The following is a 72089-nucleotide window of genomic DNA, read 5'->3' as shown; positions in this document are numbered from 1 at the left end:
TAACTGAGCAATGTAATCATTTTGTTCCGCGGCTGGGCGTTATTTGTTGTCTAAAATTTCAGTAAAATGTGTTATGTTATTTTGAACACCTGCTAAGCTTATTACATTCCAACTCCACAATATAATCCGAGAAAACGTTAGCACAATTCATTCAACCATAGCTAACGGAGATATGAGCTAGCCACCATCATTCACGGCATAATTGGGCTGCGAAATCTGGCAGATTCTTGAAGGAAAAAATAAATAAGCGATGTCACTCAGTTCTCATTATTCCCGTATTGATGGTTTTCAACCTCGCAATGTTCCGTTAGGCTAGACTTTTATAAGTCATCTTTGGTAATGACTTCGTAAAGACGTGAAGAAGGATAAAATGGTGTGTGATATAAACAGCAACAGCGTCCATTGGCATGTGTCATCTTAATCGTACCAAATGTTTACACATATCGACGCGTCTTTTAAACCCTTCATCTCTTCTCTCATAAATTTCCGGGAAGCACGAAAGATCCTTTAAAAAGTATCCAAGCTCTGAGCCTGATCAAATCTGTGTGTGTTCGTAGGCTTGTTTTGGCATTGCTTGATCTGCAAAACAAACAAACTCGAGAAAATTGTGTTAGAAGCTTTTCGGTAGAATAAAAATACCTTTAATCGAAGCTTCTAAAGCCTTCTATCCAGCTTGTCGAAATTCACGAGAGCACACATGGGGGATTTGAAACAGGCATCGATAGGTACCAGCATTGTGAATTTCAGTGGCGCCTTCTCTATATTTCGCCTCTACTCCGTAGTCCGACGCGTTAAACAACATTTCGTTAAATATTCGTACTGGTCTTCAGTGCGTTCCACAATATACGGAAGGAAGTATATGCCACATCGTATGATTTCGCCATTTCAAGTGATTTGTGGTATCATATAGAAATAGCACATCTACCAACCTAGCGACTTTCTACTGGAATCGCCGCTGGTACTTCAGTGGCTAGCATGACTGCTCGTGTGTTATCGCACAATGCTGTTAAAAAAAAAAACTAGGCGTAAGTCTGAATTTGCAGCTAAGTTTCAATGCTTAGAGACGTTACTTAACCCTCGCATGTGTAGGGGGGGGGTCGGATGGACCCCCCCCCAATGGTTTTTCGCGAATAACTCGCGTAAAAAGCGGCCGATCGCAACGAAACTTTCAGTACCCTCGCATTGATCAATTTGACACCTACCCTGAAAATTTGATGACCCTGACCCAAATGACCTTTGACCTGTGACCTCTTTTCCGAGACCATGTTTGGCCGGAATCGCGATTTCGCGTATGTCGGCTCGCACTAGCCGCGTGTTTGCAAGCTTTTCGTGGTTTCAAACGTTCAAACATGTGATTTGATGTTACTCCCGTGTGTGTCAAGGTCACCTGAAGGTCAGGTCAGGTCATTGACCTTTGGTGACCTCGGGTGACCTCGGGTCACTTTTTCGAGTTTTACATGTTTCTAGGCTAGTTTTTGGAGCTGAATTCGAATTTAGCAACCATTTGAACATTTACGAAGTAGTTTTGGTGACTTCGTAACATGTTACGAAGCTGTTAGAGGCGGTTGACACGTACTACGAATACCCGTCACGACGCCTACTGGTTGACCTGACCTGACCTGACCCGACCTGGTCTAAATGCTTCAAGACATCATCTGTGATCAAAACTAACACGATATTCGTGATCAGCACCCCGAAAAACCCCTTAGCAGCCACACTTTACGACTTTCTAACAGGTCCCGATTTTCCCGACTTTGGGTCATTGACCTGACCTGGAAGGTCAACCAATGACCTAGGACCTTAAAATTGGGTATCATCGGCTTCCTCTCGTCACGGGCAACACGCTCGTTTTTTCCGCGAAGCTCTAGCTCGATCAGGGGCCAAACGGCAAGGGGGGGGGTCCAACCGACCCCCCCCCCTACACATTAGAAGCTGGCAAACGCCGCACACATGCGAGGGTTAAAGCTCAGGGTCAGATAAAAACAGCCTTCTAAAACATCAAAAGTGAATCGACAGCTATAGTTTAGACGCTCTTTAGGTCTTGCTTCCTCAAACAGACTAATGAAATGTGGTATGACAGTTTGACGTTTGTGAAAAGCGATAATGTGAACACATATATATTGCACAAACCGGTTTCGATATCACTTCATCAGTGTGCAAATATATAAATAAAACACACAAAATACAAAACGGAGACGAAATAGGTACAGCACGTACAGCAGAGCAAATTAATTAACAGAAACAGCTTTCATCCATGGTTTTCTGCAGCCAGCAAGTGCTAAGCCATCTGTCCGTTGATAATGTCATGAAATACATATTTACGAGTATGTCGGCATCTTGGCGGCTTACGAACCAATACTATGGCCGTAAGCTTCATCCTTTTTATATGCCATAGAACAACATAAACCGAGAGCTAGAATAAGGGTCTATGGGAAATGGCAACAGCAAAAAATAATTACGTAAAAGTATGACATTCTATCAGTTATATACCGCGTCACAGCCTACCCTTCACTAATCCCAGATGGTGATCCGCCGCATTTAGCGGAACTGATGTTAAAAAGCCATTAAATGTTGTTCTATACCCGCAGCTCAACTTCGACCAAAGCTTTATGCATTAAAAGTCACAAGAAAAAGAAGCGTCCATTCGGCGGGGGTCTGCGGCTAATTTCTCCGGCTAAAATGAAGGTTCTCGTTGTTGCTCGACCCTGAGTGGAGCCGGTCGCCATGCACGTGCGACAGCACCCGCAGACCAGAGCTGATTTATATCCTCACTAACGGGGATTATCCACACAGGCCACGGAGCTGCCACGCAGATGTGTTGAACAGACTTCTTAGTCACCACGCTGCTTGGCTTGACCATTAATTCAGAGAAAATAGCAGCAGGCCTTATCCGTTTTTGGTCAGTAACGCACTGAAATTATCGTGCTCTTTGCGTCTCAACATCAAGATGTTAAACGCCCCTAAAAGCACGCCTTACAGAGCGACGTCGATAACTCATATATGAAATGGCGACCAGAGTTAAATCAAACGCAGCCTTTACAGCCTGCAGCCGTAGAATCTCTCTATCGTGCTGTTTTTCTCCGTGTTATTCATTGTGGTATTCAGAGGAACTTGTCATCCAGAGCCCTTCTACAGAGTTCCCGGATGGGATTATTGTGCTAAATTATATGAGCTTTGAATATTCACCCAGAAGATATGATGGATCGTTTGAAAACGATTGTCACGGAATGACTAGCATCGCCACAACCTCGCTACGCGTGCAAACCATCTGTTCTCGACATTGCTAGGCGCACTTACGTATGCACCTCATGTATAAAGGGAGCGCGTACCTACTTGGTCGCTTATGTGGCATGACTGACGCCCATATAAGCCATCGGCAGTGTGTCTGACTCTGCCACGACTGTTCACAAAATGTTGTCTTTATCACAACACATTTGAGTCAGTTGCATTTCATCTCACACTTTTTATGATAATTATTCTTGCATAGCACATGAAGAATGAATACATCGATTAAATACACACCTTACATTTATGAATTAGCAGTGTAACTATGCGTACCTTTATTCTCCCATTGAACAGAAGCGCTTGGATAATACTGTCACCTTCCTTTGTCAGTTGTCAGTTGTCACCATGATTCCGATATCACGCGGTAGCTCTGAGCAGCCTGGGACGCCGTTACACCAGGCTTTCACACATCAATAACAGTCGAGACAGGGTCAGACACACTGCCGATGGCTTATATGGGCGTCAGCTGACTGCATGTCCCGGCGGGAGCCCGATTACCGGCGTCACGAGCGACCCTCTCCGGCCGAGCGGGGGGGGGGGGGCAGGGGAGGAGGACAGGCGCGGATACAAGGGGGGGGCCATGGGGGCCATGGCCCCCCCCTTGGCCGATTTTTTTTCAAAAATAAAATAAAAAGTTAAAAAGTTAAAAAGCTGAAAAGGGGGCCTCCTGAAAATAAAGTGGCCGAAATCCGATGAGTTTTTTTTTAACCTACCCACTTAGTTATTTCTTAGAAGACTAGCTGAGAAGACTTCTTTGTTAGAAGATTGGTAAGGCTTTCATAACTTGGAGGTCTCTTATACTCACAGAGATGACCACTTTTACAGGGCCTCCTAACCTGCACAGAGGGCCTCCAAGCCTGCACAGATGTTGAGATGTTGCCTGAACAGCTAGATAAGCTCAATAGACGCAGTTTTTTTTTGGGGGGGGCCCAACAAGTGGGAAGATGGGGCCTCCAACAGGTGGGATTATGGGGGGGGCCTCCTGGTTTCTAATGGCCCCTCCCTTGGAGATTTTCTGGATCCGCCCCTGGAGGAGGAAGATCCGAGGTCGAGGTCACTTCTCCCGAGCCGACCGCCAGGGACGTAACCGATTGCACGGAAGATTGGAGCGGCCAGAGATGGCTGTTTTACATCGGGCCGGCGTCTCAGGGAGCTATTAGCACTGGCTGATTGGTGCACGGATCGTTAGTTAGTGCATCGTGCACGGCGAATCACGCTAAATGGACAGGTGCAGACAGCTAGCCGGAGAGTGTGGAGGAAGGAAATACGATTAGTGGTTGATTAGCTACACTCTACAGACGTGACTTTGCATAGAACTGTCAGTATAGGAGTTTGCGTAATGACCAAGATACTCTGAGCTGATAATGGAGCTTGGCATACCTATCCGTATGGTTGAGCGCCAAAACGTGACTAACGGAGAATTTTGTCTTCTCGTAATTCGGCTGTACACAAAGACCTGTTTTAGCCTCGAGTGCCTACGGTTGACAAAACTAAGCTTGCTCGTCTTTAATGAAAACACACATACAGCTATTTCCTTGATAATACCACTCCTTAGCTCAGATGCATCACTCTATGCAGAAGTCACCCAATACAAGGTCAGCAAGCATACTTCGGGAGTGACACATGTAAATCGGGGACATGTCCAGTCCCAGGTGGTGGCATTTCCCGTCAGTTTTCCGCGGTGGACTGTCTCTGTGCCGATATGAGGACGAGCTGTCGCGGTGGAATTTCGCGGAAGGTGCTCCGGTCACTTCCGGACTCACCCTGATGATTCCAACGATCTGCTGCCGATTTTCTGCCGATGGATCATCCTTACCTCGGGAATAGATTCGTCAGCGCCACTCCCTAACCGGTTTACAGTTATTGATCTGCGGAAAATACTACCTGAGTAAGTCCGCTGATATATTCACTATACTGCGATACTGTGATGTTGGAACGCTCTTGATGGTTACATCCGGGACCGATAGGTTGTACTCGATAGTTGCACATAGGCAGATCCTGGAATACATCATACGGTATTCCCTAAACGTTTGAGATAATTATCTATGTTTCAGGATATTTAAAGAAAAATCATCTTACTCATATTATTGGTGATTTTGCGTGACTCATCGTTACCTATAGAAGCTTTGCTATTCGTCTGATGATAAATCACTTAATCACTCATTGGCAATTCCCACCAAAGATAGGCGGCGGAACGGGGAAGGCACCGGGGCACCGTGCTCCCCTTTGATTTTGGCATTTTAACATTAGCCCTATGGGCGTTGCATGGAAAGAATGGGACCAAATGTCGGCAGTGTCCCCCCCCCCACCCCCGCCTTAATTGAAGGTGTTCCGCCGCTACTGCCAACAAACAAAGCAATTTCAGTAATCAAATCCGAATTTTCACTGCAGCACAAATCGGTTATGTTGTGTTCCAATATCTACACTTTTGTTTATCTTTGACATGTGACAGTTGATAGCATGATCATAAGCAGCGACAGGCTGATTGGAGACTGCATGACCGCTGAACCAAGCGGAGATTCCGGAGAATCAGGGGCCTCATTCGATTCGTTCCACATTTGATATTCGCTAAGCTAACTATTTTTTCGTGATTTATTTTTGTACGTGTGACAATGAGCGAAATTTCAGTTCACTCTTCAACACCTTCGAGCCTACCTAATTTTCAAACGTTTTCCATAATAATTTCAGTAGGCAGCAACACGGAAGGCTGCATAAGCAATGCAAGGCCAATTAGAAAGATTGCCTACATCCTTCTAAGGAAGGAAGTTCACTCCTGTTTTGACCGAGTGTGACCTTTACTCACCCTGTATTGTTTCCGTCGCTGGTGCAGACTCTAAACATTATTGTTCAGTTGTCTGAGTTGTCGTCGAATCTATGTTCAATTCCTTTTCTGCTGATGATCATCGCATACCAGGCCAGGCACTGTACTCTTTCGTCGTAAGCCAGGTGTCTTCACTAATTAACCTGCCCTGTTCTGTGTTCGCTCCCAGGGCGCGATGTGTGCTCCTGGGGGTGCTCCTGTGTGCTACCCTACACCAGTCGACCGCCCGACAGATGGACAAATGCCAGCTGGCCAGGGAGCTGATGCGACACGGAATGCCCGAGCATGAGCTGGCCGACTGTGAGTATAGAGTACCTACAAATGTTTTAATGCATTGTGCTAGAGGATGAAGACTTATGTGCCAGTGGTTTGTAATAACTATGGGGCGATAAGTATACGGCCTTGACTGTAGAACTTATACGCAAGGCACAAACATAACACAAGGAAGTAATCTACCGACTGCATGCACGCTTTATGCTAACTTACGTGCCCCAGCCTCATAGTTGCACTAATAACTCACCTCACTGACCAAAAGCGGTAACCGCCGGATCGATTGACCCCGTGTGACCCTTTGGCAGCTGGTCATTGTTGGTTTGAAGTGATAATCCCCCTTTTAATGCGTGCTGACGCTCGTCTGACAGTAAGCTGCGGAATAATAAATTGGCGGTGGGCTTGCTACCGTACAGACAGTTAAAACGTTTCCGAGCACGTTTATCAAAGTTGTCAGATATCGTGCGCAGCTGTCTAACAAAATCAGCATCGGTCTCTTCCTGAAACACTTGTTTATAGCGAGCCTGTAGCTTACTGTCTGTGCTCGTGAGTCCTACACCGACAAACGATTGTCAGCTGGAAACTGGGCTGCCACCCCCTCCCCCCCCCCTTTCCCCCGAGAAGGCTGTGAAGCTGTGACAGCTGATGGGTGACTTAGCCCTTCCTACAGAATTGTGTGAGGTGACCAGTCTGGCCCTTTCCCTTCTGGCAGGGCGGTTTCCTGACTGATGTGTCCTCTGTACCTGACGGCTGACCTCCTCCCCCTCCCCCAGGGCTGTGTCTGGCCGACCACGAGTCACGGTACGACACCGGCGCCGTGGGCCGGCTGAACGGGGACCGGACCGTGGACCACGGCCTGTTCCAGATCTCCGACCTGTACTGGTGCGACTGGAGCCGCGAGGAACCGCAGAGGAGCTACCGCAACCTCTGCCGCGCCAGCTGCGACGGTGCGTTAGCAGACGGGCCGCGAGTCAGGCGGGTTACACACAGGCAAAGCGTGCAGTTTATAAAAGTTTATTATTTGCTTAGATATAGCATTTGGCATCACCGTTGTCATTACTTACTTCAGTTGTGGCACTTCGTAGGCTATTATTTCACCAATATTTGACAGGGTTGGCATGGCATAGCAGTGGGATGCATACTGAAACAGCGTCGTTTTCCGCGCAGATTTTCGTGACGACGACATCACCAATGACCTGGCGTGCGTGCGTCAGATTTTCGACGAGCACAAACGGCTGCAGGGCAACGGGTTCATGGCCTGGTGAGTGATGATGTCAGCTACGGTCTACGACATTTCGGCATTGCTACGCCAGCATTGCTACGCAATTGGAGAATGAAAGTTTCACTCCCCGTTAATTGGAGAATTAAGTATTTGTTTCAAAGGATTTAGAGTCATATGCTTGTTAGCGAGAAAATGTCTCACCAACCTATGGCGGCATAGTTATATGGCCAACACATAAGCATTCTTTTTACAGAAGCAATGAATTACGGTCAAAGTGTCTATTCAAGGTCAGCTCGCTCGGAGCTATATTTATTCATTTCACTATTAGTATGAAATCTTTTTCTCTGGATGTCATGCTTCAGTTCAAACTGTTTCTTGTTCCAGGGTGGCATGGAGGAACTTCTGCGACGGCGCCTCTATGGCGGAATACAGCACCTCTGAGTGCGACCTGCACGGCGCTCCGGCTCCCGCCCGCCGGCCAGCCCCGGTCCTGGTGCCAGCCCCGGACCCGCCCACCTCCCTGCTGCCGCCGGATATGACCAACAGTCACACGTATGGACAGCCCTCGTCGAACGCTCTGCGGCGCACCTCCCAGCACAACAAGTCCCGTCTGAAGCCGTACCGTCGCGGCCGCACCGGCTGGAAGGCGCCCAGCGGCCGTCGTCGGAACCAGCCGGTCACCTGGAGTCCGAGGGTGCTGAAATTGATCAGCACCACACCGGCACCGCCCCGCGGTCCGGCTGGCAGCCGTCCGTGGAGGCCCTCCAGCCCAGGAAGCTCGTTTACCAGCTCGTCTAGCTTTTCCAGCTCGCCAGGCTCGTCTAGTTTTTATAGCTCGTCTAGCTTTTCCAGCTCTCCCGCCTCGTCTAGTTTTTATAGCTCTTCTGGCTCGTCGAGCAGCTTCAGTTCATCAAGTGGCAGTCAATTTGGAGAGAACATTTTCCTGTCAGGTCAACCAGGTTTCCGGCAAACACCGCGACCATTTGTAGCGTCTAATGACCAGGGTACACCCGCCAACTTCTTGCCACCTGTAACTAGTGCCGGTGTCGGTCAGGGACCCAGTCCTTATCCCAATAACGTATTCCTTGCCAATACTAGAACCTCTCAATCGAATGCATTCCCGTCCAACCCAAGCCCACCTGTCAATCACCCATTTAAGGATAATGTGTTTTTAGGGGGCAACGCTTTCCAGCAAAATGCCGCATCAGATCAGGGGCCAGCTCATCCTTACCCTAACAATATTTTCCTCGGTGGCTCTTTCAACAGAGCCACTACAGCGTCTCCGCCTCGGCCGTTCGGGGGCAGTGCCTTCCACCAGGAAAGTGGCGGGAGCTCACAAACACATCATCAGACACGACCTGTCAGCCCGGGACCCGCCTTCACACGACCGGCGGCCGCTCAGAACGGGTTCGGTTCACCAAACAGGCAGTACCCGGAGCCGGCCTCAGCTGCCGGTCGTCCAGAGCAGCCGGAGTTCACAGTCACACAACGACCGACGGCATCAGCAAAACCCACGACGGAAACTTCACTTCCAGCAACGACTGCTGCTACAACTAACAGAAGACCCACAACCCCGCGAAACTTTAGGATGAGGCCGTCAGATGTCGCTGAAACCACAACAGGACAAAGACAAGGTCAGGAGATACCATCGAAGGCAGTTTCGAGCAGCATCACTACCACACGGAGGCCTGAGCGGTTTCGGCCAACAACGCGAAAGCCACAAAGGTTCACGGAAGCCACGACACGGAGATATTCTACAACTACTCCCCGTTCTTCATTTGACAGATTTACCACGACGAGACGCCCTAGAACAACACGTCGTCCATTAATAGGAAGTAATACACCGACCACCGTAGGAAGACGCGAAGACAGAACACAACGCCCTCCCACTAGAGGACGTCCCCCATCAACTCGACCTTCCAAACCGACCGAAGGAAGGCGTGAAGACACAACACAACGCCCTCCCACAAAACGGCGACCCCCATCAACTCGACCGTCCACACCGACCGAAGGAAGACGCGAAGACAGAACACCACGCCCTCCCACTAGACGACGTCCTCCATCAACTCAACGTCCCACGGGATTCCGTCCGACCACAACACGCCGTCCAATCGCTGCGCGGCGCCCCTCTCCCTCATCTGAAACAACTGAAGGGATCGAAGGCCAGCTCTTGACGACCACACGAAGGCCGCGAACTCGTCGTCCCAGACCACGCCGCCCGGGACAGCGGCGACGACCGCCCACCACGGAGCGCCCCGCACGGCGTGGACCTGCAGCATCTCGTCCAGCGGTTACAACCACTGAGCGTTCACCCTCGGCAGCTTCCACGTCGTCCTTCTGGGAGAGATATTACGCGCAGAAATCACCCAGCACTACTGTTAGTCCAAACAGCAACGAAAAAGCCACTACAGCCAAGTCACTAGTTGAAGAGCCAAATCCGTCTTCGAAGCTAAGAATTTCCAGTACAACACCGAGGCCAACGACAAGACGGCCTACAAGAAAGAGACTGCCTACTTTCAGACCATTCAACAACCAAAGACTTACTGTTACTGAAAGTCCGGAAACGGAGCGAAGTGACGAAAAAGAAGAAGACAAGTCCACTTCACGGACAAACCAGAGTAGGTACGCATTTACTCCACTACCGAAGCCGAAGACGGGAGGTCCCTTCGGCACCTGGGCGTCACATGGTCCGGGCGGACGGTCGTGGGGCTTCTCTTTCAAGGGATAGTGTTGTTATCGGAGAACATCATTCCTGCGGTGCTGGTTAGTCCAGTGAACAAACGCAGTTTCGTCCAGCGTCTTACAAACATGTTGGTTTGCCTGGAACGCGTCAGAAAGCAGAGTTACCTAGATATAATTGCTCGTTTTGAATGTTCAATCATCAATCATACTGAAGTCGTGTTCTTGGAACAGCTTGATTTTCATGGTGCGTCCGGGGAGTTCAGACATTTTCAGGTTTACATTTTAGTTTTGGTGAAACTACAGCAACGATCCTTATACCTTGCATTTAATTACGTGCCCGATCAAATTTGAATCCCTGAGAATTACGCCTTTTTGTGCCTAGACCTTGATCTTTTGATAGGTACTCGTATTAATTTACATATACATACATAATAGGTACACATTTCGATATTTCATTGTCCATTCGTGTTTTATCAAAAGGGCATTTTGCATGTGTGCATCGGGTTTCATTAATATCACAAAAAGAAATATTTTGGCAGTTGCTATTCAATTTCCAACAGAATTTAGCTCTATACCGGGTAAAACTCCGAATTAGATATAACTATTTTGGAGTGAAAGATGAGAAGCAGACAGGTGCTCTCCAGCTCAACATGATCTGAGTCGTCAACGGATGGTTTGTTGTAAACGTACGAAATGCAATACATATAATGTACAATGTACATAGTACACCTTTGTGTTTGAGTGCGTGGAGCTGGTGACTGAAAGTGGCAGGTCAAATATATCAACCGGTGTATGTCAAAACCTTATAGTTGATGTGTCGGCTTTACGTATCTATGCAAGTCTACAAAAGTGGTATTTTTTGTGAACCGCCTTTTTATCATTCAAACAGTGAAGCAGTCTGTGAAAGCATTTAGGACATTACAGTTTTGCTCATGATTATAGTGAGTTATTTGCATCTTATTTGCATCATCATACACAGCTGCTGGTCATACAGCGTGAAGCCCATACGAATAGGCATGTACCTGAATAGTTAGTGAAAAGTGTTAGTCGTGAGTAGTTAATCATAGTTGATATGCTTATATAATACGACTTATCTAACCTGAGAAGATGCCAAGTATAGGTAAAATGGCCATTAGGTACAACATTAGTAAATACGTTGAAGACTTATGGAAAGAGCTTGCAGAAAAGTGGACACGAAGACCTGCTTACTTCCCTAGCATTCAGAAGCTTCATCAAGGTTTGACTCAATAACATCGTAACTGAGACTTCCGCCTCCCGGTAACAAATGGTCATTTTGTGGATTAACCCGCGCCGTGCTGGTGGCCTGAACTTTCCGCCGGAGTGGCGGAGTGAAGGTGTTACTTTGAGCACTTCCTGTAGGAGACACAAGTGGCAAGCGGTGATCGCGATGATGTCATCATAAATGATAAACCCTCTTGAAAATGCATTGTGTGATTTGATAACGTGAGATGAAAATATATCTTTCTGGTGCCTACCTACTTTATTCCATTCATTAATGAACACCCGGTAGAATAGTTTAACTGTTAATTGCTGTTGTCAACATGCCATTAACCCGCGCCGTGCTGGGGGGGGGGCGTTTTTACGCCCCCCCTCAGGTTTTTCGCGAATATCTCAAAAACGGCGGCGCGCAGCGCCGCCGTTTTTGGTACACGTGTTCCTACATCATTTCCGCACATGTTGTGAAAATTTCAGACCTAGGCCGTTCAAGGTCAGGTCACCAGGTCACGTCAAGTGACCTTACCTCAGAAAAAGTTCAAAGGCTCGCTATAGCTACACCGACTGAACGATCACTTTGAAACTTTCAGCGATTGATATGAGTAACAGTATGTATAAAATGTATATCTCGGATTTTTGATATCTGTGACCTAAGGTCAGGTCAATTTTGCGACCTCTCCATTATAAGTCAATGGGAGAAAATTGAAATGCGCCTCTTTTGGACGAATATCGTTCAAAACGCTCTCAAACATCGGTTCATAGGTAAACATGACACACTGAATAGGAAAAATGCACCTGTGACCCCTCTGTGTGCCCCTGAGGTCATCTCAGGTCATGAACGGTCGCCAGCAGTTTTTTGGCTATAACTTTTGATAGAGACGTGCTAGAGCGGTGAAAACACGTCAGATGTGTTCAGCTCGACGATACGGATCGACTGATATGCAACATGACCTTTTCCGGTCAGGTCATGACCTTGACCTGAGGTCAAATTTTCAAAATGACCTTTCAAGGTCAACAAATAGTTCATTCGACGCGTCTCGACGAGAGGAACACGATGCTGGCAAAAGTAATGTCATGGCGCTTATGAGTCAAAAGTTATTGACGAAAAAACGTTTTTCGTAAAAACGGCTATTTTTGGAGTTTTTGCCTTCTGGAGGCTAAACCGTTGACCTGAGGTCAAATCTGAGAACATAACTCAGAAAGGTCTGTAAAAGGGCTATCGAATGCGCTTTTTTGCGGCGCTGTAGCTCTATCGGTTCCCGAGATAGCCGTTGGCAGTTTCCAAAATGTTGAAATAGTGAACATTTGACCTTTGGTGACCTCTGGTGACCTGACCTTTGACCTGACCCAAAAAATGACCGAAGTGTTTTCGTCCTTATTTTGGACGTTCTTTCGATTGCCGCTTACCGCGTGTCGCTACGTGGCCCAGGAGCCGAGTTAGAAGGGGGGGGGGGTGTTCAAACACCCCCCCGCGGCCCGGCGCGGAATTTCAGAGCACCGGCCCGGCGCGGGTTAAGCTCTTCGCACGCCTGCCGAGCATGAGCTGTGGCATTTTTCCGGAAGAAATCCTTGACCTTTTCCATTTCACCAGGGGTCATCGGCTGGCGCCCGGAGCGCACACCTGGCCGTGTCGCTGCAACCATCCTAAATCTCTCCACTAAACGCTGAAAAGCATTCAGATGTGGTATGTGGTATTGCTGCTGGTTTTCTAGGAGAGAGCTTAACCCGCGCCGGGCCGGGGGGGGTGTTTGAACACCCCCCCCCTGCGGTTTTTCGCAGATATCTCAAAAACGGCGGCGCGGAGCGCCGCCGTTTTTGGCACACCTGTTCGTGCATCTTTTCCGCACATGTTGTGAAAATTTCAGACCCAGGTCACCTTAGGTCAGGTCACCAGGTCACGCTAAGTGACCTCACCTCAGAAAAAATAAGAATGCTCGTCATAGCTACACCGATTGATCGATTTCCTTGAAACTTTCAGCGATTGATTAGAGCAACAGTATCTATAAAATGTATATCTCGGAATTTTGATATCGGTGACCTAAGGTCAGGTCAATTTTGCGACCTGCCCATTATAAGTCAATGGGAGAAAATTGAAAACCGTCTGTTTTGCACGAACGCTATTCTAGACACTCTCAAACATCGAGATATAGGTAAAATGGACACACTGAACCGGAAAATGGCAACTGTGACCCCCCGTTATGTCCCCGAGGTCATCTCAGGTCACGAACAGAATCTAACAGTTTTTCGCTAATAACTTCTGATAGAGACGTGCTAGAGCGCTGAAAACGCCTTAGATGTGTTCGGCTCGACGTTGCGGATCGACTGATATGCAACATGACCTTTTCCGGTCAGGTCATGACCTTGACCTGAGGTCAAATTTTCAAATTGACCTTTCAAGGTCAACTTATAGTTCATTCGACGCGTCTCGACGAGAGGAACACGATGGTGGCAAAAGTAATGTCGTGGCTGTTTTGAGTCAAAAGTTATTGCCGAAAAAACGTTTTTCATAAAAACGGCTATTTTTGGAGTTTTTGCCCTCTGGAGGCTAAACCGTTGACCTGAGGTCAAATCTGAGAACATTACTCAGAAAGGTCTGTAAAAGGGCTATCGAATGCGCTTTTCCGCGGCGCTGTAGCTCTATTGGATCCCGAGATAGCCGTTGGCAGTTTCCAAAATGTTGAAATAGTGGGCATTTGACCTTTGGTGGCCTCTGGTGACCTGACCTTTGACCTGACCCCAAAAATGACCGAAGTGTTTTCGTCCTTATTTTGGACGTTCTTTCGATTGCCGCTTACCGCGTGTCGCTACGTGGCCCAGGAGCCGAGTTAGAAGGGGGGTGTTCAGACACCCCCCCCCCGGCCCGGCGCGGAATCTCAGAGCACCGGCCCGGCGCGGGTTAAGGCGGAAAGCCCATCTAACCACGGTAAGACTTTCCAACCCGGCACAGTTCTCCACAACCCAACCCGCTAGTTCATAATTGAACGGCGAGTTTGTCTTGAAGTGCCGATTTGGGCTCTTCGAAACCAGAGCCATTCATAAGCGTTTGGATAACGCTGTGATTAACCCGCGACCTGGTGGGGGGGGGCTATTTTTTGCCCCCCCCCCCCCCCCTCCAGACTTTTCGATATATCTCCAGAACCACTGCGCCGATCGTCACCAAACCTTCAGTACCCTCCCGGACATCAATTTTACACATTGTGACCAAAAATTTTTCCAAAGGCTATGATAGGTTGGCCGGAAATGACGTCAGAGTGACGTCATGTTCTGCCGTTTTCGACCCAAAAAAGGGTTTCGCGGGAAGCGCTGTCAGGCCTATAGCTTTGCAAATACAGAAAAATGATACAGACATAAAAGCTGTAGAATGGACAGGGCTACAAAACTGCTATCTCGGATTTTTGAAATTTTTGGATTTTGACCCTCAAAAATCAAAAAATAGATTTTTTGAATATAATAGCCAAAAAATCCAAAAAGTTTTTTGAATTTCGAAAAAAAACGGAATATATGTGATAGTCCTTACCGCCTTCTATCTACATACCAAATTTGAGATCGATACCTCTTTTTTTGGCCAAGTTATAGCGAAAAAACTGTTCAAAATTGATGACGTCAAATTTTCAAACTCAATTTTCAGCAATTCTAGACCTCGTAGCGCAAAACAAAGACCACCATTAGACTCCCCGTGACGAGCTGCATCGAATCAATACCCATTTTATGCAAAAATATCAACTTTGAAATTTGACCTTTTTTGACCTGACCTTGACCTGACCTCCACCAGAAAGTGACCTAAACCGTACCTGATGGTCTTATAACCAACACCATTGAGTTGGAAATGAAAAACTGGCCATAAAACATGCATCGCATAACCTTAGTAAAGTTGGGTTCATGTGGTGACCCTTGGTGACCTTTGGTGACCTGACCTGTGACCTGACCTGGTATGACCAGTGACCTCTAACAGCAACATATCTACTAGGCAACTGACGCCCTATCGCTGATTCCCGACAAAATGCGTTTTCCTCGGTGTTATAGCGCATTCCCTAGAAGACCCGTGAACGGTGAAACATTTCATCTTTGACCTGACCTGTGACGTCATCGGTGACCCCGAGGTCAATAAAATTTGGTTTCCTTCGACAAATTTGACAGGCCTTTCGAACGCCGTTTGAATTTTTCGGATCCGTGCAGTAGTTTCGGAGATACGAGGGGGGGCAAAAAATAGCCCCCCCCCCCCCACCAGGTCGCGTTATAAACAGACCCCACCAGGGCGCGGGTTAAAGTTATCATGTATTAAAAAATGATAAAGCCTATGTTTCATATTTACAAGGAAAAAAATGCGCTCACGTGATTTATTGTTATCACATGACGTAGCTACTTTATTCCATTCATTAATGAACACCCGGTACGTATAGGTGTATGATTTTGGACCACGGACATAAGTGTCATTAATGCCTGAAAATAATCGACGAGCATGCCAACATATACCTTATACCTTGTAACAGGTTCCTATTGGTAATTTACCGCTCATTCACACCCGATTACCGGCGGAGGACGGAAGGAGGAGGGGCAGCCTTGGTGATACAGGCAATTTATAACCAGATCGAAGAGGCGTGCTTCAATAGCACCAGATGGCAGATTGTGGTCATGGAGACCCCGTAAAATGGATCTTCTCACGCCGTCTGAATCCACCCATTCTCACGGCCGCCGAGCACGCTTCTTTCGGCCGCTCGACACCCGAAGAACCGTTTTAGATGACTGTTAATGTATCACTGTCGTCTGGCCGAGCACAGGCCGAGGTTTAGAGACCGTAAATGCCGCGCTGGTAGCTGGAACGGTGGCAGGAATGTAGCGTGTGACGAGCCTCGGGCGAGGTGAGGAAGAGAGACTCCAAGGCCGTCGGCCGCGTCCGGTTTTTATAGTGACCGCCCGGGGCAGCAGATGCTCGCGAGGAGAACGAATTAGCACCCAGCTGAGGAAGACGGCTTTTTGCAGCCCAGCAGCAATGACCCATAATGGCCGACAAATCAGTGCAAATCCGTGGTAAGTGTGGCAACTCGCTGCAACTAGAATATGTAAAAGAGTAGCGTTGCAGCTTTTGCGATAGTGAAATGTTGGAAATGTTCCTGCTCTAGCATATGTTTTGTGCTCTCTTCAAAAACTTCAGTGTCTGAACTTTCTTACACTTCAAATGGCGCAGATGTCTTCCAGAATGCAGATGGTCTGAGAAAGGTCAATTGAACATGTTTTAACTTTGATGAATGAATTAGAAACATATGCCACGTCTGTGCCGGTTGTTTGAAAGCTCATTGTTTACTTTGTCCCCTTCCCCCCCCCCCTCCATACAGTTAGTTCAGTGCCACATTTCTACATCCGCCAAGGTTTCCGGCGCAGCACGAAATGAATGAGATAAATGAAACCAGAAAGCAGATCTCTGCAGCGCCCTCTGCATTCAGGTGTGGCTTATTCGTTCGCCACCAGAGGCCAGTCAGGACAAAGTAGCGTCGGCCGAGCTCCTGCAGTTCCAGGCGACGTGGTTTAGGTACTGTACTGATCCGCCGATGATCACCAATTCCAACGGAACAGGCTCAGCTGTTTTGGCGCACTAGACGGTAACCAAAAATCATCCCAGTATCTCCCTTATTCTCTCATCCCTCGGCCCTCAATCATCGAAATAAACCGAAATGAAGGACTGACCCAATCAGATTACCTGGCATTTAGGGGTAGGGGAGAGTGGGGAAAGATGCCCAGGGTTTTGCTAGGTCATATATTATTCGAAAATGACGATCGGAAAGCAAAAACTTGGAGTTTCAAAGGAAGCCGACATCATTTTTCTCGAAAAATATCACACTTTCGTGCCTAAAATATGATAACGTTTTTTGCTATTAAGCATTTTCCTGAAGAAGTGAAAGGGGGCATCTTACCCCACAGGGTGGGAAAGACGCCCCCTGGGATTGGGGAAGATGTCCCCTGCACTATAACCCGCGCGGGGCTGGGGGGGTAAATTTTACCCCCCCTCGCGAATTTTTGCAATATCTCAAAAACGGCGGCGCGCAGCGCCGCCAAACTTTCAGTACCTTTTCTTACATCAATTTGACACGTTGCCTGAAAATTTGAGCGAAATCCGTGTGAAATTTTTGAGAAATTGACGTTTTAGTGACGACGTGTTCGCCATTTTCGCCTCAAAAACGGCAAAATTTCAAACGCCGCTAACATCTTCATTTTTAAAGGAATCAAGACGTAACAAAAAATTTTATACGTAATTCTACTTTGTCTATCAAATGGCTATCTCGGCTTTTTAAAAAATATTGGTTTTGGCCCAAATTTTTTCAAAAAACTGACTTTTTTTGGAAAATAATTATAAAATCCAAAATCTTAAGTGTATCGACAAAACCGGAATATATGTCAGAGAAGTGGTCTATGTGCACCTACATACCAAATTTTAGAAGAATCGGTTCAAAAATGTGGGAGTTATTCAAGATTTTATGACGTCACGACACACAAAAATTTTGAAAAATGATTTTTTTGAAGTTCTAGACCTCGTACGGAAACAAAAATAGCACCATTCGATTCGCCGTGAAAAACTGCATCAGATAGACACCTTTTTAGGCCTTAACAACCAACTTCAAAATTTGACCTCACTTGACCTGACCTTGACCTGACCTCGACCTGAAATTCATCCAGAGGTGGTCCATATCACTTATTGAGTGTGCCTATTGAATTTCATAAGTAAAATGACCCATAAAACATGTGTAACATAACATAAAACATAAAACCTGACCTTGGCCTTGACCTCTGAATGATATTGTATGCAACGAATGTTATCTTGGTAGCCTAAGAACACGTTTTGGGCAATCAGTCTCAGTCGATGACTCCATTCTTCGGCAACTACGGTGCAAGGCCGATACTGTAGAAATTTGCAATTTGTACCCTTGACCTGACCTTGACCTTGACCTCAAACTTTAAATTAAGTACATTTTTTTTGTAGTTCGTGATGAGATCTTTCGATTGGCGTTTGATTTTTCCAAATCGGACCATTAGTTCGGGAGATAACAGGGGGGGGGGGGGGTAAAATTTACCTCCCCCCCCAGCCCCGCGCGTTCGGCTGGAGACCCCAGCCCCGCGCGGGATAGGTGACAAATGGGCACGTGCATCGCCTGAACGAATCAGTAGTCCCTTCGAGCCTGCAGTAGACACCAAATGTCATCGTAAGGGCCCTCAAAAGTAGTCGTAAGGGGCTTCAGAGGTCATCGTTAGGGCCAGCATAGTCCAGCGCGACCAAACAAGCCTCCGTGGTGGCGTTCGGAGACCACTGTGGGGCCCTTATAGGTCTTCATGATTCTTAACCCGCGCCCGGTTGGGGGTCCTGGATTTCCACGCCCTGCTGGGGGGGGGTGTTTGAACACCCCCCCCCCTTGTAACTCGGCTCCTGGGCCACGTAGCGATACGCGGAAGGCGGCGTTCGAAAGAGCGTCAAAAATAATGACGAAATCACTTCGGTCAATTTTTTGGTCAGGTCAAAGGTCAGGTTACCAGAGGTCATTGAAGGCAAAATTTCGCCGATTTTCAGGTCGAATGTCGAAAATTTCCAAGAAGCCAACGCATAACTCGAGAACCAATAGAGCTACAGCGCCGCAGAAAAGCGCATTCGATAGCCCTATTAAAGCCCTTTCTGAGTAATTCTCTCAGATTTGACCTAACGTCAACGGTTTTGCCTGCAGGGGGCAAAAACTGCAAAAATAGCCGATTTTTTCGAAAACAGTTTTTCTGCAATAACTTTTGACCCAAGCCTTGTACGAGCTTACTTTTACCGGCATCGTGTTCCTCTCGTCAAGACGCATCGAATGAACTATAACTTGACCTTGAAAGGTCAACTTGAAAATTTGACCTCAGGTCAAGGTCATGACCTGACCGAAAAGGGTCATGTTGCATATCAGTCGATCCGTATCGTCGAGCTGAACACATCTAAGGCGTTTTCATCGCTCTAGCATGCCTCTATCAAAAGTTATTTGCGAAAAACTGTTAGATACCATTCGTGACCTAAGATGACCTCAGGGCACAAACAAGGGTCACGGACACCATTTTCATGTTCAGTGTGTCTAAAACACTTGTAATTCGGTGTTTGGGAGTGTTTATAATGTCTTTTGTCCGAAAGAGGCGCATTTCAATTTTCTCCCATTGACTTATAATGGGGAGGTCGCAAAATTGACCTGACCTTAGGTCATCGATATCAAATTTCTGAGATATACATTTTGTACATGCTATTGCTCTTAGCAATCGCTGAAAGTTTCAAAGCGATCGGTCACTCGGTGTAGCTATGACAGACATTGAAACTTTTTATGAGGTGAGGTCACTTCAAGTGACCTGGTGACCTGACCTTGAATGACCTTGGTCTGAAATTTTCACAACATGTGTAGAATTGATGTACGATAAGGTGTACCAAAAACGGCGGCGCTCCGCGCCGCCGTTTTTGAGATATTCGCGAAAAACCACAAGGGGGGGGGTGTTCAAACACCCCCCCAGCAGGGCGCGGGTTAAGGGCCCCCGAGCCCATCGTGGGGACCTCAGATGCCAGCGCGGCCCGTGGAGCCAACGTGGGAGCCCTCAAAGGATGTCGTGAGGGGCCCTGGAGCCAATAATGGGGCCCACAGAGGCCGTCGTGAGGGCTCTCAGAGTCAGATGCCGCCCAAAAAGTCGCTGTGTGGGCCGAGAGACCGGCATGAGGAGCACCCGACCGTACTGGACTCTCAATAGTCCCAGATCGGCTTTTGTCTCTCACCACAAGTATGTAATAAATGATTTGACGGGCTGCTTGAAGGACAGCCTACGGATTTAGGGGGGCGTCTTTCCCCATCAGGACAGGGGGCATCTTACCCCAAGGTACCGAAGTAACATTAAATCAGTACAATTTGTTAGCCATAAAACTACACCCTGAAACAAACTGTTTGGGACACAGTACATGCATGTTAATGTATCACGACTATAGCAAGGGACGCAAAAATTATCTACCTTCTTTGATATTTACAATGTTTTGACACCGAAATATTTTTTTTTGAAAGCAGCAAATAAAAACATACAATCACCAGCCAGCCGTTGCCCAACTGAGCTTCGCAAATTTTTGTGCGGTTAACAAGACAGGCTTCCGCTTTACGCTAAGAACATTAATTTCCAGGTTCGATTCTTTGTTTTCCCGCTAGAGGGGGTGGGGCGTCTTTCCCACCCTGGGCATCTTACCCCACTCTCCCCTACGTATGGCCTAGGGAATCATAGCTTGATGTTCTCCGATTTGCAATTTGCATGACCTAAGCTGAATGAAGTTTTATATAAAGTTTTATTTGCACAGGTTTGAAATGGAATGGAATTCATTCGTAACAAATGCCTATGTAAATTGACGTGCCTGGCTCATCATCGGACACCAGCTTACCATGGTAAAAAGTCCCTCTATGGATGAGATAACACAATTATTATCTCATAATGGTCATAATGGTCATAATGGATAATTATTATCTCATCCATGGTCCCTCTACGATTTTTTTCAGCTTTGTGGCATCATAAGACACTTGGAACATTGGAAAGTTTCCAGTTCCAACAGACAGTGGAAGGGATTTTATAGTGATAAAATTGTTGCAAGCAATGGTGCTTTCCATTCACAGATGTGAGATAGATAATAAGCATGCCTTAAATACCATTCTTCCTCCCCTCTAATTAAATCGTTCAATGAATACGCCGACCATTGTAGCTGCTCTGCAATCCAATTTCGCTGCCAGACACTTCACGGTCGGCGGTCCGCCAAACCAATCGCGACGCGTAATTGCTGCTTCAGCCGCATACGAACGGCCGACCGCTGGACTAACCGAGCGGCGGCCGCCGAATCAGTTCGAACATTAACGTCGCGTGTGTTTAATGTGGTTCATCCTCCACAGCTGCTACCGAGTGGAGCTGCCCGTATTACAGCCGCATGGAGTCTGGATACATCCCCGACCGGCTGGCTCAGACCACAGGACGAGAGGGCTTACAGAATATAGGACGAGAGGACCGGCTCACAGTCTATATGGTGAGAGGGGCGAGGGCTGGATCACAGACCACAGTCTATAGAACGTGACTGTGAGGACCGGCTCACAGTCTATAGGACGAGAGGACCGGCTCACAGTCTATAAGACGAGAGGACCGGCTAACAGTCTATAGGATGAGAGGAACGGCTCACAGTCTATAGGACGAGAGGACCGGCTCACAGTCTATAGGGCGAGAGGACCGGCTCACAGTCTATAGGACGAGAGGACCGGCTCACAGTCTATAGGATGAGAGGACCGGCTCACAGTCTATAAGACGAGAGAACCGGCTCACAGAATATAGGACGAGAGGACCGGCTCACAGACTATAGGACGAGAGGGCCGGCTCACAGTCTATAGGACGAGAGGACCGGCTTAGGTACAGACTATAGGACGAGAGGACCGGCTCACAGTCTACAGGAAAAGAGGGCCGGCGTACGTACAGACTATGGACGAAAGGGCCGGCTCACAGACTATAGGAAGAGAGGGCCGGGGTACAGACTATGAGACGAGAAGACCGGCTCACAGACTTCGAGAAACAGGCACAGGGCGCTCCGGCAGTCGCGAGATTACCGGGCCAAGTCGCGACTGATTAACTGCCTCGGCTGCTCGGCCGGCAGCGGCGTCTGCTATCGTAGTGTACGAGCACGAACGACGATAAATGAGGCGGCCAGACAGGCATGGCGGCATTCGCTATCGGGTGGTGGTCGGATACCGATGGAGGAAGGCTGACCGTCACATAAAGAGCGAGAAGGGCAGGGAGGGAAAGAGGGACTAGAGAGGACTGACCAAGTTTCAGCGCATTGAATATCTATTTAGATAAAGTGGATGAATATTTTCCTGAGAATGAGTAGGTAGGATAAAAAAGAACAATAGAATCGCATACATATCTATGTAATACCTACACAACGAACATATCCAGAACTTCCTCTATACAGGCACGGCCCGCACGGCTTATTGCTTTATTTTCAGTGCGTTGCGTTACAGCATATCAATGCAGGCCGTTTCGTGGCAGATGCTGTCCCGCAATGCATCTGTGTACTGCGGCGCAGTCTACCTTCTCCATTACGCCGCGGGCTGACGTGAGGACAGCGCGGCGGCCCAGCACTGTCCCGGCCCGGCCTGTCCCCCGGGCAGCGTGTGTTTGAGGGCTGGGTATCCCGTCGGCGCCAGAGCAGTCGCTTCTGGTGACACGGCGGGGACGGGATGTTTGAAAGTCGAACGGGATGAAAAAAGAGAATACCGCTGGGGCAAACACTTCAAACATTTTGCCAGTGGCGAACCTTGGGCTTTCAAACGAGCCGGATAAGTCAGTCCAGGGCCTTTTTCGTTTTGTGTTACTTCAAAGGCTCTGGGTTAGAGTCCCATGACTCACCGTGGAAAATGTTTGACGCTACTTCGTAAGCATTAAGCCCGAACATACCGTCAAATTCAAGTGATAACGACGATAGCCAGTGGGACCGTTTCGCCTCACTGCACTTGCAGCGCACCGCCGCAGAAGAGTCAATTATTCAGAACACTTCAAACTGAAACGCCGCACAAAGTGCAAAAACACGAGCATATGCTCCTTGCCACAATTAGGGGAAGACGGGGAACACCGACCCCCTTAACCTTTCAGGGCCCAGCCACGTAATTTTTGGCCACATGGTTAATCTCTCAGTTTCATTGAATTGTCGCAATAATTTTACATACATACCTATCAACAAATTGTTTTCTTGTAGTTTCATTCATAATTCCATTATTCCACATTTAGCTCATCAGGCAACGAAATTTGCGGGCTGCTGAACTATCAAGATTTTCTTCTTATCGTAAATTTCGAGGCGTTTTAGCACATTCATAAAATGCAGTGGGAACAATTTTACTATATCCCTGGTACAATGTAGTACTCATTTATACAACTAGACAACTTTAAGTCCCAAAATTTCATTTTTCTCGAAATTTCTCATTATCCTCTAAAAAGAAAACATGGCGACAACGTTCTTTCTTAATTTAAAATGCATCACTCCTGATCAGGTATCACACTGAGCTCTTAAATACCAACTTGCCCAAGTGGGTGGTGTTACCCAAGGGTCTGCATTTAGAAAAGATAATAAAATCCTTCAATATGGCAACACGACAAAAATGGCGCCCGAGCAGAAGCACGAAATGCTTGGGTGAGTCCTTCTTAGGTATGGCAAAAAATACTACTTCAGGACTACGGTCTGCCAAATAAGACAAGTTTTCTTCCGCTAATTATGCTAGAAAAAGTACAAACGTTTTCACGAAACGTAAAATTCGGTATTCCTCGCAAATCACCTAAAACAATGCGGTCCACTGCCCATACCTGCAGTCTGCACTTCTGCTGACGTCACGCTGCCAAAAGACAGTCAGCTGTCGCCCTAGACCTTTTCATATTTCCGATATCAGGGTGAGCGGTGTTCCCCAAAGGGCGGTGTTCCCCCGTCTTCCCCTTGACGAGCTTGCATTAGGAATTGCGGCTTACCTCTGTCGCGCAGTCGACGGTCAAGTGGCCTTTGCCCAGCTCAAGTGGACGTCTGCTCAGGTGGGGCCAGCTCGAGCTGACCTCAGGGCTCAGAACCTCTCTAGTTGAGAGGTGCTGAGCCCTGAGAGGTACCAAGTGCCTCTGATCCAGTGCCTGGATACCGAGAGGCGATAACAACCTTCACTTTATATACCTACCCTGATAACGAACGAGCCAGCGGTGGCCCCAGTTAAGACTCACAGCCAATCCATGATCCCAGTGATGATTAAAGACCAATCCGTGAGGATAGTTGGAGTTCTGACCGATCCGTGACTCCAGCGAGGATGAGCGTCGCGATATAAGATCATTACTCCAGTGAAGATTAGCGACAGATCGTTACTCCAGTAAGGATTAGCGACCAATCCGTGACTCCAGCGAGGGCTAACGAGTTAACAACTGAGCCGTGACTCAGGCAAGACACTTTGAGACAAAATATGTGATCAACGCACCCTCGCCGACTTCATCCAAGGCTCTGCTCCCACGCTCTTCTTCGCCCTCATCAGCGAGTGGTCCTCTCTCTCTCTCTCTCTCTCTCTCTCTCTCTCTCTCTCTCTCTCTCTCTCTCTCTCTCTCCTCTCTCTCTCTCTCTCTCTCTCTCTCTCTCTCTCTCTCTCTCTCTCTCTCTCTCTCTCTCTCTCTCTCTCTCTCTCTCTCTCTCTCTCTCTCTCTCTCTCTCTCTCTCTCTCTCTCTCTCTCTCTCTCTCTCTCTCGCTCTCTCTCTCTCTCTCTCTCTCTCTCTCTCTCTCTCTCTTTCTCTCCTCTCTCTCGACACTACATGCCACCAAATTCTGTTTACTGATCATATTCAACTTGTATCGGTCCAATGTCCACAAAGGACGAGACGATGTCAACAGACAGCCTGTCATATTTATCAGTGGTGATAATCATATCCTCCAGCAAGGGAAGAAAACCACCCGTTGCCACCCAGACCACCCGTTTCCACTCAGATAACGCCCGTCCAGGCGCCCACTCAGTGCCCGCCCGTCTCCTCCACTGCACATCCAGCCTGTCGGCACCGGGCGCTTTTTGCTGGAGCTGTGTGAAGTCCATCGGCTCCTCAACGATCGGCGATGAAAGCAAGGCGGACGGAGAGCACTATAAAGCCGCACGTCAAACTGTCGTGGCCTCGGTACCTAAACTCAGAGACAAGAGGATACGATGGAACTGCTTTGATTCTTTTCAGCATCAAAAGTGCCAACAGGCCAACACAATTCTACTTTCCCCTAGAAAACGTCTATAAGCTCTTCCGTTTCAGTCGCAAACATTTAGCTGCATGCGCCCAATGTGTGTACGCAACAACTTAATGTTGAAATCCCGTATGTCAAATGTTCTATGAAGCGTAAGACGTTACACAAAAAGTACGAAGCCTGAGCTGATGAGCTCAGTTTTCCGATGGCTCATGCCAACGACAAAACTCATTGCTATGAATGTTCGTCTTATATAGAAGCTTGATACGAAACTATTCTAAAATGGGGATGATTCGCCGATTCCAAAAGCATATACCAAGAGCCCGAATAATTACTCGTACAGTGGATCTAGTAAGGATCTCCAGACGTTACTAGATGGCGTTGAGCCTCAGTCGAGTCCATGTCAAATTCAAGGGGAGGTCAGTACCGAGCTGGGCCCGATGGGGAGGTGGGCGGGGGGGGGGGCGGTTGGCGAGGTCACGGTGCGAGTGACCTGTCAAACAGCCCCGGCGCGGTTGGGCACTGCCGCAGGCAAATGGCGCACTCCAGTGTTGTTCCATATCGCGGTGGTGGGCCGGGCCGGGGCGGCCGGTTAGCTTGGCTGCTTGGAGGAAAGGATAATGAGGCATGGGTTTGCTGTGGCCGGTTCATCTACTGTCAACTATGATGAACCCAAAGTAATGCAAATGTGATGTTGGTAATGCAGCTGGCAATGGAATGCTAGCGAATGCTCCGAGCGCCCGAAGGATTAATATTATTTATGTCTCCTGAAATTTTCATTCAATATAATTCAAGCACTAGAAATATCGTATCGTTCGCCAATTTTTTGACCGGCTGGCGTTTCTTCCGTAGAGCGCCCTTGGGCAAATAATTATCACGCAGGTGATTTATTTTTTGCTGGTAAGATTTAAGGTCAAATCAAGTCGCTGAGAGGAGATGAGGAAAAGCGGACGAATGCCACATTTTTGTGCATAAAGTCTCGATTAAAAAAAGCTTAAAGTTATTATACGTGTAAGCTAAAAAACAATAAGATCAGTTAATAAAAATATTTGACCCGAAATTGGCCTCTGTTTTCTCTGACCATGATTGCAAGACACAGGTACGATTCCGGGTTCAACCCGACCCAACATGGTTCGGCTCCCCCTTTTTTAATATATATTTGGCCCGAACCTTTTGAATGAAAGGAATCATAAGGAAAGAGTCCCCGCTAAGCTGAGCTTGTTGCGTTGACCATACCCTCTACCCTTCAGCAATTCCTGGTCTATGGCAGAATTCAGAGTCCAAAGTTTAACGTGCGCACATAGCCGCGCACGGCCGATCCCCTCACTGACTTCGCCTGGCAGCGGCCTGCCACCAACCACAACCATACCCGTCAGGAGCTCAAAAACGTCAAGCACACGTCGCGTTTCGAACCCGGACTTTTGCAACCGGGACGTGCGCTCTCACCACACGGAGTCCAAAGCCCTACCGACCGAGCTCCCGGGACGGACATTTACCTAGGGGCTTCGCCTCGTGACATTGACAGACGTCAGACACTTTGGCCGAACTATAGCCGTAGCACTGAGCAAGCTGCGCAGGGCGATAGGTGCTCGTAGCGTTTAGGTTGGGTAACCTGTGAGCTGAACGTGATGTCGTGAGTTCGAGCCCCACTCCCGGGTCTGGTTTTATCTGGACACGAACCAAAACCTTTTCTACTACTGCAACACAGACAAGCACGATGACATCTTTCGCCAACATCTTTCCTCAAAATCCTCTCAAAAAAGTCAAAATTTTCGCTTATAAATGTCTAGCTTAGTTTCATTTTTAAAGAAAATATTTTTTTGGTCATTTTTCTGGAGCTATTTTAACTCTTTCTTTTCGGATTCTTTTCGACCCGATAAACTCGTCAAAACTGAACGTGCCAAATGAAAAAATACCCAACTCAAATAACATTTTAGAAAAGCCTAAGACTGCCATCATGCAACTATCGACTGAATAGTTGCATGATTTTAATACGTCCTAGACTTCAATTATCATTGCTCAAGATTTTGGCTGGAACTGGCGCTGCCTCTCGCTTGTCCGTTTGTTTGAGATAATGATTCCCTTCAGTCGCATTCTTGCTGGTTCCACATGAACAGAATACCACCATACCGGAGTGAACGCACCCGCAACCATCATCCCCTCCCCTCAACCTCGGCGCAGTGGCGGGCGGCCCTGGGCGGCCCACTCCCGGCGCTACGCACGCCCCATGCGCCGTGATACCGCGCCACTCCCCCTCCCTCCTTCCCCCACAATGACCGGTGACCTCACTTCCCTCGGGATTTGGACTCGCCCTACCCCGACCGTAGCGCCACGTGGTGGCTCTGGAGATCTTAAATAGACCCACTGTACATCGACCTCCTGTACAGACGACGTAAAAAACTCGCAACGAGTGACATTTCCTATCTCGTATCAGCGCACGACGACAGCAGAAAAACCGACTACCCTGTACACGATATACTTTATTATTTCAATATACCATTTGTGCGACATGGTGCACTCCTGGCTGGTATAGTTTGAGTGGGCGTCCGCAATCACCACGGTAAGTGAGTTACCCCAGCTCACGGAGAAGGTCACAGCGCAGAGAGTCACCGGCCTCGGGTGACATTTGCCGAGCGTCAGAGAGGTCGCGTCGACACCAGCCATAACCAGCCAGTGAACAGCGCTGACCGGGTTAGAGTGACCCACCCGCTGCCGTCACACGCGGATACGACACTGGTTCGGAGGACATTGTCACAGGGCCGCGCCGGCCGAGTGGGGTTCGGGGGCGCCCGGCCGTAGGGACGCGCGGTGGAAGGGTCTCGGCGGAGTCTCGCCGTACGCTCACAGTTCACAGGTCTCGGCGTGTCATAGCGCCACGCTGGGCAGCGAGGCGATGGCCCGGTCCAGCTGGTGACGCGACAGGCTGGGCTCGTCCGCAGCGGTCAGCAGCATATAGGAGGTGTCCGTGCCGGCGGCCGCTGCCGGCAGAGACAGAGATAGGTCAGTGGCAGAAGCGAATTATAATGGCATGTTGGTGCTTGACTATTCGCATGGTTTCTTGATACGATTAAGACCGAACTGTATTACGAGAGAAATAAAAATAAGTTATCCTTCAATGTGATGTTAGAATCATAAGATGTCCACATTCTAATATCGTGCTTCTTTCACCACGACTGTGATCCTAGTTCAACAGTACCTTGTTCGTTGCCTGCTCGTTCGTTTCTGATGCTGCTGCCGGCGCCACCGGCTGCGCTGCCGCTCCCCGTGCTGCTGCTGCCGCTGCCCCTGCTGCTGCTGCTGCTAGTACTGCCACTGCTGCTGGTGGTGGTACTGCTGCTCGTACTGCTGCCGCTGCTGACAGACGGTCGTCGGCAGCCGACAGCAGCATCAGCCGTCCCCGAGCTGGTCCCGGCCGCCGAGTCCGCAGTGGCAGCGGCAGCGGGAGGCCCGCTTCCGGCGGCCTGGCGATCAGTTGGTGACCGTCAGACCCCGAGTGGAGGGTTCCCAGAATAGGGCTAAGCTCTTCAACAGCCTGCCCCAGGTGCTGTAGGGCGCTCCGAGAGATAAGCGTATCAAATGTACCGGAATACCTCAACAGTGGCCTAATCTGCACTAAGCACTATGCAACAATTGTTCACCTGTGCCTGCGCATTGATCGGCATACGAACGGAAGGGAATGTCGCAACGCGTGCTTTCCCGGTGGCAGAGAATTGGTGCGCCGCATTTATGTAACAATGATTACAATTTTTCAAGCATCCTTTCACTTCAAACAAATTTCCGCAGCTACAAAATATAAGTTGCAGCGGAAGATAACGCTGTGCCACGTGGCTTAGCGCGCCACAAGTTTTGCAACTTATTTCAAAGTTAGAATTGATGACTGGAGCAAACAAAATCAGGCATACCTGATGTGAACTTTGGGGACAACGTTACCTACTTCACTCCCATGGCCTTATTGGGCGGACAGCTGACAGGTCTCACCCAGCGGATAAATCTGGCGGTGGGCGGTAGGACCGAACACCGTCCACCTCCGGCCAATACCGCTCCCCTCCACCGCCACTCCGGCCGCTCTGCACGGCCGGCCATGGCGCCCAGCCGCTCCCATCAGCCCCGCGCCCCGTCCACCACCGCTCCCCACCAGCCCCGGCCGCCCTGCACGGCCGGCCACGGCGCCCGGCCTCTCCCTACCACCTCCCGGCGCCCTGCACCCATGGCATCCCGTCCACCATCACCGCTCCCCACCAGTCCCGGCCTCTCTCCCTACCACCGCCCGGTGCTCTGCACCCACGGCGCCCCGTCCACCACCGCTCCCCACCAGCTCCGACTGCCCTGTACGGCCAGCCATGGCGCCGAGCCTCTCCCTGCCACCGCCCGGCGCCCTGCACGGCCGGCCATGGCGCCGTCGGCCTCTCCCTACCACCACCCTGCACCGCCCGGCGCCCTGCACGGCCGGCCATGGCGCCCAGCCTCTCCCTACCACCGCCCCGGCGCCCTGCACCGCCCGGCGCCCTGCACGGCCGGCCATGGCGCCGTCGGCCTCCCCTACCACCGCCCCGCACCGTCCGCAGCTCTGCACGGCCGGCCATGGCGCCGTCGGCCTCATCAGCGGCCGGTCACGCCTCGCGGCCATCGGTCCGGCCCGGCACGTCGGACACTATTGAAAAATGCCGGCCGCCATCTGGACGGTCGGCGGCCGGCGCCCGGTAATATCGACCGACGCCGGCCGCCGCTCGGGCCCCTAGTTATACCACTCGGCTCCCAGTTATATCACCCGGCTACCCGGCACAGAAATAATATCCCCGTCACCCCATCCTCCAACACTCACACACACATTCCCTAGACAACGGGGTCATCTCCCCGACATTCTTATCACCTCCCCGACACCGAGATCATCCCCCAAGACCAGGGTCATCAGCTCTCCAATAACCTATAGCATCTTTCCGTCATCCCATCATCTTTCCATTGTCCTACGCATTCTTCGACACTGGGATAATCTACACGACATCCCATAACCTCCCTTTAAACTCATCATCTCCGGTTCGCCTCATCAGTTCCCACCACCCCACTCATCTACTGTATCACCAGTAGGTATGTGCTCCCCTTCGCCCGTGCAAGCTTTCCGGATCCTCGCTCACACTTCCAGTCGCTGTAACGCCCATCGGGGCATGACTGTCGTGTCGTGTTCAATGCATTCTGTTATCCAGTGCCGATTCGACAATAAAACTGACTGTCAGTATAACTTCTGCGTCTTTCTCAGGGGTCATGTCCGTTTTCACTTCGGTTCATCGCCAGCCTACAAGACCTGACGTACCCTGAAAAGTTCCATCTTAACTTTGTCGTAGTTTCTTTTCGACGAAGCTCTGAGCTGTGAAGCCATTTTGCAGCTGTCAGTAATAGTTTTGCTAAACCGGCAAACGGATGAGGCAGTGATGGGCTTCTGTGATCCCATTACGATGTTTACGTCAACAAATGTGCGGGTAATGAATATTGATGACTTCCTAATTTGAGTCCCTATATCAGTTAATTGGCTTTAGCAGTGATGCACGTCATCCAATAGACAGGGAAGCGGTTTGTGGTATGTCTAATTAGTAATTATCCGCCCAGCCGAACACCCATACCACCAATAAACATCCCAAATCCATCCCTCCATCGGCCGCGGACGGACGACACGGACAGAGGCAGTGACACTGACCATTGCCAGGAGAGCGGACTGCAGTTCGACCGGTGCCGTGAGGAGCGCTGAGCTCGTCTCCCCCAGTGTGATACCGACCGTCCCCGGGGGGAGTGTCTGTGACCCCACTGTTACCGTGGGCCCTCGCTCCAGCAGCCGCACACCGGTGCCCATCGTTCCTAAAAAAAGAGAACCATCGACCAAAGCGTCAGACAATGGGCCCTGCAGGCCATTAGATTAGCCGCTGCAGAATGTCCGCAGCTGAGCAGAGCGAGCCGTCAATGGTACACGCAAATACCGAAAAACCGAGCCAAACATTCAATTGACCGAGTAATCATATTTGCTGTATCCATAACAGATGCTGGCAGACTTCACTATCAATATCCGCTAATACGCCGCCAAATTTCGCCATTGCCACTGCTATGTTAGCTCACTCAGAGTTAGGTATCGTTCCCAGCCACGTGCCTATCGCCCCCACGTGCCGTTAAAAATGAGCGCGCCGACGCCGGTCTGTGACCCGACTGCGGAGAGGCCGTCGGTTAGTTACAGGGTTCGGGCGGAGCCGACTCTTGACTACCCGCTCCCCAGACAAGGGAGACGGGGTGACCGTCAGAAGCACCGCGCGGCCGCCACGGGACAAACAGCTGGGGCGACGGAGCCGGACCAGACAAACAAACGCCACGGGGTCTCGGCTGGGACGGTCAATAATAGTGTAATCCCAAACTAAAATCGCTTCGTACACAAATGTGTTGATTTGGGTTACTATCCAGATGAGAACTAACGCGGCCTAACGCCGCTTAATGCTTATTTCTTCTCGACTCGAGAAGAAACGTTTTCATCGCCGAAAATATCACATTGACGAAAATATCTCTGTCGACTGACGTCAGCTCCACCGAGTATCACCACAAACACCGTCCCCTTTTAGTTTTCGCCAACAGGTGGTCAATTCGACCGCCGCTCGGCCGGCAGCTGGTTGTCGCTCCGTTTGGCGGCTGACGATTCCCGTTTACGACCGGCCGGGCTCCATCTGTCATACGTCGCGCTGTAACCGAGCCGCCGCGGCCGGTCGACCGGCAACGGCGCCCGCGCTACAACGGACAGGACAATTTATTGCGGTGCCTGTTGCTGCGATCGTCCGAGCAGAGAGTCTCCTGAGAAATTACAGATGTCAGACGACCTGAGGCCGCCACAAAGAGACCGGACCGGAACCGGAAAGTTGAGGTAATGTTAGAAGAATGTAGTAGATGGAGCCGTACTTTTGTTATCTATAAACATTGAACGAAGAACTGTTGGTGAAATATGGATATTGGATATGATAATAAGACAGACAACTTGAAGTAAATTCCAACGCCGCACAGAACTCCAGTCCACGGAATATCGGTAGATATCGCTATCGGTAGATGATAAGATCAGTCACACACCAATCCAACCTATTTGGTTTGGGAGATGACAGAGCAGCCGGACCCACCTGGCTTGTTGGCCGCCAGGATGAGATCGACACCGGCTGGAGGGCGCGCCTGGAGGACCGGAGGGGACCGGAGGCCGCCGCCGAGTCCGCGGCACGGCACCGACACCCCGGGAGCACCGTTCACCGGCGCTGCGGGGCACACGGGTCAGGTCAGAGGTCAGCGTGTTCACCGGAGCTGCGGGTCACACGAGTCAGATGGCACATTTACCGGTGCTTAACTCTCGCTCGTCCAGGATCGCTGTTTCAGCCAAAAGTTCGACAGTCAACAGTCTGTCCGTCGGCTCGTCTGTCCGTCCGCACACCCGTCCGTCTGTCCGCCACTCCGTTCGCCCAGACAGACCGCACTGTCCGTCAGTCCGTACCTGTCCGTCATCCCGTACCTGTCGGTAATGGTAACCGGACCGGGTCTCACCACACCCGTGTTCGGCCCGTGCTAATGACCCCTCTGCCGAGCCACGGGATACGGAGACCGGCGTGAGGGCCTATCAGAGCCCTGGATCGATACAGTCCGGGGAAAGGTCGCACTTCGCGTAGGCGTGGGTTCCTCCCCGACTCCAGAGTATGTTAGCGTCATAGATACTAAGCAGAGTAACATACGAAAATACTACAAATAACAGTTATTTGTGCTAAGAACAGGCCACATACTCAAAACTGCATAACTGACGATGAATATGGAATACTGATACCAGTGACCTGCGCTGATTTGCAGCAAAGAATTCGCATATTCAAAGAAGGGTAGCTAGTTAGAGACGGATGACGGGATAGGAGAGAACAGAGACAAGGGCCGCAGGACAGGAATCAGCAACGTGGTAAGGAACACAGAGCATGAGGCAGGACAGTTACGAGGTGATAAGAGCGCGCCCTCACAGGTGTGCAGCTCGTGGGCGGCCTTGGCGGCTACTGGCGGCGGCGGCGGGTGGTGTTTGATGACGTTCATGCGCCGCTGGATGCCCGGCTGGTCCCGGCGCAGGCCGCGCCTCGTGTTCTCCACGGGCAGGACGCGCCGCCGCTTCTTGGGCAGCTTGGAGCGGGCCTGGGGCAGACGGAGCGTGGTGAAACAGGGGTCACAAAAGAGCTATGGAAGACACGAGACGCAGTGGCCTGAGGTCAGGCGGCATAAATCGCAGCAATTATAAGTCAGACAAGGGGAAACTACACTGCAACTGATTCAAAAGCAGTCAATGGTCATTCTCATTTCTGGATACTCTCACACGACTGACCGCACCCTGCGAGACTGCATTACAAAACCACAACCTAGTGTAATAACTTCATGAAACTCCCCCACGTAGGTACACATGTCAAGGGCTCGCAGCATGAACATCCCCACTATCAAATTTATCGAAACTGAGCTTTGTATGTCAGTCGACTCAGCTCGACGACCCGTTTAGGAGGCTACAACACCGGCATCCCCGCCGCTAGCTGCTGACCCTGGGCTGATATATCAAGTGTAAGAATACCCTAAGTGATATTATGCGTCATAGGCGCCTGAAATGCCTTGTGCTTCTCCTGTAAACCCTAGAAACAGCACTTGTATGATCATTGATATTGGTGGGAACCGTAAATGTGTACATCAGAGACTGGGTCGTTCACAGAATCCTCATACATCCTCCGATTTCAGCTCTGTCTGAAAGTATGTGCATCTCACACAGTTCACCGACTCTCGAATCCCCAATACTGGCCCAATCGTACCGCTCTACCATATAAGTTCGTAATGTCGCGGTCCTCCAACCATCGACCTCTGCACGGGGAGACGGTGTACTCTCAGCCAGGCCGGGCAGGGCCGGGCTGGGGCCGCCGGCCGGTGGCGCAGGCCGACGGTAAGGTAGCCCGGACTGTCTGCCGTGCAGCGCAGATGGAGACAGATCGTCGGCCCACGGTGCCGGCACCGACGGCCGTGCAACGGCGGTCAGCGACGGTCACTCAAGGTTAGAGACGGTCAGCGACGATTACTCAAGGTTACCGACGGTCGGCGACGGTCAGAGACGGTCACTCAAGGTAACTGACGGTCGGCGATGGTCAGCGAGTCAGCAGCGGTCACCGACCGTCAACATTAGCCAGTGACGGTCAGCAATGATCGCTCAAGGTTGCCGACGGCTAGCAAGGTTAGCGATGGTCACCAAGGTTACCGTCGGTCAGCGACGGTTACCTACCGGTGGTCAGGGAGGGTTACCAGCGGTAAGAGACAGTCACCCAAGGTGACCGACGACCAAGGCGGACCCTGTCCTGTGATTGGGGCGCAAACTCATCACCGAGAAGTTGCTAAGCGAGTTGGCAGGCAGCAGGTCATTATTTGATGGCCGACAGCACATGTTGTTGCGCGGGAAATCTCTGTTATTTTCATATATCTAAATGTAGCTACTGAGATCTTTAGGTGCATTATCCTCGCAAAACTTTAACATCGCTTTGGTCCTGGGGCTTTGGTCGGTAGACAGGGAAGGGGGAGGCGTGTCGCAGCGCTAAAACGACCACGGCTTTGGCAACATAAGCCAGCGCAGAGGTCAGAGGTGTTTGAAATGATTCCAGCCACGGATATAGGAGTTGCTAAGCAAAGTCACAAAAGTAAAACATAAGTTTTTATGTTTTACTTTACCTAGGTAGTCACGCAGTGGAAATCATCGATGCTTCTTTTGCTTTTAACCTTCGCCCCAGTGGGGGGGGGGGGCATATGTTACCACCCTGTCGCGTTTTTTTTCGTATAAATAAAAAAACCGCGGCGCGTAGCGCTGCGCCGCTTGGGGTAGCTTTTGGTACATCAATTTTGGACAATGTGTGAAATTTTTACCCCAGGTCATGTCAGGTCAGGTCACTAGGTCAAGTTAACTGACCAAGCCTAAAAAAAGTTTGCAATCATGTCCAGCCTGCAGTGTTTGTCAGAGAGGTTTCAAACTTGGTGGATTACATGATGTTATGGGTGCCTACAATTTGTATATCTCGGATTTTTGATATGCGTGACCTAAGGTCAGGACAGTGGCGTGACCTTTCCATTATAAGTCAATGGAGAAAAACGAAAATGCCTCTAGATCCGTGTGTACGCATAGGAACAGTCCAAATATTTCAGGATAACAATGATTTGGACCACCGGTGACGACCAAGGTGTCTTTTTTTGCTGATAGCCTCTTGAAAGGTCATCCGAGGTCATTTGAGGCTACAAACAGTTTTTTTGCCAATAACTCTCGATTGGAAAGAGATAGAACGCTGGGGTTGGCCTCATTGTGTTTGTCTTGCCGAGACGCATCGACTGATATGCAACATGACCTTTTCCGGTCAGGTCATGACCTTGACCTGAGGTCAAACTTTGAAGTTGACCTTTCAAGGTCAAATTATAGTTCATTCGACGCGTCTTGGCGAGAGGAACACGATTCTGGCATTAGAAATGACCTAACTTTTTTTTAGTCAAAAGTTATTGTCGAAAAACACTTTTCTTAAAAACAACTATTTTTGGAGTTTTTGCCCTCTGGAAGCTAAACTGTTGACCTGAGGTCATTTTTGATGATGACCTTATCAAAAGAAGAGTTCAAAAGCTATCGATTGCTTTTCCCAGCGTTTTTCTAGCTATCATAGTTCCTGAGATAATGGCATGTTTTCTGAAAAATATAATGACAATTCGCAAATTTTGACCTTTGATGACCTCTGGTGACCCCAATATTGCTCTAAGATGAAAAAAGACCGAAATACTTTCAAACGTACGCATCAAGAGCTATCGACTGCTTTTTACCGCGTCTTTCTAGCCCTCTTAGTTTTTGAGTTAGAGGTGGGTACTGGGTGGTAACATATGCCCCCCCCCCTCCCCCACTAGGGCGAAGTTGGCGGAGACCGCCACTGGGGCGCGGGTTAATATAGGTACTGGGTAATGATTGCTGTTTTCTTTCGGCAAATCTTTTCTTTTTTAAGTTCGGTGAGAGGCACAGCAGATGCCAATCACCGATATCTTATTGTTCTAAATTTGGGGACAATGAATAAACTCATTCATGATGCATTTTGAACAGTCCGGTTCGACTGCTACCGGCGTCACACGCGCACCCAATTAAGAAGTTACTTCTGAATGGGAAAACTTTCTCTGAAACAAATGGGGTTTCGTCACCCGGCCGACTGATCGATTCCCGTCCCCTCCCCCGGCAGCCTTAGGAGGGGGTGGGGGGGGGGGCTTTCCACCGTGGCACCACTGTGCTCTGTTGCCGTTTGGTGCTCCAGGCGCGATGTTTTTCGGGGATTGCGGCGAGCCAGAATTAGAAAAAATACGCGTAAATTGCAGATATGCGCTGGACGACTTTGGAGATAAAGGTCGATGCGTGACGTTTCACGTCAAACATTCATGCGATCTGTATATCTATGAATATAAAATGGGCCAATTGAGCGTGAAGCAACTATTTTTTTTAGACTTTGAGAGACTGGAAAAATATATGGCAAAGGTAAGGTTTCTCTATAGCAAAAGACCGATGGCTTCTTGCACGCATAGGCGTCGCCAGAGATTTTCGGTTGGGGGGGCAAAATCAACTTTTGTGTTAAATCTTGCCTTCCTCCAGTCGTTACTCATTCATTTTACATATCATTCAACGCGCAATGGTGCGAGGAATACGATGGTGACAAGGTTTTCCTTGTAGCTATGACTTGCCATTTTTTTTTACAGAAAATTTAATTTTTTTAAATTTTTGAACAAAAAACGACCGGTAGAATCACAATGGCTGCGCTTGCCGACGCACTCTGGAGAGCCCCTGTGCAGACGCTCGTCGCTCATGATCATAAAAAGGTTAAACGCTCAGCTTAAGCGAATCACCTTGCTGAAACTTTCATTCACGCATGTATGCAGAGGTTCTACGTAAAATGCATAGGGCTTATCCCAGCCGCCGATTGAAGCTAAGTAGGGCTTTCAGCGGAGAGTGAATGTCGGAAGTGTGAATCGGAAGTAATTCATCTTTGCTCCAGTGAGAGGAGGTGTAGTGTGAACAAAAAGTTTCTCGTTTTTCGTGTGTAGGGAAGCGCTGCAAACGCGAAGAAAAGACGTTTAACGGAACCAAAATTTCGCACGGCATAGCGACAAGGGATCCTTTAGCGATAGGCTTGGGACTTCCAGGCCATTTTAGGCCACTCAGGGTCAGTGTGGGCTCTCAGAAGCCTGCTTAGGATCCTGAAAATCGGCGCTGGTCACCCCAAATAGTTACGTGTACATATGTGGTGCTTTAGGGCTTTCCGAGCCCAAGGTGGGACCCTCAGAAGCCAGTGTGGGCGGCGCCGGCGGCGGGCGCTAAGAGACCAGGCCCAGGGTGAGCAGGGAGCCCTCAAATAGCAGTGTGAACCCTGGAGGTCTGTGTCGAATCCCTAAGGACCCTACATAGGGACATAAGAAACATGTGCTGGGACCCTCAGAGGCACACCCGAGTCGTGACCCCTAAACTGCAGGCTTAGGCTCAGCAAAATCTGTCGCCTCAAAAGCTCGGCTGAGCTATCAGAGGCCTAAGGTTCTCAGAAATATTTAAAAGTATCCTCAAAGATCCGTGTGGCCCTTCAGAGGTCTACGCATGTGTAAGGTCCTCAAAGATTCCTGTATGGGCCCTCAGAGAATATGAACACCAGTGGGACTCTCAGAGGCCGGTTTGTGCCCTCTGAAGGCTTCTTAGAGCTCAGTGGAGCTCCTTCGGAGCCTGTGTGAAAAGCAAGCAGTCATGAGCCCTGTGGCACTTGAACGGTACTTGAGTCTGTCGCAGACATTTGACGAGAGTTGAGAAAGGCCCGAAGATTCAGTGTCACGCTTTGAACGCAAATTTTGTATCAGCACTTCAAAACTTATGAAAATCAGCTATAAAATGTAATAAAAAACCAACGAGGAACATGAAATGAATCACAGTATTGACACTTCCGAGTCTGGAGTCGGTGTTTTGACGATGTTGGCGACTGCGACTCCGACTCTGGCTTGAACGAGTCTGACCTCACAGGCATTCTCAGAAAGGTACCCCCATTTTTTCCCGACTCCAAAATCTCATCGGATCTGTATCGATCTCAGGGGGTGCCCGGTCCGAGGTTGGGGGGGCAAGCTGCCCCGCTTGCCCCCCGTGGCGACGCTAATGCTTGCACGTCTAAAAGGAACAAATATTGAGATACACCGGTTGTAATTACGAGCGAGCGAGCGCAGCGAGCGAAGCGAGTCTTTTCAATATAAGGGAAAAATCTCAGTATGAGCGGCCCGGCCCGGCCCGGCCCGGCCCGGCCCGGCCCGGCCCGGCCTGTAACGCTTTTGAGAGGCTTATATCTCAGCAACCGCTGGACCGATTGGCCTGCGGTCTTTTTTGCTGGGTAGCCCCATCCCTTCTACCCCGTAATTGACTACTTTTGATACATCTCAGTGACCGCCGTGGCACGTGCCACGTGAAAAGTCAAGGGTGTTCAAGCAGTTTTGCAAAAGTAATGATTTTGAGAGGCCCATATCTCAGCAGCGGCTTGAGCGATTGTCTTGCGGTCATTTTTATAGGGTAGCTGCATCCCTTCTACCAAAGGTCGGATACTCTTCATCTATGTGAGTGACCCCCACTGCACGTGCAAAATACAACAATAAGAGGTGCCAAATTTGTTCCCATTTCAGTAACTCGGTAATTACTGGGGCGATTTCGCTGAAACTTGGCATACAGGTAGGCACCCACCAGGCAATGCATTCCCATGTGTTGCGGTTAGGGTGCTACTGCACGTGCGCACGTGCAAGGGGCGTTTCCAGATCTCGAGAACGGCTGGGCTGATTGCGCTCAAATTTGGTGCACGGTTGGGGACCGGTTAGTAGGGTGCCGTGCAAAAGTCATTTTGGACCCCGTTTGCACGTGCGCACGTGCAGAATGCCGCTTCCAGATCTCAGGAACGGCTGGGCCGATTGCGTTCAAATTTGGCACACCGCTAGCGACCGGCTAGAAGGGTGCTTTGCACAAGCCCGTTGGAAGTACCCTCTCGCCCTTCTGCACGTGCAGGGCTCACTATCTCGCTCGCTCGTTCTTCGCCCAAAAGGCGTTTTACTGGTTTGTAGTAAGTACAAATAGCCTCGGAGCACTCAAGCGGCTGGCGATTGCCTAGCTAAAATCAAAGCTACGATATTGACAGCGGCACTGCGACTGATCCGATCAGCCGGAACGCACTATCCATCTCGGCGACATCCGCGACTCAGAGTCGACCCTGCCGCCACGAGTCAGCCTCTGCGACTTTCGAGTCGACTTCTGTGACTCCCGAGTCGAATTGGGTGCGTGTGAGGTGTGTACGGCATCTGTCCGCGGACGGCTGTGTTTTGCGAACGGTTAGCGCTACGTAAACGGAGCAGCAGAGCGGTGGAGGGGCAGGGTGGGTGGAGAGGGGACGGACACCAGTTGGAGCCGTGAGCGCTCAGCAGCATCTCCGGTGATAAACATAGTCTGAGAGCGCGCCGGCTGCCTCCGTTGTCGGAATCCATTAGCCGACCACCCGACGGGAAAGAATGGCCACGGACGTTTACCGCACGTGTTCCGAGAGCTAACCCACAATTAGCGTCCGCTTTCAGAGGCTGGCTAATTTTGCCGCTTATGTTACGTAGATGAATGTTCAGGTCAAGAGGAAAAGTCAGAAGAGTTTTAACTACCAGCTGACGGTGTGGCAGACGAACCCGAGACGCAACAGTTTCTCGAAATACACCAAGCTGATCAGCATCAGATGAAACCGACACAAATGTCTGACCTTTGACGGCAACATCAACAAATATTAGACCACCGCTCGTTAGTTCCCCGGGATCCCCCACCCTGGACCTACGTCCTACACTCGTCGTTAAGCTGAGGAGAATCGCCCGCCTCGTGCTCACCTGCGTGTGGGAGTAGACGTTGGAGAAGTTGGAGACGATGACGGGCACGGGCAGCGAGATGGTGAGCACGCCGGCGATGGCGCACAGCGCGCCCACCAGCATCCCCACGTACGTCTTGGGCACCATGTCGCCGTAGCCGACCGTGGTCATGGTGACGATGGCCCACCATAGGCCCTCCGGGATGCTCTTGAAGTCATTGTACGGGTTGGCCTGCAGCCGCTCGGCGTAGTAGACCAGCGACGCGAAGATGACGATGCCGAGTATGAGGAAGAAGACGAGGAGGGTGAGCTCTTTGGCACTGGCTTTGAACGTGTGGATGAGGATTTTCAGGCCGGGCGAGTGCCGGGTCAGCTTGAAGAGCCGCAGGATGCGGATGATGCTGAAAAACTCTAGGATGTCGGCGTTGGTGAGGTCCCTGCGGAACTTCACCAGCAGGTAGTCAGTCAGCATGTCCGTGTAGAAGCTGAGCGTGGCGATGAAGTCGATGATGTTGACCGGCGACTTGATGAAGTCGAGCTTGACGGGACTGACGATGAAGCGGATGATGATCTCGAATGTGAACCAGACGTTGCAGGCGAGCTCGACGTAGAGGAAGGCGCGGTGCGGGTCGGTGCGGCTCTTGTCCAGCGTCCAGACAGCGCTCCGGTTGCCGTCCATGGTGGTGACGTTACGGATCACGGGCACGCGCATGTTGGGGTGCGTCTTCAGGCAGAACGACAAGATGGAGACCACAATGAAAAACACCGATATCACAGCCACCACCTGCCGACACAACGAATCTGCTCAGTAAAGCACCTCTCGAAGTAGAACCCCAAATAATCAACCCAATAGTTCAAGTAAATATAGGAAAGCACTAGCAGCACAGGGAAGAAAAGCAGCCAGTGACCAACACCACACACTTCCTACGGTGACCTCGCACTACAGACAAATCCACCCGACGGCAGCCCCCGAAAGAGTCGATAGCTCTGGCTCGGTGGCACCCAGGGGCCGGCCAATTTCAGATATTCATGAATTATCATGATTTACGAAGGAATAAAATTACCGCCCCTGTGGCCGTAGAATTGATACCGAATGTTTTATGTAGTATGGCAGTCGTACGTTTTGCAACATGAAAATGCAAAATGTTTGTGGGATTGAGGCATAATTTGAAAAAGTAAAAGTATTTACCGGTACTCCATAATGCTTATTTACACAATTGTTAAATGTCGATCTAAATAAGCAGGGTGGCAAAATATAGCGCAGGTGAGCCACATTGGAATTTCAACGCTCAATACACATATAAATTCCGACTTTCCGCTACTTTCCACCGCTCGAATTGAACACCATGAAAACTGGATGAACACTTGTCGATCACAGAACAGGAGGTAACTGACAGCGGGCATTGCTTTCCCCGGCATATTTAACGGCCAATCTCCCGTTTTGCGCAGCACCACGTTAGCCGGAGAATCCCGCGAGAGCCGAGTGCTAACTGCACAGATCCAGTGGAAAGCCAAGCATCCGCGCAATTAGAACGGCTGCTCTTCAACAGGAGGCGCCGAGTACGGTCCGAATTTAACGAGTCTCAAATGGCCAACGTGACAGTAAAGAGCGGACTTAAGAGCTTAGCGTTTTAGTTTTATTATTTCCAGATGACAAAATGGGGTTTTAATGAGCGACATAGAGCAATAGCACAGCAGTGATACCAATTGCATAGACTCCTATCCGCTCAATCTAGTCAACCTGGTTTGTAGTGACCCCTAAATTGTTAAAAGCAGTAACAGATCGGCCCACCTTGGCAGCGGAGCAGGAGTAGGGCTCGTCGAAGAGACTCCATATTTTCGGCTTGACCTTCTGCCAGCAGGAGAGGTTGCCGCTGAGGTAGTCCTCCTCGAAGCCGAACTTCCTGGCCACCTCCTCCTCGGAGGGACGCTCAGAGTCCAGGTCCAGCTTGTCCAGGATGGCCAGCGTCGTCTTCGGGTACAGACAGGGCAGTGTCAGCATCAAATGGCGGCCCCCAGACTGGAGTGGTCAGCGCTGCAGTGGGCAACTTTTTGAATATACCGCAGTCACGCGATGGAAATACATATGCTGCATAGCTGAAAGCTTTAAATATTTAAACAGCCAGGAAACAGCGGCCGCACACCTCCCCTCTATTTAATTTTGAGGGCGAGATCCAGCTCACCACCAACAGAAAAACCTCCGGCTGCGGATATTTTAGACCTAAAGTCTCCGACAAGCCGTATAATCCGACAGTCGAGCTGAGCTCTGTTCCCAGCAGCACGCACACCTCTCCCCTCCCCTCTCTGTCCCTGCCTGGTAACAGCCCACCCAGCGGCGGCCGATGCTCCACTGCTGAGCCGGGTGCCAGCCCCGGCCGCCAAACGACCCTCTCCTCAATGAATGGCGGCACCAATCGCAGAGGGAAGATCCTCCCGGCAAGCCGTCTACATTCGGTGACAATTTAGGACAGCGGTAAAGAACCGTGGGAACACCCCACCATAGAACACCTTGGATAAAGCCCTTAAATGATTGGTTGGCCGTTGGTGTGACATTTGACTAAGGTGTAGATGGTAAGTATTTATAGCCGAGCATCCTTTCAAATAGCCAGCCCTTTCTAAATGGTTAAGAGCAGAGTTTAAAAATCATGCCTGCTATATAAAAGAAAAATATTTAGTTGACGATTTAGTTCGGTGGCGTATGCCCTACGCCCCACGACCCCGCGCCCGGGGCGCGGAGCCGGCAGCTCGGCCGGCGGCACCGCACCGCGCCGCTCGGCCCGAGTCGCAGCGCTGGCGGCGTCATCCTGATCACGTCCGAGCGAGCAGCTCGCCACAGAGTCAGAGCCCGCCCGAGGATACAGCCCACAGGGAGACTGCCGATTAGCTGCACTGGACCTAATCGGTGGCGACCGGCTGCAGCGTGCACAGCGCCTTCATATGTACGGTGGATACGACACTCTGATTGTATTTATCCGTCGAGCTCGCGCTTGCAACAAAACCAGATGCAGTGTGACAATGGGACTGTATTCACGTCCATCTGGTTTTTTGGTGAGGTGACCACATGGCACACAGGAATACAATCCGGTAGGCGACGCATACTAAACACTCAATACCTAACACCTTAATTAACGGCAGGGCGCATGGGGCCGGTGGTGGGAGAAACCACTCGTGTCCGCTGCGGTTAAGCTCTGAAGCGACAATGGCGGCTAGGCGATGCGCTCGTACGGCGCATGCGCCAACTATGCCTGTCTCCGGTACGGTAGTATTTTACTTTACGGTACGGTTAATATATATCGCACTGTACTACGTTGCCGCACGGCTGACCGATAAATGCTTTCCAGGTGCCAGGGCCCCTGAAAGACCATTTATCCGTCGAGCTCGCGCTTGCAACAAAACCAGATGCAGTGTGACAATGGGACTGTATTCACGTCCATCTGGTTTTTTGGTGAGGTGACCACGCCCATACCCCCACCGAACCGCGAGAAGACGTACGGGAGACTTGACTTTTTACTGCCGCAGCCTGGACAGGCACCCAACACAGGGAATTCACCGGGCTATAGCTGCTTGTGCTCGCAAGCGGGGCTCATAACGCCCGTAATGTGTACTCACGACAGAAGAAATCACTCGCAGAAACCACTCGTGTCCGCTGCGGTTAAGCTCTGAAGCGACAATGGCGGCTAGGCGATGCGCTCGTACGGCGCATGCGCCAACTACGCCTGTCTCCGGTACGGTAGTATTTTACTTTACGGTACGGTTAATATATATCGCACTGTACTACGTTGCCGCACGGCTGACCGATAAATGCTTTCCAGGTGCCAGGGCCCCTGAAAGACCATTTATATTGGAGCGGTGGGTCGTTTGTTTGTATTCCTGAGAGCAATATCAACGGAACAAAGACGGCTTGAGTCTGATTGATTTTCCCCGAGACAATGCGGATATACTACCAATGAAGATTGAACGTTTTCGCAAAGACTTAACCCTCGCCGGACCTATTGGTTTTCTACATACGCGCCGGCCGAGGGGGGGGGGGGCGGGTACGACCCCCCCCTCGCCGTTTCGCCCCTGGTGGAACTAGCGCATCGCGGAAAAAACGAGCGTGTGCGCCGTTACGAGACGCAGAGATTGGTACCCGATTTTAAGGTCCTAGGTCAACCGGTGACCTCTGAGGTCAGGTCAAGTGCCCCAGGGTACGGTTCAGTTTTTGGTGAATAACTTCGCAAAAAACGGCCGCAGAGCCGCGATTTTGGCAGCATCGTGTTCGCCTCGCTCAGGCGCGTCGAATGATGTACTTTGTGTTCGGGTCAGGTCAACTTGGGGTGTTGACCTCAGGTCAAGGTCAGGTCAGCACCCTAAGGTCACGAAGTAGGTCGAAAGAGGTCATGTCGCATATCATTCGATTCGGCAGGTCTTCCTGAGTCCATTGATGGCTTTCCCGACTCGCTAGCTCAATTTGATCAAGAGTTATTGACGAAAAACGAATATGACCTTGATGACGTCATAAATGACGTCACACAAGGTCAACATTGCAAAAGTGACGCATCTAACCTTGCAAGGAGTGCATAAAATCACGATTCTGTGTGCTTGAGATAGTTGGAGATCGTTCCCGGCGCCAGAATAGCAGTTTTCATTTTTCCCCATTGACTTATAATGGTGAGGTCACGAAAATGACCTGACCTCATATGACCTTTAGGAAAAATCCGAGATATACAAGTTGTGAGACTTATAATGGATACTAGATCCTGCAAGTTTCATTTCCCTGTGACATCTCCTCTGGCAGTGAGGGCGTTGCGAAGTTGCGACATCTGAAGACCGTGCAGAGGTTCACTTATGACGTCATAGGTCAGTGACCTGACCTGACCCAAAAATGCGGTTGGTGTCAAAAGATCCGGCTTGGATCAAAGGTCAGGTATGCCAAGTTTCAGCTCTCTATCGCCAGCGTGTTCGGAGCTATCGCGAAAAAACCCTATGGGGGGCGGCACCCGCCCCCCCCCCCCCTCGGCCGGCGAGGGTTAAGGCTTCGCCCGGCGAGGCTGCTTCCATAAACCCTGAGAGATGGAATGCGTCTCTGTCCGACTTACTTGACATTGTTGATTGTACTGTTTGTGGTTGAGCGCCTTTTTGGTGAGTAGTGACAAAGAAAAGGCAAATAAAGTCGCAAATAGATTAAATACTTTCTGCATTGGTACATATATGACGAAACACCGTATTTATAATTGGTAGGTATGTGCACAAAGCGCATTAGGTATGCTTTTCGGCCTCCTTTTCCAGGTTTCCAGGCAGCTAAGCCCTACTGATCCCGAGCGCCTTCTATGGAAGTCGTGCATGGTAAAAGCAATTGCGCTTTATGTACAAATGACGGCGCTTTGTGCGCTTACGTAACAATGTGTGCGGACCAGATTGTTCGCAGCATTCGAGAACCATCAACAAATCAGCCCCTAAATGACTGTGTTTGCTGTAGATAACACTTCAGTGGCAGCATATCTGTGTGTTCCTGTGCTTGGTGTAGGTCATCCGTACCTGAGTGTCCCTGTGTTTGGTGTAGGTCATCATTACCTGAGTGTCCCTGTGTTTGGTGTAGGTCATTCGTACCTGAGTGTCCCTGTGTTTGGTGTAGGTCATCCGTACCTGAGTGTCCCTGTGTTTGGTGTAGGTCATCCGTACCTGTGTGTCCCTGTGTTTGGTGTAGGTCATCCGTACCTGAGTGTCCCTGTGTTTGGTGTAGGTCATTCGTACCTGAGTGTCCCTGTGTTTGGTGTAGGTCATCCGTACCTGAGTGTCCCTGTGTTTGGTGTAGGTCATCCGTACCTGAGTGTCCCTGTGTTTGGTGTAGGTCATCCGTACCTGTGTGTCCCTGTGTTTGGTGTAGGTTACTTGTACCCTGTGTTCCTGTGTTCGGTGCAGGCCATCCGTAGTCCGTACCTGAGTGTCCCTGTGTTTGGTGTAGGTCATCCGTACCTGAGTGTCCCTGTGTTTGGTGTAGGTCATCATTACCTGTGTGTCCCTGTGTTTGGTGTAGGTCATCCGTACCTGAGTGTCCCTGTGTTTGGTGTAGGTCATCCGTACCTGAGTGTCCCTGTGTTTGGTGTAGGTCATCCGTACCAGAGTGTCCCTGTGTTTGGTGTAGGTCATCATTACCTGTGTGTCCCTGTGCTTGGTGTAGGTCATCCGTACCTGAGTGTCCCTGTGTTTGGTGTAGGTCATCCGTACCTGAGTGTCCCTGTGTTTGGTGTTAGTCATCCGTACCTGAGTGTCCCTGTGTTTGGTGTAGGTCATCCGTACCTGAGTGTCCCTGTGTTTGGTGTTAGTCATCCGTACCTGTGTGTCCCTGTGTTTGGTGCAGGTCATCCGTACCTGTGTGTCCCTGTGTTTGGTGTAGGTCATCCAGCAGCAGGGCTCCACCTGGTTCGAGTCGAGGCCCCAGAACTCCAGCTCTTCCTCGAACAGTGGGCCGCACACGTTGGTCGGGTAGTGCAGCTTCCCCGTCCTGCAAACGCACATCGCGAGGACCGTCACGTATGGGTGCGCTGGCCACTGACTAATGTAGTTATAACTACCCAGACGCTGATTGGCGCTGGATATTGATGAGCTGCTCGTTTATGTAGAACACTGAATACATACATGCAAGACACAACTCTGAATATTGTGCCGGGAAACGCAAAGAATCGTTATTCTTGCTTGTGGTCGCGCCATAGGTGTCAAATGAAAATTTAAGTGCGTGAATGGCCACACTCGATTCTAGAGCAAACAATTATTTATTGGTCCATTAATAATAATTAGTATTAGGTTATGAAACGCATTTAAGAGTTCAAACTCGTTTCCCTTTGTCCGTACTCCGTAGTCAGATAGTCAAATCGCAGTCCCACCATTTTCACCAGCGCACGGCTCGTAGCTGTGCGGTGGCAGTGTCTGTCAGCTCAGAGCGCCCAGTCACCCCGGCGCGGGCCACTCTGACGGCTCTCTAACGAGCTGTGAGCGCGTCCAGTGGCCGCAGTGGACCGGCACTCACCGGTAATAGTTGAGGATCTGCGCGAACACGCCCGGGTGCCGGTCGAAGAAGAACTCGTTGAGCACGGGGTCGAAGTTGGCGAGCGCCTCGGTCAGCCGGGACAACCGCGTGGCCGGGATCTTCTTCAGCGTGGCCTTGTACGTCTCGAACCGGATGCCGCCCACATTGAGCAGGATTCGGTTCTCGCCGTCCATGGATGACGTCACCGGCCGTCTGTGACGTCACATGGAGCGGCGGTCGCTGTTCACGCGGAGCCACTGGGCGCTATAGGCCGGGCTGGGTCACCGGCCGGCCGGTACGCCGTCCCGCATACACCCGGCGTGCGAGATGGCGGCTCCTCAGTCCACAGAAGACACCAGCGCCGGGCCGGGTCTGGCGTCCTGGCCGGTCAGTACCTTCAAACAGCAGGGTGAGGAAGAAACGTGTCACCGGTCGGCTGAATAGATGGGATGGGGTAGGGGGTGAGGGTCAGACAAGCGGCTCGTAATGAACGCCTGCGTCGGCTGCAGCCTCCGCGATATAGCGCACGCAGCGCAGCAGGCCGTGGCAGGCGGTTAATAGCACCAATCCATCACACGGCTAAGACACCCTCCCCAGTTTATAGCCCCGTGGCTGCCCTGATATCAGACCATTCACCTTGACCCATAATTATTGGTTCCCGGCAGACCGTAATATGCACCGGAATATGCTCGGGCAGTCCTTCCATAAGCCTGATCACCGAGAGTCCGAGACCAACAGGTCTAATTGCGACCGTCCATTAGGTCGTTAATGCAAGTCACAGCCAATATCAAATCGACCGCACCGCATTAGACAGTGGGGTCGCGTATTGGTCCACGCGACGTACCGGAAGCTCCGGGCCGGTATCTGCCGGCCGACTGGGGTCAATGGGGCCGGCGGGTGGCCTGTCGCGGATACCTGTCCACCCTCTGAGCAGCCGGTCCTGATCCGCCGCCCGGACGGCATCGACACCGCTGGCGCAGATATAGACCGATGACCTAATCCGGGATCCGCATGCATGGGCCGCTCAATACAGCAGCTCTGGGCTGTGTTATTGCGTCAAAGGAAACAACATCTGTGTGCGACAGTTGGCGAGATATGGGCAGGCCATAGATCCCTATAGAGCACTATCTGTGCATGAAAGGAGAAATACCCAGACGGATTCTCTCCGATGGAATGGGAGCTCGCAGCAGAGCCGCTGCGTAGGTATGCTGTACCGCAATACACTGCGGTTCAGTGGCACAGCCTAACTGCCAGGCAGAATCGGCCGACTCGCGAGGGACACTGCTAAACCAAAACGGATTTTACACATAACGGCTAGCAGAGGCTTCCGGCATGAGATAACAGCTAAGACGCATTTCCACGACTGTACAGAATAGGCCGCCTCTCTGCCACCTAAGATTGGGACTGAAACCCTAGTTAGCAGCTCGTCAGGCCTCCGGGTCTAGTTCTCGAAACACAGGTCGGCTTTGGTATCCGGGTTTAATTCTGAAAACACAGGTCAGCCTCCATATCCGGTTCGCTTCTGGAAATGCTGCGAGTCTCGTCGAGTGATCAGCTGCACTGGCACTCACCAAACCAGCGCGTGCGAGCGAACAATAGCAATAAGCAGCGGAACTTTGGTACGAAACTCGACAATGTCACAATCTCAGAGCACGCTACAATCAGGAAGATGCTCTGAACAGCCATTGCTGCACGGAGATGAAGTTAAACACGCGGGCGTGAAGTGAACTTTCTACAGAGAGCTTTCCCCGACATATTATTGACCGATTTCATCTGCCATTGGACGACCATCTATGCGCGGTATTTTATTATATTTATTGCACATAGCGAGGTCTCCGTCTAGTTCAGTGCCTTATCAAATATCGAAATCAGTGTCTCTAATTATGTTATTTCTACCACCGCCTCAAGACACGGCTCGGAGAGGGAATATCGGCCTGTCTGGGAGCCTGACCCGGACTTATGGCTGCCCACAGCGCCCACAGCCGCCGTTCGGGAGGCCCGAGAGGCCCGGCACGTCCGGTCCGCACGAGTGGCGTCAGAATCGTGTCCCGTCAGCGCGGCCGTGAAGGGTGACGGCGACAGCGTCCGACGTCCGTGACAGACCGGTGCGGGGAGAGTACACTGGACTGGCGCTCCTCATGGTACTTCACAGTGCTCCGTGGTACTCCGTGGCACTCTCAGGCACTCCACGGTACTGCGTGGACGTGGTACACCTCGGTACTTCACAGAAGTCCGCGGTACTGTGTGGTACAGTCGTGTACAGGTTGATGGTCCCCTACTCTTTATCCACCGGGTTCCTATGGCTCAGCATTGGCAGCAGCCGCCTGGTACCGGTAGGCTGTGCCGCATGACCCGAGAGTGAAGCGGCACAGTCTACCCACGCCGTTTGACATCGGCTCGGGTCGCCGGGTGGAGCGCTTTGTAGACCAGCTGTCGCGTCAGACCAGCGCGGGGGGAGGGGCTCGTCTCGGTGGTTGGTGTGGGCTGGCGAGTGGTGTGGGGCGTGTTGGTGGACCATGGGGGCTGGGCGGGTGTGTGTGGTCACTTGCTGCATTGCACATTTTGCGTCGCTTAACAATTGCATTCCTGTTTTTGCTAAGCAAAATGCACGGAAGACCCAGCGAATATAATTTACTTGTGCATTGTGCAAAACGTGATTTGGCACGGTATCGAGGCAACCATAGGTCTTGTGCCGCATATATGCATGATATTTAGGCAATACGCTTATGAAAATGGTAGATTGATCGGATTGATCCTGGATGTCAATTCGTATGTTAAATGTCGACATGTATTAAATGAACGAATGAATGAATCAATCAATCAATCGACAATCGACATGTAGATATAAAACCGTATAAATGTCTCGCAACCACTAAAACCGAACCAGATCCTAACTCGGAAAAGTAGCCGGAGCCCCGATGAGGCTCGAACCGGGACTCCACGTTGAAAGTTTTGCCAATGATCCATCATCATTCCACCGAGCTAGGGCGACCGGCACCCGAAACCACAAAAACATTCATTGACTTTGTTGCCGACCTCCCGGCCCCGCCGCCCGCCCGGCCAGACTTTGCCCCGGCCGTGGCCACCATCCGGTGTAGCTCAGCGTAGGAGTGCTAGACTGTGAAACTGACCGGTAGTGAGAGGCCCGGTTCGAGATGCTTCGCGTGCTGGGTGTTTATTTCTGTGTCCGAGGCTACGCGATTAGTCCACTTTTCAGAAAGATTATTTGGTGACAGGTCTGTTTTCTTTCTTTGCTGCAATTCATGGGGAGACCGTATGGACCCTTACTTGTCCTTCCGCACTCCACTTGGGAGATGGGTGTTTGAACCCCCCTGGGTTTTGTGAATATCTCTAAAGCGAATTTTTGGAGGGTGGATTACGATCGGTTCTATGCGACAAGTGACCACACACACCCAGCCTTAGGTCCGCTCACTCACTCCCCACATCACCCCCGCTCCACACCACACTCCAGCCCGCCTCATCCACCGAGCCGAGCCAAATAGACAGGCCTGACCCTTACCCCCCCCCCCCCCCTCCCCCCCAGCCGGTGTAACGCAGCGTCCGGTCAAATCGCTCTACCAGGCGACCCGAGTCGGTGTCATACAGTGTGGGTAGGCTGTGCCGCTTCACTCTCGGGTCATGCGGCACAGCTTACCGGTACCAGGCGGCTGCTGCCAATGCTGAGCCATAGGAACCCGGTGGATAAAGAGTGGCGGACCATCAACCTGTACACGACTGTACTCTCATGGTACTTCTCAGACGCTCAGCTGACCTTTAGCAGCTCAGTCATATAAATATCTGGTTATTGTAGCATGGCCATGCCCAGGCTTTTGCCTCCTTGTTATAGGTGCATTTGTTTTATCCCTGGGGCTTGACCTGGTGGCATGCAAAAATAACACCTTACCCTATAGCAAATGCCTACCGACACAAGAAAAAGAAGAAGACAGAACTGATAATGGAGAGAGTGAAAGGAGAAGAGAGAAGAGACAAAACACAAAAGAAAGAAAAAGGAAGGGAATTAATCAATAAAGAAAATGAAATAGCGTTCAGCAAGACCCTGGACGGAGACGTGGCAAGACGTGGCAGCCCGATTCTGGTGTCGCCAGGGAGGGCCGTGTTTCGAGTCAGATGTAGGCAGTCGGTTCCAGTCGGCCAGATTTGGCCGGCTTCGGTCCAACAGCGGTTGGCCAGCGTTACAGCAGCTGCAGGTTGACGGCTGGTATAAAATCAAATTATTACTTTCAACTGCCAATGTGCTGAACAGAATGACGGTGACCGCTGCCATGGCAACTAATGTCCGATTCCAATCACATTGAAGTGCCTAACCAGTCATGTAAGCGAACCCGGTGCCCATGATGACGCATTTGATCATCGCGAGCCCGTGCAGTGGTGGCACGGCTTTCGCTGCGGTCTGTTACCCGGGAGTTATGCACCATGCCGCGGCATACCGACAGACAATATCATCAAAGATCCGTTGACGCCACAGGTCGGACAGGCGAGCGTCAACAGTGCTTGATAGATTTAAACAGAGCTGTCTCCCACACAAAAACTGAGGACGTCAGTCTCCAGAACAAGACGGGATCGTCTGCCCGCCTCCGATGAAGGTGTAGCATTAAGTTCAAATAGACGATATAAATACTATATATCGTCTTGTAAATTACATCTATTTGGAGCTTTGCAGATTCTTGTGTATTTGCATGCAGAATTTGCATTTTACATCAAACTTTTTCAAGCAATAAATCAAGAAATTGCAAGCGAAATTAGCTAGGGCTGACAGCCCGCTCAACAAATTCATCTAGCAATCAATCAATATTCGTCTACAGGGTGTAACGAAATTATCCGGACATCTTTCTTCGCGCTGTAATTAAGAAGCAAGACATTCTGATATTTTCCCTTTTGAATTATTATATAGCCACCTTTCATAAGAGCGCAGGTACACATTTTTGGAGCATTCGAGCCACTGGATTTTCCAGCACAGTGGGTTTCATATAGAGTAGCGCCTTACTAACCTGTGCCCGCAGTTGGGCGGCGCTGGTGGCGGGTGTCCCCTCATTCATCTCCTGATGGACAATAGTCCATAACATATCGACGGAATTGCATGGGAACTATTTCCAAGCCATAGCCCTTTAGCCCAGAAGAACAAAAAGGTCCTCTCGGCATCACTTCTCATTCTGCTAGGGACTTGAAGGTGGTGCGCCGCCCCGTATGAAGACTGCGCGGCTTGAATCAGGTATCGGTACACGTTCAGAAACCGAGCCATCCTGTGCCGTCTGGTTGAGTGGCTCCAACCAATCGCTAGCCAGGATGTTGCGCCGGTAATACTCGTCACTGATAGTGGTTTTCTGTGTCGTCATGAACAGCTTGAATATTACACAGCAGCTGAATATGCTCCAGGTCTGGATTTTGGCCGGATGTTTGACGCCGGCGACGGCCGGCATATTCGAGTTGCTGGCAGCCCACACATGGCCGATTTGACGGTTCAACGGGTATCGCAGCTCGAACAGCTTCCCATCCGACCAGGTCACCTCATTCGTGTCTTCCTTCGACCAGTGGACACGCCCTGGCCTGAAGCCAAAGGTGGTGGACTGGTTGTTTTCCCGTCAATTTCATTGTCTTTTCCAGTTTGAAGGGCAGTAAAACCAAGCTAAAGGGCGGGTAACGGTGAATCATGATGTGGGACCTCTTATTATCTACCTTGGTAAGAATTCGAGTCAGTATGCGGATTAATTGGTGCCGTTTCCTTGTCGCTATCTTGACAACTCTCCTCACCACTTGGCAAAGGGCGCCTTTTGCGATCGAGGCCGGGCTGAGTCTGCCACCAAGTCCCAGCTTATTACGCCTCAGGCAGATGTGCTACTGGCTGCTGCTGATGTCCAGCTGCTGACAGACCAGCTTCTGGCTCATGCCACCATGCCACCAACACGTATCCTTACTACGAAACGAGAGACTGTACTCCTTTCTCTCCACTGCCTTAAACGAAAACTATCAAATGAACCCGTCGGCGACTCGACTCTTACTCAGAGCAAGAGTCATTTCGCAAGGTCAGGTCACTGCTGAGTTGAGAGCAGATACCAGAGGTATGCATTCATCCAATTTTCCAGCTTCTGACATTAAAAGAGAAACTGTGCGAGCAGATATGGCGAAAAAATAGATGTCCGGATAATTTCGTTACACCCTGTAGCTATCCATCCATGCATATACCTAATATGCATCAATTCAAATCACCGCCGACTGTGTGACCGCCGCGCGGGCGGACCTTCCTGACCCGGGAGTGAACCTCGTCCCTCCCGAAGGTCGGGATGTGACGCAGGGGCCGCGGCCGTACCACCACAGAGGGTTCCACACCGGCCAAAGCCGTCGGATCGTCATATATTGACCCAATGAGCCAGCGGGGCCAATCGGATCGCAATGCGCCGCCGTAAACAGCCGGCTGCATCTCGGCGATATTCTGCTGTAAGCGCTTTAGACCCCGCGGTGGTCATCGATAAAGAGTCTTCGATAAAGTCTCATAGCTTAGCATACTGATATTCAAGCATGAATAATGCGAATGCATTAACTATAAAACAATATTTCCAAGCAAAAATACGACAGACACTTTACTCCAAATGAGAGTCTAGTTAGTGCTTCAAAATTACTGTCGTTTCACGGACGTCTCAATGGGATTTGAGGATTCAAACTCGGCTACCTTACTTAGCCGAATGCTGGCAAGCCTGGACGTCGAAGTAGTCAAAAGAAGTAGTGCATCAATCAATGGATATTGTTGTCCTAGGAAACGCAAGGATGCATTGCCGTGGATGAAACCGCCCCGCGCGAGGCGATTCAACACGTTTCAGCACATAGTTAGGTGACCTTCGTGGTCGGATAAGCTCCTGGTGGACAGTTATCGACAGTGCAGTACGGAGAAACTGGTCACAGACCGGTGTGACAACCCAGCTGTCACCGGACGGAGGGGATCTTCTGTACACTGACCAACGAGACAAATGAACACCTGAGTCCTATCACGAAACGCCGAGACAAAATGACTTGCAATTACCAAATACTTCTGCCAACGACGAGAACCAGTAAGAAAAGCTTAGTCAAAACTTCAGGAAAATGACCGAACAGAAAAAAAAAATACCGGCACCTTTGAGAAGTAGATCCGTGATTATTTGTAAGAGCACAATGTCAAGGTTATCTCAAATATCCGGTATTCATTTTACTTCAAAATATTATCTCCAGACTCAATAAGGCTAACATAAAAAGTAACGACAAAAATCGTATAAAACAATCTCTGTATACCCTTTATGCTGGTACCACCTTGTATGACCCTGATATCTATGTTAGGCTCAACGGACAGTCGTGCAAAAATGACGTTCAGTAAAACAATGAAGCTAAAAAGTGACATGTGGAGACCAACCCTATGCGCAAAGCCCGCCTACCAAGCTTGTCGCCCACAGCTCACCTGCTTGGGTGTCCTGTAACGCCCCGACCCGTGCTACCGACTGACCAGCGGCACCTGCCCGGTTCGGCGCCTGCCCGACCACCGGAACTGTGCCGGCCGGCGGCGCGACGCTCACTGGCCGACGGCCGGCGGGCCGGGTGCGCAACAGGTCGGCCGCGCACCGACACACCGCCGTCACCGTGCCGCAGCGCCAACCACTGTCACCAAAACCACACAGCACTGCCGGCAGTATAACCATATAGTACCGGCACTATACCACACCGCCTACCGACACTATACACTACCGTGACCCGATCTGACAACGACACTAAATATATCTCACCAACAGGTGTGACCCGACCCGCCGACCTATCAACAACGGCGCCGGCTGATCACGATAGGACCGATGGGGACCGGAGGTAACCTGACGTCTTCCTGCTGCCATTGTGCGTGTGTAATTCCTGGCGTGTACCCACATTGTGCATGTGTTGCGAAAATCCTCCCGTCTCATCATGGGATCAACTAGGATGGATAGTTAGAGATGGGACAAATCAAGGAACCTGAGGAATAAAGGAAGAAAGAAAAGGAGCAAAGGAGAGGGAAAGGAAGAGGAAGAGGGAGAAGGAGAGGAAGGAGAGGGGAGGAGAAGGAAAGTGACGGGAACAGGGACGGAAAGAAACAAGCACCGACATAATCATACACCGATATACATCTGTTTAGCGTAATACGTTCATAATCCACCCAACTGACAGAGAAAAACAGTGCAACCAAATACACAGACAGACTTGGACTTGGCTTTGGGTAGCGCTCTCAAGTAAATGTATGGGCGGATAATAAGCACATCACGCTAAACAGAATACTGGTGGGTCTTAGAAACAAAATGGCAGAAACATTACTTATGAACTACATAAGTAACTGTTCGCACTACGAATTTCCTTGCAAAGCAATTGCGTCTATTAGCTGGTATACGAGTAGTATAGTATACCTACATATGCATAAACTGCACCAGCCTGATGACTGAACGGACTCGGCTTTGAATCATCTGGTATTGTTTACGTAAAGTGTTCGTTCTGTCGAATGATGCAGCAAGCGTCTGCTCCACGCCCAACTAACATCAAAGCACTCCAAGGACGAGGCGGGAAGAGTTCCCACAACAGCCTTCACCGACGTGAAAAGGGTGTTGGTAAGCCAGTGTGTGCACTGGAATCATTAGCTTTGTTCATTTCTTTGATCAAACGCAACTGAACTGCTAACACACGCCACCACATGGGCTAAAGTAGATTAGGCGTGTGCGTTTATGGGAATCATTTTAGGATACGATGAATCAATTTATCTGCGCTCTGTTTAACCCGGCAGTTGCTGGCGTATTTCGCCACCCGCCGTTTGCTGGGGGGGGGGGGGGCGTTAAACGCCCCCAGCCGATAACTCGAGAACCAATAGGCGCAGCGAAACGCAACAGGCAGCAAACGAAAGAACGCGTCGAGACGCTTCAGATGAGTACTTTAAAGTTGAATTTTGAGGTCACAGGTCGGGTCAAGGTCAGGTCAAACACCTGAAATCGGGCTTTCAGTAGCATGGACTTCAGGACTTCACAATGGGCGCCTCTCGTCATAAACTCTGTCAAAACGGTGCACAATCCATCATATAAGGCCTACAAGAGTGTCAGCTCCATGTAGGGGTCAGTCAAGCATAGGTCAGGGTCAAGGTCAGGTCAACCGGGTAGGCACATATCCCCGAAAATCAAAACTGATATTCGCAGCCTGTGACACATGTTTTAAGGGTAATTTAGGGCGTAGAACACGATGGTGACATTCATTTTATCATATGTGTACGTGTTTGGCTCAAAAAGTTCAATTTAAGAAATGCATGCATCATGGTCGTGAAGTAGTCACGAGAAATTGCCAAGATTCAGTTCAAGATTTTGGAAAATGCGGAACGATAATCAATAATCGAAGATAGCCATTTGATTGTTCATGGTATTGGCAAGCTAAAGACGCTTACGGCATGTCTGTATGTCTATTCTGTGATTTTATATGATTTTTTGAACATACGCCGTTTTTGGTCGAAAACCCAACGAAAATCATGACGTCACTAAAAATCAAAATCATGACGTCACTAAAACCTCGATATCTCAAAAATTTGCCGACCGATTTTTTTGAAACTTTGTCCCAATAAATTTCAATCAATTCCCTACAGGTACCCAAAATTTGGCGCGCCATGCTATGACCCGGCGAAAAAAGTGGAGGCGTTTAACGCCCCCCCCCCCCCCAGCAACTCGCGGGTTAACGTCACGTTACACAACCGCACGCGCCGTAAACGTTACGTAAGAGGGATTCCTCTATGGCAGCGATAGTTGAAGGGTGACACCACGGAGGCGGTAACAATAGACAAGATCAAGGAAGAGGAGAAAGATCAGAGAAAAGCTGATGCTCGTATTTTGGAAGGTATTTCACCGAAACGAGAAGGATCAAACGAAGGATCAAAAGAATCGAAGAATCAAAGAATCTTGCAGAGGCATTGGAGGCGGAGAGCAAAGATGGATAGTTAAAACATATAAAAATATAAAAACCGTGATGCATACCAGAAGAGCTAACTGTTCAGAGATCTGCTCACCTGTGAAGAGGTCGGACTGTTGTGCTCTTGTCATTGGAAAGTAGACGAGTCCTGGGGTGCCAGCGGCGTCGAACATCGTCATTCGTCAGCGACTAGTCTCGGCCTGAAACCAGTGGCGGCGGAAGGTAATTTTGGATGGGGGTGCAAAGTTTTCTCAAGGGGCCCCTCCGGAATTTTTGGGCCCCCCTTCATTTTTTGAGTGTTTATCATTGATTGATGAAAAACGAAGATTTTGGAAAATTATCCCCATACACACAAGTTCTGTAAAAGGTTTGAAATTGCAGTGTACGTACGGCCCTCCAGCAAAAGAGTGGTTGGTTACTGGTTAGCCTATGTGCTTTTGGTGTAATAACTTAAATGGCGGAGACACTCCTGTAAAATGACTTAATAGAAATGAGAAGAGGGTTCGTGCACACATTTCGGCAGTGGGTTTCAACAGCCATAAAACGTATTCATCAATGCAGAGCGATTATTGTGATGTTGGCAACCAACCACTTAATACCTGGAGGGCCGTACATACCTATCTCAAATAATGAAAGCATAAAGAAGCAAATGCAGATAGTTTTTTATCGGCTTATCTTTGAGTCTAGCCACCACCCGCAGCGTCTCAAACCACTTTTCTGGATACGCAGTGGACCATTGAGGGCCCTACGAGACCGTTCCAAGAAGACCGTGTTTAGAAGCCCCTTGGAAACCGACCACATAGAGACTCCTCCAGAGACCTACATGACTCCCCAGACTGAATGAGCCCTCCGATCAGGGTCGGTCCCTTGAAAGTTGCTGAAAGGTTTCAGAAGGCATTATAGGCTCGAAAGTCTTTTGAGGGCTCTCAGAAACCGGCATCGGGCCCCCCCCCCCCCAAAAAAAACTGTATAGAGGCCCTCCAAAGCCGGGATGGAGGCCACAGGAGCCGATGTTTAGCCTAAGGAGCCTGTATGGAGGACTGAATAGAGGAAAGGGGTCTCAGTGGGGCCTTCAGGGGCAAGCGTTTGAGCCCCAAAAGTATGTGTGGGGTCTTAGAGGCAGGTAGACCCCTGGGATATGCACGGGGTCCCAGGAGCTCGCGTGGGTGCCCAAATATTCGGCTGGCGGCTACTAGAACCAGCATGGGGATTCTGAGGACTTAGAAGCCGCTAGTCCCACATTTCATGGGTCATGAGTCCCGAGAGTCGATGTAGGGGCCATAAAAGCCGGTATAGGGCCCATGGCCCTATAAGTTCCGACATTGAGACTCTCAGAGGCCAGCGACGGGGCACCAAGAGCAGATAAAGTGCCGCAATAAGCCGGCATGGGGCCTGAGAATCAGTGTGGAATTCCAGGAGCCTGCGTGAGCTCTCGGAGACCTTCGTATTTCGTAAGGTCCACAAAGGTCGTTGGGTCCTCTGAATCTGAATTCTGCGGGGCCCTCAGAGGCCAGCATGTCTCCTGGCACCTGCCTGCGTTGAGGTGAGACCCTCCGAGGCCGTCGTAGGGTTCTTGAGGCCAGCGTTGGCCCTTGAAGCCTTCGTTAGGCCCTAGAAGCCGTCAAGAGGGCCCTCAGAGGTCAGCATGGCCCCTGGAGCCTGCCTGCGTCGAGGCCTTCAGAGGCCGTCGTGGAACCCTCAGACGCCAGCGTGGGCCTTTGGAACTTGCGTTGGGTCTTAGAGACCATTGTGAGGGCCCAGAGAGGTCGTCGTCAGGGCCCTCTGACCCTCAGGGACCATCCTTGGGTCCTCAGAAGTTGTTGTGAGGGCCCTTAAAAGCCTTCGAGAGAATCATCAGAGGTCGTCATGAGGGTCCTTGGCCATAGTGAGGGTTTTCATGGGCCCCCAGATACATTTGCAGGGCTCTCAGAGGCCTTGGTAAGACCACTAGAGGCCATCGTTAGGGCCCTCAATAGACCGTTGCAGGGCCCTCAGATGCCAGCATAGCCCCTGCAGCCTGGTTGTGTTGGGGCCCTCAGAGGCCGTCGCTAGGCCGTCTGAAGCCAAATGGGCCTTCAGACTTAAGTTGGGTCTAGGGCCGTCACGAGAGCCCTCAGAGGCCAGCAGGGCCCCTAGAGTCCTGTAGCACCCTCAGCGGTCGTCATGAGGGCCCTTAGTGGTCGTTATAGGGCCCCAGGGGACAGAGGTCGTCGTGAGAGCCCTCAGAGATCGTAAGGGCCTTCAGAGGCCGTGCCGTCATAGGGCCCTCAGAGGCCGTCATAGGGCCCTCAGAAGCCAGTGTGACCTCTGGAGTCTCCTTGGGGCCCTAGAGTCTCTGTGAGACCCTCAGCGGTCGTCATGAGGGCCCTTAGTGGCCGTTGTAGGGCCCAGGGGACAGGGGTCGTCGTGGGAGCCCTCGCCCCTCAGAGATCGTCATAAAAGGGCTCTCTGAGGCCGTCGTGGGGGCCCTCAGATGCCGCATGGAGCACCAAACGCGGCTCGGAACACTTCTAGTCGGTGTGGGGGCCCCAAAGACTAGCATGGGGCGCCCCTGACCATAATTGGACATCCCGGATGATGCCACATCAATGTTCATTTCTCGATCACTGGTTTTCAGGAGAAAATGTATTGGATGGTGCGACGGGCCCCTTGTACGGATTTTGGGGGTGCAAAAAGATATGTTTGCACCCCCATGTTTTTCGATGGGGGTGCAGCTGCACCCCCTGCACCCCCTATTCCGCCGCCACTGCCTGAAACGAGGCATCCAAGGCTGTCAGAGCACAGATAGAGGAAGAGATAGGTAGAAAGGGGGCCACAAGTCGTTCCCGCTCCACTTTCGATTTCACTGGCATTCATCAAAGGTGAAATTTTACCTACTTCATTAATTTCTTACAAACCGAATTTCTGCTACAAAAAGGTAGTTTGAAGCAAAGTTTATACTCTAGCCCGCGCTGGACCTATCGGTTTTCTACATGCGCCCCGGCTGGGGGAGGGGTACGAGTGGAACGCATCCCTCACCGGTTCACATCTTATTTGGCTGGAACCTTGTGGAAAAACCGCATTTTGTTGCCTTTGGCTTCACCCAAATGGCCGTTGACCCTTCCACTTGTGACCTCTTTCTCTGGTCGAGGCTTAGTCATGATGTCAGAATGTCTATTCATAATGTCGATTCGACGCGCCAGCCCACATCCTATGTGCATTATCAAACTATTTTGTGAACAGAAACGAGTCACGTTAAAGTCAGGTCAAGGTCATTGATCTATGATGACCTAGGTTGTCTTTTTGTTTTTGCAGCTTATTTGGGTAGTTTTGGAACTGATTAAGGCTAAGCATTAATTTGCAGCGGAGCATTAGGGAAAACGATTTTGAGCCCATGTCAAATGGTGCAAAGCTTTCCGTGGTGACATAAACATCTAATAAAAATAGCCGGCATGATGCCTAATGGTTGATTTGACCTGACCTGACTTATCTAGAATGCATATTGGATATTGCATAACTGTATCATTAGGTATTGACGAAACGCATGCAAACTTTGAAATAAAAAAAGTAAAATATCGCAAAACCTAATAAAAAAACTCTCACTGGTCCAAATGTTCCTGGCTTTTGGGTCACCGACCTAGCCTGGGTGATACCTACAAATTCCTTACCTAAGACCTTCAAATTGAGTAAAAGCAGCTATCTCTCGAAACGGGCAATACGTTACTTTTCCCGCAAAACTCCATGTAGATCAACGTTCGAACAATTAGGGGGCGGGGTCCAATCAGGGGGCTACACTTGGGCTACACCATTGGCCTTAGATAAAATCAGAGAAAACCGTTCAGAAAGAGCTTTAGAAGAGCTATCAAAGGAGTTTTCGAGTCGTTGTAGCTCTGTTCGTTTCAGATCTATGCGTTAATTTTTCAAAGTGTTGAAACAGGCGAAATTTGACCTTGGATGACCTCTGGTGACCTGACCTTAACACTCGCTCGTATAGGGGGGTGGGGGGTTCGAACGGACCCCCCTAGATTTTCGCGAATAACTCGCGTATAAAGCAGCCGATCGCAACGAAACATTCAGTACCCTCGCGTTATCAATTTTACACCTACCCTGAAAATTTCATGACCCTGACCATAATGACCTTTGACCTATGACCTGCTTTTTGAGACCATGCTTGGCCGGAATCGTGAATCGGCGTACGTCGGCTCGCATAAGCTGCGCGTTTGCAGTCTTTTCGTGGTTTCAAGCGTTCAAACATGTGGTATGATGCTGCTCCCATGCATAAGGGTGGGTGTCAAAGTCACCGGAAGGTCAGGTCAGGTCATTGACCTTTGATGACCTCGGTTTACTTTTTCGATCTTTACATGTTTCTAGACTAGTTTTTGGAGCTGAATTCGAATTTAGCAACCATCTGAACATTTATGAAGTAGTTTTTGGTGCCTTCGTAACATGTTACGAAGCTGTCAGAGGCGGTTGTCACCTACTACGAATCCCGGCAAAACCCTTACTAGTTGACCTGACCTGACCTGACCCGATCTGGCCTAAATGCATGAAGACATCATCTATGATCATAACTAACATGATATTCGTGATCAGCACCCCGAAAACCCCCATAGCAGCCACGTTTTACAACGTTCTAACAGGTTCCGGTTTTCCCGACTTTTGGGTCACTGACCTGACCTGGAAGGTCAACCGATGACCTAGGACCTTAAAATTGGGTATCATCGGCTTCCTCTCGTCACGGGCAACACGCTCGTTTTTTTCCGCGAAGCTCTAGCTCGATCAGGGGCGAAACGGCAAGGGAGGTCCAACGGACCCTCCCCCTTATACTTTCGTGGCTGAAAAAGAAACACCGATACGGGCGAGGGTTAAGTTTGACACCGAAGTATTTTCGTCGTTATTTTTTCGACTTTCTAATGCCGCCCTCCGCGTGTCGCTACGTGACCCGGGAGCCGAGCTAAGCGGGTGACGTTGAAGCACTCCTCGGTAACATGTGAAGACGAAGGTGGTAACGAGCACCGTTTTGGCGAGGGCTTAGGGCTGTTATTCTACGTTTAACCTTCCAGGCGGTGGGGGGGGGGGTATTTTTTTACCCTCCCCCTTTAGTTTTTTTCGATATTTCTCCAGAACCGCTGCGTCGATCGTCACAAAAGTTTCAGTATCCTCCCGTGAATAGCTTTTAAATATTGTGACCAAAATTTTTCCAAAGGCTATGATAGGTTGGCCGCTAATGACGTCGGAGTGACGTCAATTCAGCCATTTTCGACCCCAAAAAAGGTTTCGCGGGAAGAGCTGTCAGGCCTACAGCTTTAGAGATACAGAAAAATGTTTAGATATAAAAGGTGTAGAATTCACAGCGCTGTAAAACTGCTATCTCCGATGTTTGATATTTTTGAATGGACGCCATTTAATTGCGTCCCAGGAAAGCTATTTCTGGCACCTAAAAGCTGACTCGCCCCAAAATTGGTCCTCAGCACCTATTTGGTGGATACCAGCACCAATCATGGAAAATGACCTTAATTAGCTGTTTCTGGCACCTATTCATCGGTACGCCTTACTCTTTTTTTCTGAATCTGGCACCTAAATGCTGAGCGTAGCACCAATCTAGTCGAAAAATGAACTACTGGCTGGTAGAATCATGTTGTTCTGGTATAATGACTCCTGGAGTCTAGCCTAAAGGTTGCCAGTGCAGCTACACTCTAAGACAGCCCCGAAGTGATTTCAGCATTGTATATGACGTTTAAGTAAGCAAATAATATTGATTTGTTTGAAAAAACAATGTCATTTAAATATTTAAAAGTATTTATTTGTAATGCTTAAAGGGAAACATTTTTGTGAGTAATTGTCTCCATTTTGACCATTAAAACGGGTATTGTATTTTTTTGACGTCATCAAATAGCTCCAAAAAAGAAATGTAATGTTTTCATTCCGTTCAAGGCCGCTGAAGAAACGCGGGATCTTGCGTGGGACATTATCCGTTGTTTGCCGCGCAGAGTTGTGCCGTGGTTGTGCCTTTTTCATCCGTTTCTTACTTATGTCATATGTGTGCATGAAGCTTTGATTTTGTTTTTGGTTATTGTGTGGCCGGTCAGTCAAACGCCCCTGTAGAAACCGGATGCTGCGTTTGATCCAGATGGAGTCAGACGATGACTGCAGAAAGCTAATAATACTGAAAAGAGGGCCGGTTGCGTGGCATGTCTGTTCAGAGTTGAGATTTTGCTTCACTCCAGTTTATGACCTGAGAGCCTGGCTGGAAGTGACGGATCCAAACTTTTCACGTTAAAATGGCTGAGGGTGCAATAATCTCTAGTCTCTACATAGCTGGCTGGTATAGGAGCGTCTTGCTATGCTGCACCATAGCTGGCTAGTGATTCTCTTTTGGCTAGAAATGGCATTAACCATTATCTCCACTGGCGAAAATGGCACTTGACATCACCGAATGCAACGTTCATGTTGTTAGGATACATAAAATCAGGAAGATTACGCGAATTAGGTAGGCAAACGTGGAATAAAATAGGTGCTGAATGTTTTGGTTTTGGTGCTGAATCAGCAAACAGCAAATACGGAGTTCAACTAGACGATCTGGCAACTTTAGGCTGTGTGGAAGCAATTAGGTGCCAGATTCAGATATTAGGGTCGAATAAGCATTTTGGGGCTGATCAGCAATTAGGTGCCAGAAACAGCTTTTTAGGGACCAGAAACAAATATTCCCCTTTTTGAATTGTGACTCCCAAAAATCAAAAAAATATATTTTTGAATATAAAAGCCGAAAAATCAAAAAATTAATAATTTCGAAAAACACGGAATATATGTGTAGTCCCTATGGCCTTTCAACCACATAACAAATTTGAGATCGATACCTCTTTCATTGGCGAAGTTATAGCGAAAAACTGTTCGAAATTGATTAACCCTCGCTCTGGCAGGGGGGTCGATGCGACCCCCCCCCCCCTAAGGTTTTTCGAAGATAGCGTAAAAACAGCGGCGCAGTTTGGCACAGCCTATAGGGCAACCTTTTTACATATGACCTGAAAATTTCAGGTCCGGGTGACCTTGGGTCAGGTCACCAGGTCAGAAAAACCGGTACGAGGTCATGGTCAAATTTCAATTTTTTATGCATCTGTCCACCTCACAGTTTTGGACTGATTTCCTTCAAACTTTCAGGATGTGCTAAGTTCACCGAGTTGTATAACATATAGTTAGTTTTTTATGTCACTGATCTGAGGTCAGTTAGAGGTCATTACGTCGTAATGTTAAGCCTATGGGAAAAATATTCAATTCGGAAAATACTGGAGATATCCGCTTCGTTCTATCACTTTTGTGCTTTGAAACTTTAGTACTTAACATTATATGTCACTTGGTGCTTCTTTGTTTGGTGTACTTATCCATGGGTCCGGTCAAATGAGGTCAACTGAGGTCAAATGATGTTTGTGCCAATAACTTGTCACATAATAAAGATACAGCTGGGGCATTCCACGATAGATCGTACCACTTTTTTCCAATCTGACGCCCTTATCTCTCGGATTTTAACGATAATTGGTATAAGGGGTGATCAGGGGTCTGAATCCTCCTGTGACAATTTCAGGCTAATCAGATGAGTAGTTTTTGAGTTATAATGTACCAGTAAAACGCCTTTTGGGCGAAGAACGAGCGAGCGAGATAGTGAGCCCTGCACGTGCGGAAGGGCGCGAGGGTAGGACGGGCTTCCGACAAGCACCCTTCTAACCGGTCGCTAGCGGTGTACCAAATTTGAACGCAATCGGCCCAGCCGTTCCTGAGATCTGGAAGCGGCATTCTGCACGTGCGCACGTGCAAACGGGGTCCAAACTGACTTTTGCACGGCACCCTACTAACTGGTATCCAACCGTGTACCAAATTTGAGTGCAATCGGCACAGCCGTTCTCGAGATCCGGAAGCGCCCCCTGCACGTGCGCACGTGCAGTAGCACCTTAACCGCAACACATGGGAATGCATTGCCTGGTGGGTGCCTACCTGTATGCCAAGTCTCAGCGAAATCACCCCAGTAATTACCGAGTTATTAACCCGCGCACCGACGGGGGTCTGCGCCAACTTAGTACCGACGGGGGGGGGGGGCGGATGACCGCCCCCCCCTGAGATCTCGAGAACGAAGCAAGATAGCGACAAGCGGTAAACGGCATCGGATACGCACGGACAAGGTCTACAATTTTTACTAAGGTCATTTTCAGGTCAGGTCAAAGATGACGTCACAAGGGTCGAAAAAGTCAAAATGGCGGCGCTAGATATGGAGAGGGTTTTTCTCGAATAACTTTCGAAGTAGTCAAGATAGGAACAAACTAAGGGCATCATCGTGATCCTCTTGTCAATCCGCATCGAATGATATATATGTTGACCTCGAAAGGTCAAGGTCAAAGGTTGACCTCAGGTCACGTGACCTCGAGGTCATCATGTATATCATTCGATGCGTCTTGACGAGCTGAACACAATGAGACCATCTGCGCGGCTGTATCTTGTTCCTGTAAGGAGTTATTGGCAAAAAACCTTTGGTGACCTTTGATGACGTCACATGACCTTACAGCTGCCCAACAGCAAAACAGACCTCAAGGTAGTGAAGGTTGATCGTATGTGAAGTCATGTATGGTATATGGGGCCATTCCGACCCGTTTTAGTGGTAAAAACAGGGAGTTGATTTTCCCCCATTGACTTATAATGGGGAGGTCGCGAAATTGACCTGACCTTAGGTCACCGACATCAAAATTCCGAGATAAACAAATTGTAGCTACTAATGACCTAATAACATCCTGCGACTTTCAAAGGCCTCCGACATCTACTGTAGCTCTGGCACGGTGACAAAGTTGCAAAAAAGTGACTTGAGGTTGGGTCATTCAAAGTGACCTGGTGACCTGGCCTTAAAAGTTAGGAGGTTCAAACTTGCACACCATGTGTAAAATTGATGAGAGAATAGTCATACCAAATTTCGCGGCGCGGTTTTCCCGCTATCCGCGAAAAACCTCAGGGGGGGGCGGATATCCGCCCCCCCCGTCGGTGCGCGGGTTAAAATGGGAACAAATTTGACACCTCTTATTGTTGTATTTTGCACGTGCACTGGGGGTGAACCACATGCATCGAGAGTATCCTATTTTTGGTAGAAGGGATGCTGCTACCCTATAAAAATTACCGCAAGTCAATCGCCCAAGCGGCTGCTGAGATATGAGCCTCTCAAAATCATTACTTTTGCAAAACAGCTTGAACACCCTCGACTTTTCACGTGGCACGTGCCACTACGGTCACTGAGATGTAGCAAAAGTAGTCAATTACGGGGTAGAAGGGATGGGACTACCCAGCAAAAAAGACCGCAGGCCAATCGGTCCAGCGGTTGCTGAGATTTAAGCCTCTCAAAAGCGTTACAGGCCGGGCCGGGCCGGGCCGCTCATACTGAGATTTTTTCCGTTATATTGAAAAGACTCGCTTCGCTCGCTGCGCTCGCTCGCTCGTAATAACATGTTGCGGTAAGCGGCAATCGAAAGAGCGTCAAAGATGAAGAGAAAAAAATTCAGTCATTTTTAGGTCGAGTCAAAGGTCAGGTCACCAGAAGTGCCTATTTCAACCTTTTGTGACGAACCGGCGTATGACTCAGGAACCAATAGAGCTGCAGCTAACAGCGCTTTTGGGAACCGCATTCGATGGCAGTTCTAACGCTCTTTCGCTGACATGTGATCACATGTCCTCAAATTTAACCTAAGATCAATGGTTCAGCCTCCAGAGGGTAAAAACTAAAAAATAGCCGTTTTATTAACCCGCGCCCTGCTGGGGGGGGGGGGGGGGGGGTGTTTGAACACCCCCTCCCCTTGTGGTTTTTCGCGATTTTTTTAGTACACCTTATCATACATCAATTCTACACATGTTGTAAAAATTTCAGACCAAGGTCATTCAAGGTCAGGTCACCAGGTCACTTGAAGTGACCTCACCTCATAAAAGTTTCAATGTCTGTCATAAGTACACCGAGTGACCGATCGCTTTGAAACTTTCAGCGATTGCTAAGAGCAATAGCATGTACAAAATGTATATCTCAGAATTTTGATATCGATGGCCTAAGGTCAGGTCAATTTTGCGACCTCCCCATTATAAGTCAATGGGAGAAAATTGAAATGCGCCTCTTTTGGACGAAAGACATTATAAACACTCCCAAACACTGAATTACAAGTGGTTTAGACACACTGAACATGAAAATGGTGTCCGTGACCCCTGATTATGCCCTGAGGTCATCTTAGGTCACGAATGGTATCTAACAGTTTTTCGCAAATAACTTTTGATAGAGGCATGCTAGAGCGATGAAAACGCCTTAGATGTGTTTAGCTCGACGATACTGATATGCAATAGACCCTTTCCGGTCAGGTCATAACCTTGACCTGAGGTCAAATTTTTCAAGTTGACCTTTCAAGGTCAAGTTATAGTTCATTCGATGCGTCTTGACGAGAGGAACACGATGCCGGTAAAAATAAGCTCGTACAAGGCTTGGGTCAAAAGTTATTGCAGAAAAACTGTTTCCGAAAAATCGGCTATTTTTGCAGTTTTTGCCCCCTGCAGGCAAAACCGTTGACGTTAGGGCAAATCTGAGAAAATTGCTCAGAAAGGGCGTTAATAGGGCTATCGAATGTGCTTTTTCGCGGCGCTGTAGCTCTATTGGTTCCCGAGTTATGCGTTGGCTTCTTGGAAATTGTCGACATTCGACCTGAAAATCGGCGAAATTTTGCCTTCAATGGCCTCTGGTGACCTGACCTTTGACCTGACCAAAAAATTGACCGAAGTGATTTCCTCATTATTTTTGACGCTCTTTCGAACGCCGCCTTCCGCGTATCGCTACGTGGCCCAGGAGCCGAGTTAGAAGGGGGGGTTCAAACATCCCCCCCCAGCAGGGCGTGGAAATCCAGGACTCCCAGCCGGGCGCGGGTTAACAAGGTGTTTTTTTTTTAATCACTTTTGACTGAAGAAAGGCACGACATTTAACCCGCGAGTTGCTGGGGGGGCGTTAAACGCCCCCACTTTTTTCGCCGGGCCATAGGGCGCGCCAAATTTTGGGCACCTGTAGGGAATTGATTGAAGTTTATTGTGACAAAGTTTCAAAAAAATCGGTCGGAAAATTTTTGAGATATCGAGGTTTTAGTGACGTCATGATTTCTGAGTTTTCGACCAAAAACGGCATATGTTCAAAAAATCATATAAAATCACAGAATAGACATACAGACATGCAGTAAACGCCATTCGAATGCCAATACCATGAACAATCAAATGGCTATCTTCGATTATTGATTATCGTTCCGCATTTTCCAAAATCTTGAACTGAATCTTGACAAGTTCTCGTGACTACTTCACGACCATGATACATGAATTTCTTAAATTGAACTTTTTGAGCCAAACACGTACACATATGATAAAATGAATGTCACCATCGTGTTCTACGGCCCAAATTACCCATAAAACATGTATCATAGGCCGCGAATAACAGTTTTGATTTTCGGGGATATGTGCCTACTCGGTTGACCTGACCTTGACCCTGACCTATGCTTGACTGACCCCTACATGAAACTGACACTCTTGTAGGCCTTATATGATGGATTGTGCACCGTTTTGACAGAGTTTCTGACGAGAGGCGTCCATTGCGAAGTCCTGAAGTCCATGCTACTGAAAGCCCGATTTCAGGTGTTTGACCTGACCTTGACCCGACCTGTGACCTCAAAATTCAACTTTAAAGTACTCATCTGAAGCGTCTCGTCGCGTTCTTTCGTTTGCCGCCTCGTGCGTTTCGCTGCGCCTATTGGTTCTCGAGTTATCGGCTGGGGGCGTTTAACGCCCCCCCCCCCCAGCAAACGGTGGGTGGCGAAATACCCCAGCAACTGCCGGGTTAACCCGCACCCCGCTGGGGGGGGGGGGCAAAATCTGCCCCCTTCCCGTTTTTCGCCAATAACTTCTAAAAGCGTTACGCCAGCAACGTCAAACGTTCAGTACCTTATCATACATGCATTTGACACGTTCCCTGAAAATTTGAGCGAAATCCGTCGGAATTTTTTTTTGAGAAAATGACGTTTTAGTGACGTCATGTTCGCCATTTTCGCCTTAAAAAACGGCAAAATTTCAAACGCCGCTAACATCTTCATTTTTAAAGGAATCAAGACGTAACAAAAAAGGTTATACGTGATTCTACTTTGTCTTTCAAATGGCTATCTCGGTTTTTTGAAAATTTTGGATTATGTCCCAATTTCTTCTTCAAAAACTGACTTTTTTGGGAAAATAATTATAAAATCCAAAATTTTGAGTGTATCGAAAAAACGGAATATACAGGGTGATCCAAAAAAATTGGAACCCCTAACTTAAAATGTCTGTAAGTCAGAAAATTTTCACTTTATTGACAAATTCCAAGCACCATTAGAAAGAGCGTTCAATTTTCTATAAAACCAAGTTGATTGGACTTGATTATTAATATAAATATTACCCTAGACATATGCCTATAAAATTTGTGTCACGAAACTCAGTGAAACGGTTTTGAACATTATGCGCAAATCAGTGATTGACGGTTTGCTATTCTGACCATGTCGCTTGTTGGAGGTTCATGAATAAAAGTAGTTCATTCACGTGCTATTGTAAGGAAAGGAAAGGCTGACCGAGGCTGACGACCTGCTGGGACCAGTTGTCCCAGAGACTGCTGGTCCGCGCAGTCGGAGCTGTCCCCAAGCAACTGCAGGCCTGCGTGACGGCCCACGGAGCTCGCGTTGAGCACATGGCAGGGATGAACAGCGGAAGCTAGAACGCGTGTATCTGTTCTACTCTGTGCTTCTGTGTAAACTTTTATGTAATAAAATTGAATTTGGATGTGGTGTTATTCGCAAAAAGACAACAGATAGAGTGCTAACGGATTTCAGCGCATTGTTAACATTTGGCGATTTCGTTTCACTCAGTTTTCTGACGCTCATTCCAAAAGCCAATAGTGTGCCAATGCTTTACAACATACATGCACCAATTTGACGTGATTTTTAGAGGATTTAATGGCTTTTCTAGTGGTGTTCGCAATTTGTCAATAAAGTGAACACTTTCGGACTTATGGACATTTTAAGTTAGGGGTTCCAAATTTTTTGGATCACCCTGTATGTCTGAGAAGTGGTCTATGTGCACCTACATACCAATTTTCAGAAGAATCGGTTGAAAATGTGGGAGTTATTCAAAATTTTATGACGTCACGACACATATTTTTTGAAACTTTTTTTTAAGTCCTAGACCTCGTACGAAAACAAAAATAGCACCATTCGATTTGCCGTGAAAAACTACACCAGATAGACACTATTTAGGCCTAAACAACCAACTTCAAAATTTGACCACACTTGACCTGACTTTGACCTGACCTCGACCAGAAATTCATCCAGAGGTGGTCCATATCACTTATTGAGTGTGCCTATTGAATTCTATGAATAAAATGACCCATAAAACATGTGTCGCACATGCCCTTTTCTATATTTTGTTTTTGGTGACCTGACCTGACCTGACCTTGACCTTGACCTTTGAATGATATTGTATGCAACGAATATTGTCTTGGTAGCCTAAGAACACGTTTTAGGCAATCAGTCTCCGTCCATTCTTCGGCAACTACGCCACGGTGCAACGCCGATACTGTAGAAACTTGCATTTTGTACCCTTGACCTGACCTTGACCTGACCTCTGTGGCCGTGGCGCCGTCTGCGTGGCGCCGGGCGAGCATCAGGAGTAAACTTCGAATGTGAATACGGCCACAAAAATAACCCGCAGCCATGTACGCGCCCAGCTAGGGGGAAGGGGCATATTCTGCTTACCCTCGGTATAACTTCCGAAACAAGGTCGTAGAAAGACGGGGAAAGTGGCACTCGAAAGATCTCAACAAGGCAGACCTTTGGAGTTTGGGGTCAAATAATTTTTGCTTAAGTAATTCCGAGGTCATGTCAAGGTCAGGTCAAGAGTACAAAATGTAAGCATCTACATTATCGACTTTGGAGCGCATTTGACGATGAATGGACTGAGATTGATTACCCATAACTTGTCCTTAGGCTACCAAGACAAGATTTGTTGCATACAATGTCATTCAAAGGTCAAGGTTAGGTCAGGTCAGGTCACCGAAAGTAAAATATAGAATAGGACATGTCTGATACTTGTTTTGTAGGTAATTTTTTCATAGAATTCAATGGGCACACTCAATTAGTTATATGGACCACATTTGGATTAATGCCAGGTCGATATTTGGCCAAGGTCAGGTGAAGTGAGTTCAAATTTAAGGTTGCTTGTTAAGACCTAAAAAGGTGTCAATCTGCTGCAATTTTCACGACGAATCGATTGGTTCCGTTTTTGTTCCCGTACGAGGTCTAGAAATTCCAATTATTTTGAAAATTTCTTGTGTTGTAACGTAATAAGAATTTAACCCGCGCCGGGCCGGGGGTGCTTGAACACCCCCCTCCCTGCGGTTTTTCGCAGATATCTCAAAAACGGCGGCGCTCGCGCCGCCGTTTTTGGCACATTCGTTAATGCATCTTTTCCGCACATGTTGTGAAAATTTCAGCCCAGGGCTCTCAAGGTCAGGTCACCAGCTCAGGTCAAGTGACCTCACCTCAGAAAAAAAGTTTCAATCCTCGTCATAGCTACACCGACTGAACGATCGTCTTGAAACTTTCAGCGATTGATAAGAGAAACAATATGTAGGTACACATGGTGTGTCAAAAGTGGAAATAGCCGGTGCGCCGTCTGGCAACCCGGCAGCCCGCCGCCATAGGGAAATTCATGCTTTTTGTCGCCTTTTCGCTCCCTATGAGTCACTTGATCTAATTAGACCTTAACTAGGAACGAGGCGGGTCACTTGGACATATTCGGGAGCCGAATACGGTGTTTTGGAGTCAATACCTGGGAAACCCTACCCGCCCAATGCGAGTTTTTAAGAGTCTGCATGCCCAAATTAACGTTGAGCGCGGCCGTTTTTGGTCGGTTTTCCCCGACCTTGTGGCGAAATCGC

At 49.5% G+C, this 72089-nt stretch overlaps 2 protein-coding genes across 3 annotated transcripts in view; one reads left to right on the top strand and one right to left on the bottom strand.

Moving 5' to 3' along the window:
* The window catches only part of LOC122378753 (lysozyme P-like), an 8092-nt gene extending 451 nt beyond the window's left edge, over nt 1–7641 (top strand). The window contains exons 2-4 of the mRNA XM_043360217.1: nt 6276–6406; nt 7150–7323; nt 7544–7641. Coding sequence (XP_043216152.1) covers nt 6276–6406; nt 7150–7323; nt 7544–7641 — 403 coding nt within the window. The remainder of the gene's footprint in view (nt 1–6275; nt 6407–7149; nt 7324–7543) is intronic.
* A 20077-nt stretch (nt 7642–27718) lies between these two features.
* LOC122378752 (potassium voltage-gated channel protein Shaw-like) lies at nt 27719–57311 on the bottom strand. Of its 2 annotated transcripts, none has more exons than XM_043360214.1 (10): nt 57213–57311; nt 47180–47574; nt 46525–46657; nt 41966–42145; nt 40196–40957; nt 33262–33427; nt 32395–32523; nt 30948–31105; nt 28455–28719; nt 27719–28236 (listed from the first exon to the last, which is right to left on the bottom strand). In XM_043360214.1, exons 2-10 carry the CDS (start codon nt 47371–47373, stop codon nt 28124–28126), a joined length of 2100 nt encoding a protein of 699 aa, XP_043216149.1. In that variant the 5' UTR covers nt 47374–47574; nt 57213–57311; the 3' UTR covers nt 27719–28123. The 2 variants fall into 2 exon arrangements, with proteins under 2 accessions (XP_043216149.1, XP_043216150.1); XM_043360215.1 differs by lacking the exon at nt 57213–57311 and adding an exon at nt 54621–54713.
* Nucleotides 57312–72089: the final 14778 nt, after the last annotated feature.

Source organism: Amphibalanus amphitrite, unplaced genomic scaffold (genome assembly GCF_019059575.1).
Source record: "Amphibalanus amphitrite isolate SeventyFive unplaced genomic scaffold, NRLGWU_Aamphi_draft 000064F_arrow, whole genome shotgun sequence".
Lineage (NCBI taxonomy): Eukaryota > Metazoa > Arthropoda > Thecostraca > Balanomorpha > Balanidae > Amphibalanus > Amphibalanus amphitrite.
The sequence above is the reverse complement of the archived record's forward strand: the minus strand, read 5'-3'. Positions and strand labels throughout refer to the sequence as shown.

Bases quoted from the DNA above. Each gene is read 5' to 3' on its own strand.
- LOC122378752 (XM_043360214.1), bottom strand. From the start codon at position 47,373: ATGGACGGCGAGAACCGAATCCTGCTCAATGTGGGCGGCATCCGGTTC. The intron at 31,106-32,394 runs GTGGGTCCGGCT...CTCTTTTTTTAG, and splicing joins CCTGGCGGCCAACAAGCCAG to GAACGATGGGCACCGGTGTG. The intron at 28,720-30,947 runs GTCAGTGTCACT...ACTGATCGCCAG, and splicing joins AGTCCGCTCTCCTGGCAATG to GCCGCCGGAAGCGGGCCTCC.